Here is a 72089-nt window from a genome sequence, read left to right as displayed (position 1 = left end):
GTTATCCAGTGTGACTTAAGTCAGAGAACACCAAATATAGTATATTAAAGGATATATATTAAATCCAGACAAATGGCACTGATGAACCTATTTGCAGGGAAGGAATGGAGAAACAGAACAGAGAGCAGACTTGAGGACATAGCAGGGGACTGAGAGGGTGAGACGAACTGAAAAAGTAGCACTATACACACACACACACACACACACACACACACTACCATGTGTGGAAGAGACAGCTAGTGAGAAGTTGCTGTGTAACACAGGGAACCCAGATTGGAGCTTTGTATGAACTAAAGGGGCAGGATGGGGTGAGGGGAGTGGAGAGGGAGAGGATACATATACATAGTTACAACTGATTTGTAATGTTGTATGGCAGAAACCAGCACAACACTGGAATGCAATTATCCTCCATTTAAAAAATTAAACTGTCAAACGGAGGTCCAATATTTTCCTCCAATTTAATAACAAGAAATTTAAAGCACTGATTTTCTTGTTATATGGAGGAAGGGGCTTCCTCAACCTCTCATCTCTCTTCCTGTCCCTGAAAAAACATTACCGTTCTAAAGGCTTTTCTGGGGATGTAGTAAGAATGTACTTGCTTCCCTGCCATTTTATGTTTTTAACACTTGCAAGAACAATAGACATCTCTTTTAGGTAAAAAAATAAATAAATAATATAATAAAGAGCGGAGAAGCAACCTTTCCCCAAAACATACAACCCCCAAACACCTGCTGAAGGTTTTTATCTGCATTTCATTGTTCAAGAATATATTATATTCTTTCTTATGCAGGCATTCATATATTTATGCATGTAGGCATGTGTTTCTATCCCGATCTACAAAAGGTAAGATCTCATTTTAGTTTTCCAACCCTCCGATCACTAGAGTGGGAAAAAGACATGTCCAAACCGCAATCCCTGAACCTGTGATGAGACCATTTTGGGGAATAAGGTCTGTGGCATGAAACTACAGGAAATCATGAAACTGACATGAAATCATCCTGTATTTAGGATCGACTCTACATCTAATGATTGGTGTCCTATAAGAAAAAGGCGACAGGGAGAGAGCTGTGACCTCACTAGCCCTTTTGAGATTGCTACAGCACCGCCCCCAAGATTGCTGCTGCTAAGTCACTTCAGTCGTGTCCGACTGTGTGTGACCGCATAGACGGCAGCCCACCAGGCTCCTCCATCCCTGGGATTCTCCAGGCAAGAACACTGGAGCGGGTTGCCATTTCCTTCTCCAGTGTGTGAAAGTGAAAAGTGAAAGTGAAGTCGCTCAGTCATGTCTGACTCGTAGCGACCCCATGGACTGCAGCCTACCAGGCTCCTCCGTCCATGGGATTTTCTAGGCAAGAGTACTGGAGTGGCTTGCCATTGCCTTCTCCAGGATTAGGCTTCCCTGATAGCTCTGTTCCTAAAGAATCCGCCTGCAATGCGGGAGACCTGGGTTCAGTCCCTGGGTTGGGAAGATCCCCTGGAGAAGGGAAAGGCTACCCTCTCCCGTATTCTGACCTGGAGAATTCCATGGACTGTATAGTCCACGGGGTTGCAGAGAGTCAGACACCCCTGAGGGACTTGCACTGCGCGAGAGGAGGGTCGGCTCGGAGCCCTGAGAAGTGCGCAGGCGCGACCCCATAGCAACGGTCAAACAAACGGAAGTTCCTCTGCTGAGGCGGCATTCCGTTAGAAGCTTCGGTCTTCGCGGAGTGGTGGCCTGGGGCATGCGTACCTGAGCGGTCTCGGGCTTAGCTGAAACTACGGGAGAAGAACTAAGGGAGAAGCCTCACCTGGGAATGGGGAGGAATGGAACTTGGCGCCTGCCTTCTGCCTCACTAGAGAGCCCTGTGCCCACCACTGCCGTACTTCAACGGTTGTCAGTGCCTGGGGACAGTCAAGGTTCGTTTCCCTCCGTTTGGGATCCTTGTCTTTAACACGGACAGGTACACCGCCTTCTGGGGTCGTACTGTTTACCTGGCCCACAGAACCTTTTTACTTAAAGACATTCAGTGCTCCCAATCCTGGAATTCTGGTATTGATGTTGAATACACCTTATTAGCATATTCCGATGGCTGTACCCAAAGACACCATCCCTTCCTTGTCGGAATGCCAGTGCCACATCTGTCTGGAAATCCTCATTGAGCCTGTGACGCTGCCTTGCAACCACACGCTCTGTAAAGCCTGCTTCCAGTCGACTATGGAGAAGGCAAATTTGTGCTGTCCTTTCTGTCGCCGCCGGGTCTCTTCGTGGACTCGGTACCACACCCCAAGAAATTCTCTTGTCAATATGGGACTGTGGACGATAATTCAAAAACACTATCCAGAGGAATGCCGCCTTAGAGTCTCTGGGCAACAATCGGAGGAAATCGTTGATGACCATCAGCCAGTTCGTCTGCTAAGTCAGCCTGGGGAATTAAGAAGAGAATATGAAGAGGAGAGAAACAAGATGGAGGCAGAGCGACAAGCCATTCAGGAGGAAGAAAACAGAGCCAGTGAAGAATACATACGGAGATTACTGGCAGAGGAGGAAGAAGAGGAAAAGAGACAGGCAGAAAAAAGGTGCAGAGAGATGGAAGAACAACTGAAAAGTGATGAAGCGCTGGCAAGAAGGCTAAGCCTTGATATTAGCAATGTCTGTGAGGAAAGTGTCCCGGCTTTCCGCTCGGATTCCAAAACATCGAATCCCGTCACAACCAAGTCACAAAGGAAAAGGAAGCGCAAACAAAAAAACACTGGCGATATTCAGAAGTATTTGCCACCGAATTCTCAACTTGAGTCAGCGTCACAGTCTGAAGTTGTAGAAGAAGACAGGAAAACCTCCAGGTCCAAGGGAACTAACAGCAGAGATAGGAAGAAGCCTACAAGGCAAGACACAGAAATTGAGGAAGATATGCCAGCACTTTCTCCTCAGATATGCCTTGAAGTTCAAAAGCAAGATGCAGAAGCTTCAGTGGAGTCACCTAGACCTCACTTATGTGCCAGTGGTGGAGAATGGTACCTTGAAGGAAAAGTGAGAACAAAACAAGGCAGTCCTGAAAGAGAGTTATGTGTCATCAGTCATGAAGAACCTAAAGCTGGAGTTTCCTCTTCTGGAGAAGCTGCAGTTAAGCCTTATGGCAAAACAGAGAGTGGATGTACAGTGTCAGTTATGACGCAGACACTGAAAAATAACACAGCTGTGACAGAAAATGAGGAGCCTCGCCTACTGAACAATAAAGATATCTCCAGAGCAAAAAATCAGGAATCTGTGTCTGAAGCCGTCAGCGATCCATGCTGTTCTACAAAAAGGAAAATGTTCCTCAAAGCTTCCTCAGACCAAGAGTAAACATGTCCACTTTACCAAAAACGGATAGATTTGGAACGTCTATTTTTTGAGAGACATAAGCAAGAAGAACAGGATAGGTTATTAGCATTGCAGCTTCAGAAAGAGGTGAATCAAGAACAAATGAGGCCAGCCTGGCTAAAAGGATCCCCAGATGAATATCAGTTACGTGCTCCGTCTTCACCTGCGGGCAAATTATTAAATGGACAGAGGAAGAATGCCAAAGAGAGAAGCTTCCAAAGACAAAGTGATCTAGAGCATCCAGTACCTCACAGAGCCTCAAAAAAAAATTGGCAACCTTCTTTTAAGTTCCAGTTGTAACATTGTTCAGTTAATTCAAGAAAGTACCCAGTTCTACTACAGATACTTATAAATAAAACGATTCATTCCCTACAGCCTGGGAAGTCAAAGTATTTTTCAGATGTTTCACAGAAACACAAAGTAATGCTTGGGTAAGAAGAGTGTTTACAACCTAGTAAAGCTGGATTGTGAAGCTCTATCTTAGATGATAAGTTTTTCATTAGTGCTGCTCTGTGGGCACACTCATTGTCCCTAGTTAAAGGCCTGTGTGATTTCAGGGGCAGAGTATACAGATGTGTTTCTGCCAATCCCAGTGGTAAGCAAGAGTTCTGCGCCTTTCATTTTTTAATAACTGTGATGGACTAAGTTTAAGTTGACAGTCTTTGTGGATGTAAACATGCCTTGGCCAACTCCCAAGAAATCTTCATGTCCATGCATTTCCCCCAAGATGCATATTTTAGTGCCTTTGAGCACATTTTTGTCCTGACTAGTAATGAGAGCAACATTATGATATACCAAGTAACTAAGGAAGCCAGGCAGAGTTTAAAATCTGTTTTCTTGCAACTTTCTCATTACATTTTTGACATTTCAAACAACATAGTCTGTGGAGTTTTGTTAAGCAGTCTTCAGTAGCTAATATGCTCACTAACAGCATCCCCAAATGTTCTTGTAAATAATCAACACACTGCATTCTATATTTCTCATGCCTACTGTGAGAGAAATTGCAATAAAGATTTATAAGGTGAAATAAATATATGTATAACATTTCTTATTAGCAAGGTTTTTAAAATGGATCGTCACTTTCAGTGCTCACAGCATCCCTGTGAGGTAGTCATCGTGACTAATTCCCATTTTATAATAGGAAAACTTACCAAAAAAAAAATAGGATAACTGAGGGACAGGGAGAAGAACTTGGGGGAGAGGGAAGAGGTTACCCGAGAAAAATACAAAAAGTTCGAAAGAGAGGCAGAAGTGTGTGTTGTTGTTTAGTTGCTCAGTCGTGTCCAACTCTTTCGTGACCTTGTGGAATGTAACCCGTCAGGCTCCTCTGTCCCGGGGATTCTCCAGGCAAGGACACCGGAGTGGGTAGCCATTTCCTTCTCCAATGCGTGAAAGTGAAGTCGCTCAGTCGTGCCCGACTCTTAGCGACCCCATGGACTGCAGCCCACCAGGCTCCTCCATCCATGGGATTTTCCAGGCAAGAGTACTGGAGTGGGTCGCCATTGCCTTCTCCAGTGTCATCTCTATAGAACCCCCTTAATTTACAGCGAGGAGGAAGGGCTGACTGGAGTCATCAGAAACCCCTGAAAGAGGAGCTGGGCCTGGGATAGTGGGCAGGACCTAAGGGGGCTAGATGGAAAGGAGGGGATGGGGAGTCCATCCTGACTGGAGTGAAGAGTGGGGCTGCCAGGTGAGCAGACAGGGCTCAGAGGTAACTGATGGGACATCCAGGGATCTGAGGCCATCCCGGTGTAGGACTGATTGGGGAAGGACCAGAGTTGCCATGGGACACTACACAGCCCCTTTATACACTGATATGGTGTACAACGTTGGTTAGGAGTAAAGTGCCCCGTGCTTCCGACACTGGTCTACAGGGCAGAGAAGGACCAGGTCCACTGACAGTAGGAAAGTTGAGCTGATGCTAAGTTCCCAGAGCCTCCTTTAAAGTAGGAAGCAGGCATAAAGCAGAAGGATTCATGACTAAGGGTCCCCTACACCTTCTGGAGATAATACACCCCCTTTAGTTTCTTTCTGACCCCAGGTCCCATGGACTCCATCTGCCAGTGAGGTCCTGTCTGCCTCCTGGAGTCACAGTCCTAACCAGTACACTCTGTCCACCCGTTAGCTCTCCCCACACTCTGGTTTGTTCCATCTCTGCATCGTCCCTGAGATCACTCAGGCTTTTCTCCTCCTCTGTTGCCTCAACCCCTTTCATCAGCTCAGTGAGGTCTATCACAACACTGTGCTTTCCTTCACCCCTAGTATGATTTATTCCTTATAATGTTTCTTTGAAGAGTTCAATGATTTACACTCAGAAGTTATATAGCTAAGAGACAACCAAGTGTAATACAAAGATTGAGCTGAAGTCTTCACAGTGAAGACTGTACAAAATCTCTTATTTCAAGGACATAAGAAAAATGAACAAAAAGAACACAAGGCTCCTTTCCTTCAGAATCTCAATAAAAAATAGTCCCTCAACAGTTAGTGAAATTGTAGGGGTTAACATATCACGGAAAACAGATCTTGTGCTAATATTAAAATTAACACCCAGGCTTTTGTATAGATGGCATTTATTATAAACAGGAAAATATATGTAATGTCTCAACTATAAAACTTTCATGCTAAAGTGTCTCTAACATGAGCTGCTTTACTATTTCGAGACGAAAAAGTTTCAGAACACCACAGTAAGCAATCCAACACTGACAAACTCTAGTGATCAAAGACATTCTCTTTTAGTTTATGTAAAACAATTCATAATTACAGAGAGAATGTCCCAGTTGTGTATAGGAGGAGACAAGCCACTTTTCCAGACCAAAAGGCACTCAAGACTTGGGATGAAATGAGGGCTGATCCAATCCAGCCAAGTGGAGCTGCTTCCTTTAAAACAGTGGTTACATATTCTTCAGCTTGAGCCCTCAAAGACAAAGGAAATTAGAAAACATTCCCTTCTCTGTAAACCTACCTTGGGCTCCCCAGGTGGCACAATGGTAAATAATCTACCTTCAATTGCAGGATACACAAGAGACACAGGTTCGCTTCCTGGGTCAGGAAGATAGCCTGGAGTAGGAAATGGCAACCCACTCCAGTACTCGTGCCTGGAAAATTCCATGGACAGAGGAGTCTGGCAGGTTACAGTCTATGGGATCGCAAAGAATGGGACACAACTGAGCATGCACGTGGGCGTGTGTGCGCACACATACACACACACTCACTTCACCCATACTGGTCAGTCTCATTGCTTTGCTCAAGTGAGTGGAAGGCAGATCAGTTCCAGTTCAGAGCCACCATGTTCCCATGCAAAGCTGCCATGTGGATGATCCAGACTTAATATTTTTCCTGAGAGCCACTTGCCACACAACTTCATGAGATGATCAAGACCGTATACTTTGAGACTGCTTCCTGACTAGGCTCCTTTCAGGACAGACACTGACAGTGCCATTCTTCATGGGGCCAAGTAGTTTTTCTTGGTCAACTCCTGAGTCCCCATGGCAAGGCAAGAGGAACTTGAGAACATTTGTTGCTGGACTTTAGTGGGAGCATGAGAGAATATGCGAGAGTAAGTCTTCTTCACTCCAAAACCACTGAGGCTACTTCAGTGTGGTGCTGGACTTAACTGGCCCAACTCTTGTGCACCAGTTTTTCCCCCACACTTCTTATTTTTTTTTTTCTATTTTGTCTTCATTTTGTTAAATGGCAGGTATTGGATCCCACCCTCGATGAAATGAAAACACTATGTAGTGGGGAAGAGAAATAGGGCAACATTTGTATCAGAAAATATAGGCTTGAAGAGCATGGCACTATAAATGCTTGCATGACCAGTCTCACTAAACATGCTCGGGGGTGAGAGTTCAGCATCAATGTTTTTATGCTTTTTTTAACCTTTAGAAATTAAACACAACTTTTAACATAGAACAATTCAACAGTAATGAGTATAACCTTGAGTATCGACACTGTTGTGCAAATTAAAGGTGGGTGGTTTAGGCCAGAGCTGGCCATCCTGATATCAATCCATGGCACTTAACAGTACCTGTCATCACATTTGTTTATAACAACCCCTTCATGTTTTGGTGTTAAGGAGAAAACTAGTATCCTACTGTGACATTTGCTCTCGCTAAAACATCTAGCAATCAGTGTATGTAGCTAAATTTTCTGTTTCAAGGAAGAAAGAAAATATTATCTTTTTCTAGAAGCTATTTCACAATCACCTGATTAGTGCAAATGTATGATAAAGCTTCTTCCAGGCAGATGGTGTCTGAGCATCGCATCAAATGACACAAGTGACAATCCTGGCAATGAGAATCACACAGCTTCTTTAAAACCAAACATCGTGAAGAAGGTTAAAGGAACAAGGGGTCAAAGTCCTATTCATACCCTGGATTCTGTGCTAATTCTGAACAAATCGCACCTTTTGTCCTTGTGGTAATCACATCCATTAGATTTCTGTGAATTTGTGGAGTTACAAGATGTGAAATAAACCAATGCAATAATGTAACTAGCCTCCAATTAAAATAAATAAATTTTAAAAAAGCTTATAGTATACTTATTAAAAAAACTGTAAATGACCACTCTACTCTAAAACCATGAATTCTACATAAAGAGAACAATCCCTTCATGTTCGAAAGCTTTTTATTCATTGACGTTGCAAGGGGAAAGTGGCAGGATGTGAGAATGCAGCACAGCAGTAAGATGGGTGATGCCGCCTGGCCCAGCGCATTCTGACCTCAGCCCCATCCTGATGTTCCATTGCACATTCTGTATTCTCAGGAACAGCAGAGGATGGTGGCAAGCAAATCTGCTCGCTCTCACCCATTTCTTCCAAGAAATGAGACAGCGGTGTCTTGAAGAGCACATGTATGGTTTCTTAGATTGTGTCGCTTCTCCCCGTCTCCCATTCCTGGCAGAAGAAAACTCAGATCTTTTGACTTGAATATTTGCCCGTTGAGTAAAACCACACCATCACCACCCACTTTTTCTGTAAAGATTTATTGATTTCTTTATGGTTGTAATGAGTCTTCTCCAGTTGCAGCGAGCGGGGGCTACTCTCCAGTGGTGGTGCAGGAGCTTCTCATTGCGGTGTCTTCTCTTCTGGCGGAGGACGGGCTCTAGGCACGCAGGCGTCCGTGTTTACAGCCATGTGTGCTCAGCAGTTGCAGTTCACGGGCTCTAGAGTGCTGGCGCAGCAGTGTTGCATGGGCTTACTTGTCCCACAGCATGTGGTATCTTCCTGGACCACAGATCGAACCAGTGCGTCCTGCATTGGCAGGTGAATTCTTCACCACTGAGCCACCAGGGAAGCCCACCACATGATTTTTAAATAAATTAAATGAAGACAATGCAGCAGGATTCATTCACATAATGGGAGCATCGACAGGTCCCAGAGTTAAGCTCGACACATTCTCCCAACCTATGCTGCCATGCATGGGCTGGTGGTTTTGAAGAGGTCCTGAACTACAGCTGAGGACAGGTTTCTGTGACTGTGTGTTCCACTTCCAGATAACTTGGGCTTCTAGACCCCAAACAGCACATGCTGCCAACTTGGGCTCAAGTGGAGCCCATCCTGATTCAAGGCTTGAGTTCTGGAATGCTGCAGAACCTGGAAGCAGAAAGTTTGCATTTTCTGGGAAACAGAGACAAGACACTATTTTGTCTTGGAAATGAATTTTCTTCCTTGTGGTTCTTTTCCTTCTTCCCATACCTTTCCTCCTGGCTCAGACGCAGCCAAGGTGGATGGGACCCCTTGCCTTCTGCCTCCTCCTCCTGCTGCATGGAGCCATGCACTTGTGTGGGGGCCCTGAAGAGAAGTGGGCCTTGGGCAGGCTGGACCTAGCTTTTGTGCACTTATTTCTGCAGAGTTAAATCCAACATCATGACCACCTCCCACACAGAACTGCATTTGTTGACTAAACCACCCCCTTATGTTTGGGTAATTCTGTGCTGTGGGAGGCACATGGGTTATTCCTATCTTACTACTCAAGTGTGCATTTTACTGTTGTCCACACTAACTGACCTTTTCAAACTCTGTTTAGTAGAATCTCTGCACAGGATCTCCCCTGGGATATAATAGTTTGTTTCTGTAAATAGAAATGTGTTATCTGGAGAGGTTCCTTCATACACAGTTGGCCCTATCATTTTGGATTCTTTTTTAAAAAATTTTTATTTAATAAATGGTACAAAGCACAATGCCATAAACATTAACAGTTAAAATTTCACCAAATGAAAAAGATACTATAGAATACACAGTTGCAAAAAGCTATAAGTTATTTTACAACTGCCTCAAGCTGCAAAAAGAAAAAAAAAATGCAATGCCATACCTAAGTTATCCCTCTCTTCTTTTCTTTGTAGCTTTTGTGCTTTACCAGGTGGGCCCACAATGCCCCTGCCATTTATCTTAAATTCATCTCTCTGCCAACCTCTGAAGATGGAGATTAACAAAGATACAAGGGATAATTCCTAGGCTTCCCTGAGTCCTTTGACCTTAGAGGAGAAATATTTAATAACCATGGAATCGATCTGACAAAATCAGATAGGAGGTGCTAGTACAGTTTGGAACATCACATTCAAATAGAGCTATGTTTCAAGGAAAGAGAAAAAGTCATTGAAGTCAAAGTAACCAAATATCCAAGGAGGTGATGTTCACTTCCCAACTGCCTGTTTAGGATATGGAGAAAATGTGTATCCTTATCTGTCATTAACTCATTGACTTGTACATTCATATTAATAAATACTATGTGCCCCAACAGCGGTGAGTGTCTGCACACCTAGCTCTTCCCACTGGTGTGGTCAATGAAGTCCCTTTATCATCTACGATTTGTAGAACAAGACACTTTCAGTTTTCTGCTACATACATTGAAACAACATCCTTTAGTATCATACTGCATTTTGGGGTTTTTTTTTTTTTTACCATGTTGCATGGCATGCAGAATATTAGTTCCCCAACTGGGGATTAAACCCATGCTCCTTGCAGTGGAAGTGTGGAGTTTTAAGCACTGGACCTCTGGGGACCTCCCTGGTATTATATATTTTGCTTCTACTCTTAAACAGAATTTGGAAATCTCAAGAGGAAAAGGAAAGTATTTAATCATATTTTGGGGCTGTTTTTCCTTCCAGATGTTTCTAGATTTATTCTTTTACTACTTCCTTTCTGTTTCGTCTATTCATTCTTCAGGGTGTTCAGTTCAGTTCAGTTCAGTTCAGTCGCTCAGTCGTGTCCGACTCTCCGTGACCCCATGAATCACAGCACGCCAGGCCTCCCTGTCCATCACCAACTCCCGGAGTTCACTCAAACTCATGTCCACAGAGTCGGTGATGCCATCCAGCCATCTCATTCTCGGTCGTCCCCTTCTCCTCCCGCCCTCAACCTTTCCCAGCATCAGAGTCTTTTCCAGTGAGTCAACTCGTCGCATGAGGTGGCCAAAGTATTGCAGTTTCAGCTTTAGCATCAGTCCTTCCAATGAACACCCAGGATTGATCTCCTTTAGAATGGACTGGTTGGATCTCCTTGCAGTCCAAGGGACTCTCAAGAGTCTTCTCCAACACCACAGTTCAAAAGCATCAATCCTTCGGCGATCAGCTTTCTTCACAGTCCAACTCTCACATCCATACATGATCACTGGAAAAACCATAGCCTTGACTAGACGGACCTTGGTTGGCAAAGTAATGTCTCTGCTTTTTAATATACTATCAAGGTTGGTCATAACTTTCCTTCCAAGGAGTAAGCACCTTTTAATTTCATGGCTGCAATCAGCATCTGCAGTGATTTTGGAGCCCAAAAAAATAAAATCTGACACTGTTTCCACTGTTTTTCCATCTATTTGCCGTGAAGTGATGGGACCAGATGCCATGATCTTTGTTTTCTGAATGTTGAGCTTCAAGCCAACCTTTTCACTCTCCTCTTTCACTTTCATCAAGAGGCTTTTTAGTTCGTCTTCACTTTCTGCCATAAGGGTAGTGTCATCTGCATATCTGAGGTTATTGATATTTCTCCTGGCAATCTTGATTCCAGCTTACGCTTCTTCCAGCCCAGGATTCCTCATGATGTACTCTGCATATAAGTTAAATAAGCAAGGTGACAATATACAGACTTGACGTACTCCTTTTCCTATTTGGAACCAATCTGTTGTTCCATCTGCTAGTAAAAACTTTCTCTTAATCTTTCTTCACTTGAGAATGCCTTTTTAATCCCCAATAATTTCTGAAGGATAATTAAGCTAGATACAGGATTTGAGGTTGTCAGTTCCTTTATTTCAGCACTTGGAAAATGTGCACTTCCTTGTGGACCACATCATTTCCGATAAGAAATTGCTGTCCTTTATATACCACTTTTCTCCTTCCCTGGTGGCTCAGATGGTAAAGCGTCTGCCTACAATGGGGGAGACCCAGGTTCAATCTCTGGGTCAGGAAGATCTCCTGGAGAAGGAAATGGCAACCCACTCCAGTATTCTTGCCTGGAAAATCCCATGGACGGAGAAGCCTGGTAGGCTACAGTCCACGGGGTCGCAAAGAGTCAGACACGACTGAGCCACTTTGCTTCCTTTTCTCCTATAGGTAGTATGTTGTTTTCTTTCCCTGATTTCCCTTTTGCCGTTACTTTTCTGAGCTTTGACTATGATGTGTCTTTTCCTAAACTTCTTTAGGTGTACTCTGCTTTGGGTCCACTCAATTTCTTAAAAATATAGATTTAGACACATGTGTAATCAACTAATTTATTTTATAGATTATTATTTTTATTTCTTTATTTTTGGTTGCACTGGGTCTTTGTTGCTGTGTGTGGGCTTTCTCTTGTTGCAGTGAGTGCGGGCTACTCTCTAGTTCTGGTGTGCAGGCTTCCCATTGTGGTGGCTTCTCCTGTTGCAAGCATGGGCTCTGGGCTCACAGGCTTCGGTAGTTGCAGCTCGTGGGCTCTAGAGTGTGGGCTCAGTAGTTGTGGTGCACTGGCTTAGTTGCTCCTCAGTGTGTGGGCTCTTCCTCGACCAGGGATGGAAACTGTGTCCCCTGCTTGGCAGCTGATTCTTAATCACTGGAACACCAGCGAAGTCCCTGGTCAATTAATTTATGACAAAAGGAACCAAGAATATACACTGGGGAAAGGACAGTCTCTTCAAGAAATGGTGTTGGGAAAATTAGAAAACCACATGCAAAATAATGAAACTTGACCAGTATCTTCAACCATACATAAAAATGAACTCAAAATGGGGCTAAAGACTTGAACATAAGACCTGAAATCACTAAACTCCTAGAAGAAAACAAGCAGTACACCTCTTGACATAGATCTTGGCAGTGATTTTTCAATCTGACACCAAAGCAAAAGCAACAAAAATAAATGGGACTACATCAAACTACAGAGCTTCTGCACAGCAAAGGAAACCATCAACAGAATTAAAAGACAACCTACTGAATGGGATAAAATGACTGCAAATATCTGATAAGGGGCCAATGTCCAAAATACACAAAGAACACATACAGCTCAATAGCAAATAATAATAATCCAATTTAAAAATGGGCAGATCCGAAGAGACATTTTTCCAGAGAATACATACAGATGGCCAGGAGGTACATGAAAAGTTGTTAAACATTATTAATTGTTGGGGAAAGGCAAATCAAAACCAAAATGAGATATCACTTTACACTTGTTAGAATGACTGTTATTTTAGAAAAGACAGGAAATAGCAAGTGTTGGCAGGGCCGTGGAGCACTTTGTGCACTGTTCGCGGGAATGTAAATAGGTGCAACCACTCTGGAAAACAGTCTGGAGGTTCCAGAGAAATTGAAAAAAAAAACACAAGAACTATCATAAGACCTGGCAGTTCCACTTCTGGGGATTTATCCAAAGAAAATAAAAACACTAATCTGAAAAGGTAAATTGCATCCTCATGTTCATTGCAGTATTATTTACAGTAGCGAAGATAGGGAAACAACCTAAGTATCCACAATGTGCGAATGGATAAAGACAACGTGGTACAGGTACTTAATGGAATATTATTTGCCCATAAGAAAGAACAGAAATCTTTTTGCTTGGGATAACATGGATGGATCTTGAGGGCATCATGCTAAGTAATTCAAACAGAAAAAGACAAATACTGTTTGATCTCTTTTATGTAGAATCTAAAACAACCCCCCCCAATCAAGCTCATAGATAGAGTGAATAGTTTGGTGGTTACAGTAGGTGAGGGGTGGGGGGTGAGAAACATGGAGAACCTTTTTTAGCTTAAATAAAGAACTTTAATTAAAAATGTAAGTTTAGAATTTTTTTCCAGATTTGACGATTAGAAAATCCCATGGATGGAGGCCTGGTTGGCTGCAGTCCGTGGGGTCGCTAAGGGTCGGACACGACTGAGCGACTTCACTTTCACTTTTCGCTTTCACACATTGGAGAAGGAAATGGCAACCCACTCCAGTGTTCTAGCCTGGAGAATCCCAGGGACGGGGGAGCCTGGTGGGTTTCCGTCTATGGGGTCACACAGAGTCGGGCACGACTGAAGTGACTTAGCAGCAGCAGCAGCAGCAGCAGCCATTATTTTTCAAATCCATTTTCACCCATGCATTTTTTTCTCCTCTCCTTCCAGAACAAAAATGAGAAGCATAGTATATCCTTTGTTAGATCAATGGGTTCCTGAGACTTTGTTCTTTTGTAAAATACCTTTTCTCTTTGTTGTTCTGATTGTATAGTCTCTAACATACTGTCTTCAAGTTCACTGATTCTTTTCTCTATTCTGCTCTTCAGTCTATCCATTGAGCTTTTAACATATGTCCATCTGCAGATGAATGGATAAGAAAGCTTTGGTACATATACACAATGGAGTATTTCTCAGCCATCAAAAAGAATGCATTTGAATCAGTTTTAATGAGGTGGATGAAATTGGAGCCAATTATACAGAGTGAAGTAAGCCAGAAAGAAGAACATCAATACTGTATATTAACGCATATATATGGAATTTAGAAAAATGGTAACCTGAACCCTGTATGTTTCAGTTCTAAACTTTCTAATTGGTTTTCTCTATATCTTGTGTTTATTTGCTGAGACTTGATTTTTTTTCATTTGTTGCAAGAACATTTGTAATTATTGAAACATTTTCATAAGGTCTACTTTAAATTCCTGGTCAGATAATTCCAACATCCGAGTTATTTCTGTGTTGGTGTCTGTTGATCGCTTTTTTTCAATTTGAGATTTATCTGATTCTTGGATATTGTATCCAGATTTTGAATAAGGTGATTTGACACTCTGTATCTTATTTATTTATTTTTATTTATTATTTATTTGGCTGTGCCAGGTCCTCATATTGAAGCCCCTTTACATTATTAGAATAAGCTCCATAATTTTGAACTGTGGTGTTGGAGAAGACTCTTGAGAGTCACTTGGAATGCGAGGAGATCAAACCAGTTAATCCTAAAGGAAACCAGTCCTGAATATTCATTGGAAGGACTGATGCTGAAGCAGAAACTCCAATACTCTGGCCATCTGACGCGAACTGACTCATTGGAAAAGACCCTGATGCTAGGAAAGATTGAAGGCAGGAGGAGAAGGGGACGACACAGGATGAGACGGTTGGATGGCATCACTGACTCGACGGACATGAGTTTAAGCAAGCTCCAGGAGTTGGTGATGGACAGGGAAGCCTGGCATGCTGCAGTCCATGGGGTCAGAGTCAGGACTGAGCCATTGAACTGACTGACACAGAAGTCTGGTAACGGAGGTATGTTGGTTCCACCTTGTGACAAAAGCCTGAACTGCAGCTTAAACATTTGGGAACAGGAAAGTGGCACAGAGGGTTAAACTCACCAGACAGAGCTTTCTAGAAGTCTGGATGGAAAGTGGGGAATTGCTTGGGTATGGTTATACTGATGGCCTCTTTCTGGCCATTTCATATAAAGGGAATCATATAAAACGAGATCTTCTGCATATTCGGGTTTTCACTTGGCGTAAATTTTTCAAGGTTCCTCTAAGCTGTAGCGTGTATCAGTACTTCATTTTTTTTATTGCCAAATAACATACCATGTTTTATTTATTCATTCACAAATTGGTGAATATTTAGGTTGTTTCCACCTTTGGCTATTATTAACAATGATTTCCATTCGTATACTGATTTTAATATTTAAATGTCTCATTGGATTTTAAAAGGTTACTTTCCATTTATAGTTATTATGAAAAATTGGCTATATTCCCCATGATGTACAGTACATCATTGAGTCTATTTTATACCCAATAGTTTGCACCTCCCACTCCTACTCCTCCACCCCTGTTTTGTTCCTTCCCACCCACCACTGCTAGCCATGAGTTTGTTCTCTGTATCTGTGAGCCTATTTCTACCCTATTTGCTAGTTTATTTTTTGGACTACACATGTAAGTGATATCATATAGTATTTGTCTGTCTGTGTCTGACATTTCAGACAGAGCATAATTCCCTCCAAGTCAATCCATGTTCGTTGCTTGCTGCAGGCATTATTTCATTCTTTTTTTATGGCTGAGTAGTATTCCATTCATTGGAAGGACTGATGTTGAAGCTGCGACTCCAATACTTTGGCCACCTCATGCGAAAAGCTGTACTCATTTGAAAAGACCCTGATGCTAGGAAAGACTGAGGGCAGGAGGAGAAAGGGACGACAGAGAATAAGATGGTTGGATGGCATCACCAACTCAATGGACATGGGTTTGGTTGGACTCCGGGAGTTGGTGATGGACAGGGAGGCCTGGCGTGCTGCGGCTCATGGGGTCACAGAGTCGGACACAACTGAGCGACTCAACTGATCTGAAACATTCCATCCTTTCTCTCTCTCTCTCTCTCTCTCTATATATATATATATATATATATATATATACCACATCTTCTTTATCCATTCATCTGCTGATGGACACTTAAGTTGCTTCTATATCTTGGCAAATATAAATAATGCCATGAACATTAATGCACATGTATCTCTTCATGTTAGTGGTTTGGTTTTGGTTATATACACAGAAGTGGAAATGCTGGGTCATGCAGTAGTTCTATGTTTTAGTTTTTAAGAAACCTCCATACTGTTTTCCACAGTGGCTGCACCAGTTTACACTCCCATCAACAGTGTACCAGGGTTCCTAAATCTCCACATCCTAGGCAACATTTGTTATTTGTGGGGCTTTCATTAAGGATAGCCATCTGACAGGTGGGAAGTGATATCTCACTGTAGTTTTGATTTGCATTTCTCTTATCATTAGCAATGGTGAACATCTTTTCATGTACCTATTGGCCATGTGCATTTCTTCTTGGGAAAAATGTCTCTTCAGTTCTTATGCCCACTTTTTAATTGGTGTGGGGTTGTTTTTTTAATGTTGATTTGCATGAGCTGCTTATGTATGCAGAATATTAATCCCTAATCAATCACATCATTTGCAAATATTTTGTCCCATTCAGTAGGTTGTCTTTTCATTTTGTCAGTGGTTCCCTTTGCTGTGCAAAATCTTTCAAGTTTAATTAGGCCATATTTGTTTAGTTTTGCTTTTATTTCCTTTACTTCAGGAGATGGATCAAAAAACAAACAAACAAAAAACATTGCTGCAATTTATATCCAAGTGTGGTCTGCCTATGATTTCCTCTAGGAGTTATACAGTATGCAGCCTTACATTTAGGTCTTTAATCTATTTTGAGTTTATTTTTCTGTATGTTAGGGAATGCTCCAATTGTATTCTTTTATTTGTAGTTGTCCAGTTTTCCCATGCACCATTTATTGAAGAGACTGTCTTTTCTCCATTGCAAGAACTCTCTGTTTAACCGTCTGAGGATCTGTCACACCGTTTTCATGACTCTGACAATCCTGAAGAGTACAGGCATGTTTCGTTATTTTTCTCATGATTAGACTGTGGTTGTGGATTTAGGGGGAAAATATACCACAGAGTTGAAGTGCCCTTCTCATCACATCATATCTGGGAGGACATGGTACCCACATGACATCACTGAATCATTGGAGAGGTTGACCTTCGTCACTGGGTTAAGATGCTGTTTGCTGAGTTCCTCCAGTGTACAATAACAGTTTTCCGTTCACCTACTCTGTTCTTTATAAGTGAATCACTACGTCAGCCCTGCCTTCAGGGATAGAAGGGGAAAGGTTCATCTCATGGAGGGAAGGTATCTATTTGTATTATCTTGAATTGTTTAATCAAGAAAAACTATCTGCTCTTTTTATTAATTCATCCATTTATATTAGTATGGATTTGTATATATTTTTATTATAAAGTTGGTGTTATTTTACTGAATGGATACATCCTAAAATTGTGATTTCTGTAATGCAGTACAATATTTTGACTTAAGAGCCAGGAACCTGCCAAAGACTTATCACCACCCTTACACTGGTATTTCAAAACTAGTATATTGCTTAATTGGGGTATAACAGACAATACTTTAGGTGACACATTTAACTGTGGCAAAGTGTGAGACATAATTTTAGATGATTTCATTGCATACTTGGAAATCTTTAACAAAGAAATGAAAACAGGTACATCAGATTTTATTTAAATGACCATTAAAAAATTGCTAACATGCCTTAAATTTCTTTGCAAAATCCCTTTCAATGAAGCAAGAATATGGGATGTAAAAGGGAAAGTGTATGCTTTATTTATAAGTGCGATGTCTAAGACAGCCTTCACACTGACTGATTCTATGGAAGGTATTTTACAATTTGAGCTTTTTGGTAACTGATAGCATGACATTATAATCTCTGTCTATATACAAGCAAATGAATTCTGTCCTGGGGACAGATACCTCCTGGAGAAATATCTGTTTGTCTACATTTGACTCATGATCTATACATGTGACAAAGAGGTGAATATTGACACTGTCATGGTAAATTTAAAAGTGTGGGAGAACACAGCCCGTTAGATGAGGGATGAAGATTGAGTCAGAGGGCAGGTGCAAGGAGATGTGAGTTGAGTATCAAGAATTCTTTGTAAAATTTTGGTGCAAAGGGAAGAATATAAATCAAGAGGACAGTAACTAGAGATGCGGACAGAGGCTCACAGCATTAAATGAAGTTGTAAAAATCACCATTTATAGAACATTTGAGCAGGTTGAAATGTTAATGAGAAGGATCCATCTCTTCTTAGATGTAACATCTCAAGGTACCACACCAGGCTTCCCACGCCTTACTTCCTTGTTTCCCTTCTGGAGACACCTAAGACTTACCCAAAGAGTGATGTAGAGTTTCTTCCTAAGGCCCATCAAATGGAAGAATAGATGGATGCACAATGTGTCAAGATGTGATAAGAATTTAAGATCTTTATCCATGAGTGTGGAACTCCTCAGGCAGATGACTGAACCTGTGTGGTGGGTGGTTGAGAGGATATAGCTCCTCAGGACTCTGCAACTGAGGCAGCAAGATGGGAGCCCTCAATTTCAGAGCTCAGCAGCAGATTTAGTCAGACTGCCAGACTGCCACACCTTACGTCCATCCCTGACCTGAGCAGGTGAGTGCAGACAGGCTTGCTTTCCATCTGGGGAAAGGGACCACTGTCTGCTCAGAAGCACCTTGTGGTCTAGCTGTGTGCCATTTAGAAAGACTTGGGAATGAGCAGATCCAGTTCCTTTCTAATCCTGAACTCAACATACATCACAGAGATATTCTCAACCTCTTTCCAGAGATACACAACCATTGGGGGCCCCCAGAGTCCACACACACACACACACACACACATGAACACACAGCTGGAACTTGCAGGCAGTAGCATTAGGAGAACCTGCAGGCTTAAGTGACTGTCACTCATTGTTAGGTTTCCTATGTAACTAGACCTATTTGCAGTTAAAAAAAAAAATGACAGTTATGACTGACAGAGTCCTGTATAGGAGGAAAACTTTTATTTTCAATAACCTTGATATGCAGTTAAAAATGATGGCAATAGATTTTTCATTCATCACATCGGAAAGTATAACAACAAACTATGGAGTATTTCGAGTGGGTGAGCATGAGGGGAAACCTACACGTTCTGATACCGCTGGTGGGGCCCTCAATCAGTACATCTTTCCAGGTTGATTTGTCAGTGTCCATTAAAGAGTCTGTGCACTTCCTGTCTGTATGTATTTGGGGACTGCTCCTTCAAGTATTAATCCTCAACAGGAGAATCGTCCCTCTATTAGAGAGTGCATATTCCTTATGACATATAGGTTGTCTGGGGACTCTGCTTTCAAAAATACCTATAATAGTTTAAACATAGTCCCTTTTTCTTTGTTTTAGCTTTCAGTTCAGTTCAGTTCAGTTGCTCAGTCGTGTCCAGCTCTTTGCGACCCCATGAATCACAGCACGCCAGACCTCCCTGTCCATCACCAACTCCCGGAGTTCACTCAAACTCATGTCCACAGAGTCGGTGATGCCATCCAGCCATCTCATTCTCTGTCGTCCCTGTCTCCTCCTGCCCTCAATCCCTCCCAGCATCAGAGTCTTTTCCAGTGAGTCAACTCTTCGCATGAGGGGGCCAAAGTATTGGAGTTTCCGCTTTAGCATCAGTCCTTCCAATGAACACTCAGGACTGATCTCCTTTAGAATGGACTGGTTGGATCTCCTTGCAGTCCAAGGGACTCTCAGAGTCTTCTCCAACACCACAGTTCAAAAGCATCGATTCTTCAGTGATCAGCTTTTACCGAGGTATAATTGATATGCCAAAAATTTACACATGTTGAGAGAGAGAGTCCCTTGGACTGCAAGGAGATCCAACCAGTCCATTCTAAGGCAATAAAGTGACGTGGGGTAATGGTTTTGGTGGTTTCTTTCTCAAACCATACGGAGCTGGTCCAGTGATTGTTTCCTTCTTCCTAAACTAATTGACAAGTTACACCAGCGAAGAGATAGGACACAGAAGTTAATACATAATGGAAACTTCTACATTTCTCTTCTGCTTAATATTTCCAATTGTCATCATAGAGTAATGTTATTTGGATTATGTCAAGGGACGCTCCTATAAAGGAAGGATGGGTATGGGATAGGAGGGGAACTAACATCTATTGAGTGTCCTATGTACAATATGCTGTGTATGACATCCGACATATTTTCTGCTTTTGCTCCTCAGAACAATTGTTTCCATTTTATAAATTAGAAAAGGCACACTCAGAAATATTATATAATTTCTAAGAATATTATATAACTTCTAAGAATTATGTAAAATATCCTACTTAGAGATCACAGAAATGCTAATCCTGAGGCAGTGCTCTCCTCATGTAAAACACTGCATCCTTTTTCCTTTGTGGTGATGCGGGGCTTAGGGATAAGTATTTTGAACTGAGTATTTTTTCCTTGACAATCATGCATGTATGGATGGGTACTAATACTTTTCTTTCTTCAGGTGGACATTTTCAATAAATATAACATCTAGATCTCTGAAGAGAGATCTTCTGGGACATGGATTTTCACTGGAGTGTCTGGCAAATAATATTCACCCAATAAAAATGCATTGAGATCACAAGTCCATGGATCAGTGAGTGCATGGAGAGCTCCTACGACAAAATACCAAAGTGGACAAAATGTGTAAACAGTTTACAGATGAAGAAATTAAAATGGCTGATAATCATAAAAATATGTTCTCACCAATAATTTAAGGAATGCTAGTAAAAGCGTCTAAATATCCTTTCATTATCTATCATCTGACAAATATGAAATATATGAAAAACAAAAATCAAGAAAAAATTCACAAACATTTGAAAACTGACTTGTGTGTATGGGGGGGCGGGTTGGGGAGGCTCAACTTCAGCATAAGTCAAGGAAACAGAACACAGTCAGAAATAAATGTAAACATTATGAACAAAAGTTTAGAGGTGGGTAAGAAATGACAATGCTCTGACACCTTATGAGAGAATTTGAACTATTGAAATCACATCCCAGGGAAGACGGCAGGGAAATTTTTACACAGGTACACAGGTACAAAAGTAAGCTGGTAAGAGGATATTTGCTGCAGCATTGCATGAAATAGGAAAGAAAAATGGAACTATAGGAAGCTGTCCAAATGTCCATAACTATGTAAGTAAAAGGCTAACAACCATTTATACTTCTCTATGGGCTTCAAGGCAAAATGGAAAAAAAAAAAAACCCTGAAATTCCAGAGTTAACTACTGATCAGGAAGAAAACAAAGCTGTGTCCCTGATTAACTGAAATCCCCTAAAGTCAGTCCTGGAGGAAGGCATAGCAGCCCACTCCAGTATTCTTGTTTTTGCTTATCTGGTGGCTCAGCAGTAAAGCATCCACCTGCAATGCAGGAGACGCGGGAGACATGGGTTCCACCCCTGGCTTGGGAAGATTCCCCTGGAGGAGAGAAATGGCAACCCACTCTACCATTCTTTTTTTTTTTTTTTTTGGTTTTTATTTTTTAGTAATTAATTTATTTTTTATTGGAGGCAAATTATTTTACAATATTATATTGGTTGGTTTTGCCATACATTGACATGAATTCGCCCAGGGTTTACATAAGTTCCCCCTCCTGAACCCCCCTCCCACCTCCCTCCTCCCTTTATCCTCCCTCTGGGTCATCCCCGCATGCCAGCCCCGAGCATCCTATAACATGCATTGACCCTGAACTAGTGATTCATTTCACATATGACAACATACGTGTTTCAATGCCATTCTCCCAAATCATCCCACCCTCACCCTCTCCCACAGAGTCCCAAAGACTCTTCTATACATCTGTGTCTCTTTTGCTGTCTCTCATACAGGGTTATCATTTGCATCTTTCTAAATTCCATATATATGCGTTAGTATACTGTATTGGTGTTTTTCTTTCTGGCTTACTTCACTCTGTATAATAGGCTCCAGTTTCATCCACCTCATTAGAACTGATTCAAATGTATTCTTTTTAATGGCTGAATAATACTCCATTGTGTAAAGGTACCAAAGCTTTCTTATCCATTCGTCTGCAGATGGACATCTAGGTTGCTTCCATGTCCTGGCTATTATAAACAGTGGTGCAATGAACATTGGAGTACATGTGTCTCTTTCAATTCTGGTTGCCTCGGTGTGTATGCCCACGAGTGCGATTGCTGGATCATATGGCAGTTCTATTTCCAGTTTTTTGAGGAATCTCCACACTGTTCTCCATAGTGGCTGTATTAGGTTGCATTCCCACCAACAGTGTAAGAGGGTTCCTTTCTCTCCACATCCTCTCCAGCATTTATTGCATGTAGACTTTTGGATAGCAGCCATTCTGACTGGTGTGAAATGGTATCTCATTGTGGTTTTGATTTGCATCTCTCTGATTATGAGGGATGTTGAGCATTTTTTCATGTGTTTGTTAGCCATCTTTGTCTTCTTTGGAGAAATGTCTGTTTAGTTCTTTGGCCCATTTTTTGATTGGGTCCTTTATTTTTCTGGAATTGAGCTGCAGGAGCTGCTTGTATATTTTGGAGATTAATCCTTTATCCGTTGCTTCATTTGCTATTATTCTCTCCCATTCTGAAGGCTGTCTTTTCACCTTACTTATAGTTTCCTTTGCTGTGCAGAAGCGTTTGATTTCAATTAGGTCCCATTTGTTTATTTTTGCTTTTATTTCCAATATTCTGGGTGGTGGGGCATGGAGGATCCTGCTGTGATTTATGTCGGAGAGTGTTTTGCCTACGTTCTCCTCTAGGAGTTTTATAGTTTCTGGTCTTACATTTAGCTCTCTAATCCATTTTGAGTTTATTTTGGTGTATGGTGTTAGGAAGTGTTCTAGTTTCATTCTTTTACAAGTGGCTGACCAGTTTTCCCAGCACCACTTGTTAAAGAGACTGTCTTTTCTCCATTTTATATTCTTGCCTCCTTTGTCAAAGATAAGGTGTCCATAGGTGTGTGGATTTATCTCTGGGCTTTCTATTTTGTTCCATTGATCTATATTTCTGTCTTTATGCCAGTACCATACTGTCTTGATGACTGTGGCTTTGTAGTAGAGCCTGAAGTCCGGCAGGTTAATTCCCCCAGTTCCATTCTTCTTCCTCAAGATTGCTTTGGCTATTCGAGGTTTTTTGTATTTCCATACAAATTGTGAGATTGTTTGTTCTAGTTCTGTGAAAAATATCGTTGGTAGCTTGATAGGGATTGCATTGAATGTATAAATTACTTTGGGTAGTATACTCATTTTTATAATATTTATTCTTCCAATCCATGAACATGGTATATTTCTCCATCTATTAGTGTCCTCTTTGATTACTTTCAGTAGTGTTTTATAGTTTTCTACGTACAAGTCTTTTGTTTCCTTAGGTAGATATATTCCTAAGTATTTAATTCTTTTCGTTGCAACAGTGAATGGAATAGTTTCCTTAAATTCTCTTTCTATTTTCTCATTATTAGTGTATAGGAATGCAAGGGATTTCTGTGTGTTGATTTTATATCCTGCAACTTTACTGTATTCATTGATTAGCTCTAGTAGTTTTCTGGTAGAGTCTCTAGGGTTTTCTGTGTAGAGGATCATGTCATCAGCGAACAGTGAAAGTTTTACTTCTTCTTTTCCAATTTGTATTCCTTTTATGTCTTTTTCTGCTCTGATTGCTGTAGCCAAAACTTCCAGAACTATGTTGAATAGTAGCGGTGAGAGTGGGCACCCTTGTCTTGTTCCTGACTTTAGGGGAAATGCTTTCAGTTTTTCACCATTGAGGATAATGTTTGCTGTGGGTTTGTCATATATAGCTTTTATTATGCTGAGGTATGTCCCTTCTATTCCCACTTTCTGGAGGGTTTTTATCATCAATGGATGTTGAATTTTGTCGAAGGCTTTCTCTGCATCTATTGAGATAATCATATGATTTTTATTTTTCAGTTTGTTAATGTGGTGTATTACGTTGATTGATTTGTGGATATTGAAGAATCCTTGCATTCCTGGGATAAAGCCCACTTGGTCATGATGTATGATCTTCTTAATATGTTGTTGGATTCTGATTGCTAGAATTTTGTTAAGGATTTTTGCATCTATGTTCATCAGTGATATTGGCCTGTAGTTTTCTTTTTTTGTGGGGTCTTTACCAGGTTTTGGGATTAGGGTGATGGTGGCCTCATAGAATGAGTTTGGAAGTTTCCCTTCCTCAGCAATTTTCTGGAAGAGTTTGAGTAGAATAGGTGTTAGCTCTTCTCTAAATTTTTGGTAGAATTCGACTGTGAAGCCGTCTGGACCTGGGCTTTTGTTTGCTGGAAGATTCCTAATTACAGCCTCTAGTTCCGTGCTTGTGATGGGTCTGTTCAGATTTTCTATTTCTTCCTGGTTCAGTTTTGGAAAGTTGTACTTTTCTAGGAATTGGTCCATTTCTTCCAGGTTATTCATTTTATTGCCATATAATTGCTGATCAGTTCAGTTCAGTTCAGTTCAGTCGCTCAGTCGTGTCCGACTCTCCGCGACCCCATGAATCACAGCACGCCAGGCCTCCGATAGTATTCTCTAATAATCCTTTGTATTTCTGTGTTGTCAGTTGTGATCTCTCCATTTTCATTTCTAATTTTATTGATTTGGTTCTTCTCCCTTTCTTTCTTGATGAGTCTGGCTAGTGGTTTGTCAATTTTATTTACCTTCTCAAAGAACCAGCTTTTGGCTTTGTTGATTTTTGCTATGGTCTCTTTTGTTTCTTTTGCATTTATCTCTGCCCTAATTTTTACAATTTCTTTCCTTCTACTGACCCTGGGGTTCTTCATTTCTTCCTTTTCTAGTTGCTTTAGATGTAGAGTTAGGTTATTTAGTTGACTTTTTTCTTGTTTCTTGAGGTGTGCCTGTATTGCTATGAACTTCCCCCTTAGCACTGCTTTTACAGTGTCCCAGAGGTTTTGGGTTGTTGTGTTTTCATTTTCATTCATTTCTATGCATATTTTGATTTCTCTTTTGATTTCTTCTATGATTTGTTCATTATTCAGCAGCGTGTTGTTCAGCCTCCATATGTTGGCATTTTTAATAGTTGTTCTCCCGTAATTAAGATCTAATCTTACTGCATTGTGGTCAGCAAAGATGCTTGGAATGATTTCAACTTTTTTGAATTTACCAAGGCTAGATTTATGGCCCAGGATGTGATCTATCCTGGAAAAGGTTCCGTGTGTGCTTGAGAAAAAGGTGAAATTCATTGTTTTGGGGTGAAATGTCCTATAGATATCTATTAGGTCTAATTGGTCTATTGTATCATTTAAAGTTTGTGTTTCCTTGTTAATTTTCTGTTTAGTTGATCTATCCATAGATGTAAGTGGGGTATTAAAATCTCCCACTATTATTGCATTATTGTTAATTTCCCCTTTCATACTTGTTAGTAATTGTCTTACATATTGCGGTGCTCCTATGTTGGGTGCATAAATATTTATAATTGTTATATCTTCATCTTGGATTGATCCTTTGATCATTATGTAGTTTCCTTCTTTGTCTCTTTTCACAGCCTTTGTTTTAAAGTCTATTTTATCTGATATGAGTATTGCTACTCCTGCTTTCTTTTGGTCTCTATTTGCATGCAATATCTTTTTCCAGCCGTTCACTTTCAGTCTGTATGTGTCCCTCGTTTTGAGGTGAGTCTCTTGCAGACAACATATATGGGGGTCTTGTTTTTGTATCCATTCAGCCAGCCTTTGTCTTTTGGTTGGGGCATTCAACCCATTTATGTTTAAGGTAATTATTGATACGTACGATCCCGTAGCCATTTTCTTTATTGCTTTGGGTTCGAGTTTATACACCCTTTCTGTGTTTCCTGTCTAGAAAAGATCCTTTAGCATTTGTTGGAGAGCTGGTTTGGTAATGCTGAATTCTCTCAGCTTGTGCTTGTCTGTAAAGCTTTTGATTTCTCCTTCATATTTGAATGAGATCCTTGATGGGTACAGTAGTCTGGGCTGTAGGTTATTTTCTTTCATCACTTTAAGTATGTCTTGCCATTCCCTCCTGGCCTGAAGAGTTTCTGTTGAAAGATCGGCTGTTATCCTTATGGGAATCCCCTTGTGTGTTATTTGCTGTTTTTCCCTTGCTGCTTTTAATATTTGTTCTTTGTGTTTGATCTTTGTTAATTTGATTAATATGTGTCTTGGAGGATTTCGCCTTGGGTTTATCCTGTTGCGACTCTCTTGGTTTCTTGGACTTGGGTGATTATTTCTTTCCCTATTTTAGGGAAGTTTTCAACTATTATCTCCTCAAGTATTCTTTCATGGTCTTTCTTTTTGTCTTCTTCTGGGATTCCTATGCTTCGAATGTTGGAGCGTTTAACATTGTCCCAGAGGTCTCTAATATTGTTCTCATTTCTTTTAATTTGTTTTTCTTTTTTCCTCTCTGTTTCATTTATTTCTACAATTCTATCTTCTAGCTCGCTTATCCTGTCTTCTGCCTCTGTTATTCTACTGTTCCCTCCAGAGTGTTTCTGATCTCATCTATTGCACTATTCATTGTATATTGACTCTTTTTTATTTCCTCTAAGTCCTTATTAAACCTTTCTTCCATCTTCTCAATCCTTTTCTCCAGGTTATTTATCTGTAACTCCATTTTGCTTTCAAGATTTTGAATCATTGTCACCACCAAAATTCGAAATTCTTTATCAGGTAGATTCCCTATATCTTCCTCTTTTGTTTGTGTTGGTGGGCATTTATCTTGTTCCTTTACTTGCTGGGTATTTCTCTGCCTCTTCATCTTGCTTATATTGCTTTGTTTGGGGTGGCCTTTCCCTCTTCTGGCCGTTTGTGGAGTTCTCTTTATTATGTAGTTTTCTCACAGTGTGTGGTGTTGGACGGGTGACTTATCAAGGTTCCCTGGTTATGGAAGCTTGTGTCGGTGTTCTGGTGGGTGGAGCTGGATTTCTTCTCTCTGGAGTGCAATGAAGTGCCCAGTAATGAGTTATGAGATGTCAGTGGGTTTGGAGTGACTTTGGGCAGCCTGTATATTGAAGCTCAGGGCTAGTTTCCTGTGTTACTGGAGAATGTGCGTCGTATGTCTTGCTCTGGAACTTGTTGACCCTTGGGTGGTGCTTGGTTTTAGTGTAGGTATGGAGACGTTTGATGAGCTCCTATCGATAAATGTTCCCTGGAGTCAGGAGTTCTCTGGTGTCCTCAGGATTTGGGCTTAAGCCTCTTGCCTCTGGTTTTTGGTCTTATTCTTGGAGTAGCCTCTAGACGTCTCTATCTGTCATTTCCAAGGTGGTTCCCTCTGTTTTAGCTTCTGTTTGCTGGTCTCTTCAGTGTCTAATTTCCACCCTGATACTAGGGGATGGGTGGACACTTTTTAAGGCTCAGTTGTTCAGTCCTGTTCTGGGAAGGGAGGAATGCTGCAGACGAATATTTCTGGCGTCTGTGGGGAGTACTCGCAGCGTCTCGGCCACACTGGGTTTGCCCCTGCTCACAGCACGTATGCTGTCCCAGTCTACACCGCACGGGCTCTAGGTTGCTCTGCCGGGAACTGTCCGAGGCCGGCGCTGGGTTGTATGCACTTCCCAGGTCTGAGCGGCTCAAGTTCAGGTTCTCAGGTACTCCACAAAGGCGCAGACTTGGTTGGGCCTGCGTTTTGTGCCTTCCCTGGTCCGAGCAGCTCAGGGGACCAGGTGTTTGGCGAGCGCGGTCTCTGCGACTTATCGCCTCCCCAGTCCCCGCCACTCAGTTTGCTGGGTGTACAACCAGCGCACCTTCTCAGGGGGATATCGACCGGCCCGAGCCCAAGAAGTCCTGATTAGCAACAAGCCTGCCTGCAGTCTGTATCAGATGCCTTTCTGGGGCTGCGGTTGCCCCCTCCGGCTCTGGCTGCCCTCCCTGCCTGTCTCGGCGGGGGATGAGGGATGGGCCGACTGCAGCCGGCTTGCTCTGCTCAGTCCTTTATTCTGTGAGCGGGGCTGGCCGAGTCTTAGGTTAGAGCTTTCCACCTTTTCGTGGGGAAGCTATCCCACAGTCTGCTTTGCTCTCCCCAGTTCTCTCAGATTGTTCTCGCGGCATTCAAGCCCAGTCCTCTCTCTAAGCAGTTCAGCCGGCTCCTCCCTGCCCAGCCCCCACTTGCTAATGGCGTATGCAGGCGTCTGCGCTGCTTCTCCGCTGGGAGTTACCGTTTGGCGGGTAATCTGTGGGTTTTAAAAAAATCTTAAAGAAAAAGAGGGTTATGTGGCCCTCTGAGCTTCCAAGGCTCGCCACAGATTCGCCAGTGAGAGTGTTTCCTGGTGTTTGGAAACTTCTCTCTTTTTAAAGCCTCCCTTCCCGGGACGGAGCTCCATCCTTACTTCTTTTGTCTCTCTTTTTATCTTTTATGTTTTTTCCTACCTCCTTTCGAAGACAATGGGCTGCTTTTCTGGGTGCCTGATGTCCTCTGCCAGCATTCATAAGTTGTTTTGTGGACTTTACTCCGCGTTCAAATGTTCTTTTGATGAATTTGTTGGGAAGAGATTGGTCTCACCGACCTATTCCTCCGCCATCTTGTTCCTTCTCTCTACTACTCGTGCACGGAGAATCCCACGAGGGGCCTAGCAGGCTACAGTTTACAGGGTCGCAAAAAATCAGACAAGACTGAAGCAACTTAGCACACACTCACGCAAAGTCAGTACTCTGTTCTGAATAATGGTCATAATAATGGGTAACTTGAATAGCTGCTAGGATTAAAGGACATGAAATATAAAGTACAATTCCTTAAAATACATCTGCACATATCACTTGCCCTCCCTGCAGATCACCTGTCTCAAGGGCAATACCTGAGCTTCTGCCCGAGCCCCACCCCTCTCTTCAGGGGTGAGCCAGTGCATGGGGCCCGGACACCAAGGTCAGCTGGCAGAAGGGGCAGGATTTCATCTCCTCTGTCCTCTTCCTCTCCCAGTGGGATAGGTGAGTGAGTACTGTGGGACAACAGCAGGGGTGAGTGACCATTTCTCCAGCCCTGAAAGCCCATCTTCTGAAAGGGTGGCTGCTCTGTGTCCTCAGGGAGGGTGAGGGATGGGACCTCATCCCATCCTGACACTTACCTGCAGAGGTGACCCAGGCTCTGTCAGCCTGAGCTTGGGCATCTGTGACTGGGACTCGCAATACCTTTGTCACAGAGCTGCCCTGAGGGGTAAATGACGAAACCTGTCCAGAGTGTATAGCATGTGGTAGGACTTCAGTTCAGTTCAGTTCAGTTCAGTCACTCAGTCGTGTCCGACTCTCCGCGACCCCATGAATCACAGCACGCCAGGCCTCCCTGTCCATCACCAACTCCCGGAGTACACTCAAACTCATGTCCACAGAGTCGGTGATGCCATCCAGCCATCTCATCATCTGTTGTCCCCTTCTCCTCCCGCCCCCAACCTTTCCCAGCATCAGAGTCTTTTCCAGTGAGTCAACTCGTCGCATGAGGTGGCCAAAGTATTGCAGCTTCAGCTTTAGCATCAGTCCCTCCAATGAACATCCAGGATTGATCTCCTCCTCTGGAATGGACTGGTTGGATCTCCTTGCAGTATAAGGGACTTCTTCAGTGCCCTTTAAATGTTAGGGTACAGCAGTGGGGTCTATCTGAGCCCTGGTCCTAAGGAAGGCACGGTGGAAAGTCATCTCTCACTGATTCTCCTACAGAGATTACATGCATCTAGGGGAAGGGAGCAAACAACTCTCTGACAAATGCTGACTTGAAGGGTTTGAGGTAGCAGGTTCTCTTGAATTTCTGGTGTTACAGAATCTCCTAAGAGCTGCTCCACATAATACCTGTGTGCTGATCCTAATCCAGTCTCCACGCTGGGAAGACAGGCTTGCCTTTGACTCACCTGGTGAGCTCAGTGAGAGATGGCACCAGGGCAGTGGGCTGTGATGTTTGTCTAACTTCTGCTCCTGAACTGCTCCCTATGCTCCTTACATTGGTAAGAAATTCGAGACCTGTATTCCATTCAAAATGGCAGGGGTCCTCAGATCATTTCAGCCACGTGCTGCCTCCTTTCGAGGCAAAAATCCACAAATTACTACCATCGCTTTGATAGACAAGTATCCATTCTTCCAGTCACTCACAGCTAAATATATATTGAGCTCAAACCCATACTCTTCATTAGAAGTATCCCGTTAACTCTGTAGTGGAAATATCCTGTCAGAGGTTAAATGTGAGATGACATGGCTCCTGCATGTTAACTTTTATACGTTCAAGGCATTGAAGATGTTAAAAACAATTCTCCTTTGGATCCATTTAACCACAGACCTCTCTCCCATTTAACCACAGACCTCTCTCCCCCACTCTCCTGTCCTTCAAAACCAAAGTTCCAGAAAGCATTTTCTGCATGCCTTGTTAACATTCTTCACTTCCCGCTAACCTCTTATCTCACTGTACTACTGAATCTGTCCCCATGATTGCAGTGGACGTGCTCTTACCAAGGTCACTAGGTAAATATGTTAGTACATGAATATTGCTTTAACGATTCCCTAAAGTATACATGGACGTCCCTGGTGGTTCAGTCAGTAAAGAATCCGCCTTCAAAGCAGGAGACTAGGGTTCAATTCCTGGGTCGGGATGATCCCCTGGAGGAGGAAAGGGCAACCCACTCCAGTACTCTTGCCGGGAGACTCCCATGGACAGAGGAGCCTGGCGGGCTACAGTCCATGGGGTCACAAAGAGTCGGACACGACTTAGCAACTAAACCACCACCAGCAAAGTACACACGCTTATGCAGACTGCTTCTGTTACTGAAACAAGTCTTTGACTGTTTCCCAGGCTCTGGAGCGTGAGGTACAAACCCTGGCTGTCCTGTTCTCTAAATGCGCAGCCCTAGGCCAAGTTCTCTCTGTTCCTCAGCTTTTCGTCTACAAAATGGAGATGAGCAAGTGTCTACCTCATAGGGGTGCCTGGACCATTAAATGAATTGATATGGGGAATACTGTTAGGACTTTAAAATGTAGCCATGTTTAGTTTTCATGTATATCTTTATTCGCATTACTATCCCCACAGGCACAAAAACAGGATACAGAGTGGTGTTTATTCACAATGACATTTGAAGTATGTGGTTAGCGAGTGTGTTCGTTTCCTAGGGCTGCCGATACTAATGAACAGGAACTTCATGACTCAGAACAAGAGAAATTCATTATCTTATCGTTTTAGAGACCAGAAACCTGAAATCAAGGTTGTCGGCAGGGCCAAACTTCCTCTGAAGCTTCCACAGGAGTCTCCTTCGTTCGTCTTCCAGCTTCTGGTGGCTCTTGGCTTTCTTGGTTCATGGGAGCATAACTCCAGTCTCTGCCTCTGTCTTCGCATGGCCTTCTTCCCTGTGTGGGTGCAGTCTCCCTCCTTTCTCTTATAAGGATGCCCGTCTTGGGGTTTAGGAACTGTCCTAAATCCAGTCATCTCTCGAGGTCTTTAACTTAAATGTACCTGCAAAGACCCTATTTCCAACTAAGGCATGGGGGTGTTATGATTTGGAATTATTGGAGGGCACACAATTCAACCACTAGAGTGACATAAGCAAGCTACAAAATTAAATGTAAGATGAGACCTTGTGTTTTGTATGTAAATATATAAATGTATGCGTACATCTGTAAATATATAAAACCTGCATAAGAATAAATCTGGAGCAATTCTGGTGGCACAGCTAAGATCCCACATGCCTTGAGGCCAAAAAACCAAAACATAAAACAGAAGCAATATAGTAACAAATTCAATAAAGACTTTTAAAATGGCCCAAATCAGAACAAAACTTTAAAAAAATATATGTTGCTATCTATAAGAGTTGGGATTAATCTTAGGTAAGGTAGTTGACTGGCAAAAGACAAAATAGCATAGTTGTTATTGTTAAAGGTTTAAAATTCAGAAGGAAGATATGAAATATTAATAGTTATATAACCAATCACACAGCAAAACTATTCACAGAGCCAAAACTACAGTACATGCAAGGGATATAGGAAGAAATGCACTAATAATAGATGATTCTAACATACTTCCCTTAATCCAAAATAGTCAAGTAGAGAAATATTTACTCATTGCAGAAAAGACTTAAACAACACAGTCTCAAGAGTAGATCTGATAGATGAACATACTGACTGTGAAGGGTCTTAGATAACACACTTTTTAGATGAATATGGAACATTCAGGAAAACTGACTCTATCTGAGGCTGGTAAACAAATCTTCAGCCCAGATGGAAATACACATTAAAAATGGCAGAATTTGATGACGATAATGTTAACGAAAACACAACATATCAGAATCTAATTAAAGCAGCAATGAGCAACACTAGTGCATGCTCAGTCGCCTAGTTGTGTCTGACTCTTTGCAACCTCATGGTCTATAGCCAGTCGGGCTCCTCTGACAATGGGATTTCCCAGGCAAGAATACTGGAGTGGGTTGTCATTTCCTCCTCCAGGGGATCTTCCTGACTCAGGGATCAAACCTGCATCTCCTGCTTGGCAGGTGGATTCTTTACCCCTGAGCCACAAGGGAAGCCCTACAAAGAACCAGGCTTCCTTGGAAAAAATGTCTGATTGCAGGTTTGCGTAGGGATTGTACCAGATGAATCTGGACCAAACTCTCATACGAGAAAACACAATTAAGGCACAAAAGTCAACCAGAAGGAGCTCACACAGGCTAAAGGCGGAACAATTAGAATGTCAAGTAAAATAATGACTGCTGCTGCTGCTAAGTCACTTCAGTCGTGTCCGACTCTGTGCGACCCCATAGACGGAAGCCCACCAGGCTCCCCCTTCCCTGGGATTCTCCAGGCAAGAACACTGGAGTGGGTTGCTATTTCCTTCTCCAGTGTGTGAAAGTGAAAAGTGAAAGTGAAGTCGCTCAGTCGTGTCCAACCCTTAGCGACCCCACGGACTGCAGCCTACCAGGCTCCTCCATCCATGGGATTTTCTAGGCAAGAGTACTGGAGTGGCTTGCCATTGCCTTCTCCATAAAAATAATGACTACACTATATTAAAACACATCAGATATAGAAAAATCTACAGCTCGTAACGCCATTCTAATGGGAAAAAAAGTCCACAGAAACCAACTTATTGCTCACCTTTGGAGGATCCTAAGGAAACTACCTGCTGTTCTGAAAAGTGAAAAGACTGTAAAAGAATTAAACATTCATCCTATCCTCCCATGCAACCTAATAGTTGATTAGGAAATTCCTTTTATAAAGGAATTCCAACTAACAAATGCATACAAAATTTTGCAACCTTAAATGAAATGCAGATTTGGCAATGGTATTTGGAGGCCACAAACTTCAGGTGAAAAACACATGGGAAATGTTACAATGGTGGTAGCGGGCTGACAATACATGAAACCAGTGATTAACCTTAGTGTCACAACTGGAGAGACAACTAGACACAACGAGTCTCCTGGAAGAAGGCTATGGAGTAAACTCCACCACACCTGAGGTATGCTTGCCAAAAATATGAATTGATATAGCCTCTGCATCTAATCACCGATCAAAGGGGGAGGGGACAGAACCACATAAACAAAACAATAGGGACAGAGTCAGCAGACTGATAGTTTAGCGGGTAAAGAACCCAACTGCAATGCAGGAGGCACAGGAGACACGGGTTTGATCCCTGGGTTGGGAAGATCCCCTGGAGGAGGAAATGGCAACCCACTCCAGTATTTTACCTGGAAAATTCCACGGACAGAGGAGGCTGGTGGGCTACAGTCCATGGAGTCGCAAAGAGTCAGACGTGACTGAGCACAGCAGACTCTAGAATGCAAACCCACACAACAAAAGACATAGCTTCTTATGCAAATAAATTGGAGGATGTGATGGTTAATTTCATGTGTCAACCTGATGGGGCCACAGAGTGCATACACATTTGGTTAAACATTATTCTGTGCGTCTATGGGGGTTTTCCTGGATGAGATTAACATTTGAACGGGTGCATGAAGTAAAGCATATTGGCAGCTTGTTCCTGCACTCAGACTAAATGAAAAATGGGCTCTTCTTGGGTCTTGAGCCTGTTGGCTTTTGGATTGGAACTCACACCATTGGCTCCTTTAGGCCCAGGGCTTGCTGAACATAGATCGTGGGACTTCTCAGCTTCTATAATGACCTGAAACAATTCCTGAAGTCAGTCTGCTCCCCCCTCTATAACAGGCTATTGGTTCTGTTTCTGACTAATACAGATTTTGGTACCAACAGTGGTTTTAAAAGGAGAGAAATTTAAGGTTGAGTTTTCTGAACTGGCCTGGGGGCAGGGGGAGGTTTCTGGAATTGGCTCTCGAATCTGATCATATTTAAAGGTGCTATATTTCCAGTAGTAAAGAGAGCCCTGATAGTCCATGCTGTGATCTGGGAATGGATATAACCTAAATGTCACCACTGCAGATACCTAAAAGAAGAAAGGATGTGGGTGACTGTGTATATGATACTTTCAAACATTTTTGCAAGATAACAAATATAAGAAGATTGGCTGATTGCCCCTAATGTCACTAGACAAAATGGAGAAAGAAAAGGATCAGCTCAGAAATTGGAATTCCCAGCTCAAGTGCCACAAAAATGGTCTGTAAGCTTTCATTAGTGCCTTGAAGGAGACCCTTATTTCCTGTAACCAGAAGGTGAGACTTTTCAAAACAAATGCAAAACCTCATCCACCACAAAGACAAGCCACTGACTGGAAGAAAATATTCATAAATCATATATCTGATAAAGGACTGCTGCTGCTGCTGCTGCTAAGTCACTTCAGTCGTGTCCGGCTCTGTGTGACCCCATAGACGGCCTCCCCTGTCCCTGGGATTCTCCAGGCAAGAACACTGGAGTGGGCTGCCATTTCCTTCTCCAGATAAAGGGCTACTATACAGAAAAAAGAATCAAAAGTCAATAGGAAGAAAACAGACACACTCATAGATAAACTGAGAAAAGATTTCAAGAGCGACTTCATCAAAGAAGACATAGAATTGGCAAAGAAGCACATGAAACTATTCTCATCATTATCATTGTGCAAATATAATTGAAAACTACAATTAGCTACCACTACACCTGACAGGGAATGCTCATGAAGAAAAAGAATGACCAAATCAAGTTTTGGCACGACTATGGGACATGGACCTCTCACACACTAATGGTGGTGATGAAAATGGTGTCACCACCTTGGAAAACCGTTTGTTCGTATCTTACAAGGTTAATCTTACATCTACCATATGATCCAGCTGTTGCTCTGGTAAGGATGTATTCTAGAGGAAGAAAGCATATGTACATGCCCAGACTTACACACCAATGTTCATAGCAGCTTTATTTAGAAGAAACCCACTTGGAAACACCTCAAATGTCCCTCAAGAGGTGAATGAATAAAGCAAATTGTGGCATACGCATATACTGGATGGGTGGCTCAGACGGTAGAGAATCTGCCTGCAAAGACCCGGGTTTAATCTCTGGGTCAGGAAGATCGCCTGAAGAAGGAAATGGCAACCCACTCCAGTATTCTTGCATTGAAAATCTCATGGAAGAAGGAGCCTGGTGGGCCGCAGTTCAGGGTGTCGCAAAGAATCAGACACGACTAAGCGAATAACTCTTTCAGATACTGGATTGCTGCTCAGCAATCAAAAAAAAAAAAAAGAGCTATTGACACATACAACAAAATAGATAAATCAAAAAATAAATAGGTGTCCAAATCTAGTCTGATATGTAAGGAGTTTTGAAGCCAGCACTCCATCCTAATAAGTACAAAGGCAAACTAAAAAAAAAACAACAACAGCTCTTCTCAGATCAGAGAGGTGAGGCCACAAGTCAAATTTCTGTCTCCAAAATTAAAGAGACAGGTGAATACTGAGAATACAACTTACCAAAGCAAAACCATCAGCAGAAACTTCCATGGGAACCAGTATCAGTGTAGGAAAACCAAAAAATATAAATGTTGGGGTCTCCCGAGGACTGCTGCCCTTGAACCTGGAATAGAAGAAGCTCCATAAGTCATCAGGACACTGATTCTCAGAAGCTGTCTCCTTCAGACACCTGAAATGAGCAAGGCCACTGGCATGAGGGTGGCACAGGGAGACACACCCAGCACACGATATAATGGGCTTCTCCCAAGGCCCTTTTCTTCTCCTTTTCTCGTTTGTCCCCAGAGAACAAAGTGGAAAAGGAATAAGAAATGGCCTGAATTCATGCAGACATTCATGATCTCACAATAACCACAGGACCATGGGTTTATTCATGTGTTATCATTGAATGGTCACAGAGACATTGTAGGTAACACATTCTTACCCCCATTTTACAGAGGGGAAGGCTGAGGTGTAGAGAGAGTTGCTACCTGTCTCACCTCCTGTGACCCTGCCTTTAGGAGGAAAGTGGCTCCAGGACACTGCACTCACTGGGGCCAGGCGGGACCCTTTTTACCACCAAGACAGCGGGGCACCGAACCCCAAAGCAGGAAAGAGGTGACTTGGGTGTCAATCCATTTGTCTCCCCACACCCCAGGGTGAGCTCGTGCCCACCGCAGGAACTTACTCTCCCAACTCAGTTCCAAACACCTGAAGGTGAAACCTGCTTTCCTCGCCAGGCAGCCTCTGTCTATATTAAAATATCACGGTCGCCGCAATGACGTCAGGTTTCTACGGCTCCGCGGTGTGCAGCCCTGTTTACACCTGGAATGTCTCCTATGTTGTAACCATCATTTGCAGTCTTGACAAGCTGCATCCTCGCAGTCATCCAACACCATGGGTTCTGTCATCTGCACTGGGGCATAAAAATTCGTGAATACCCAACACGTGTTTGACACATCCTGCATCCATCCATCTATTCACCCAGTTAACAGGTATTAAGACCAAAGTTTATATGATCTCTTTGGTTAAGTTTTAGGCTTCTCTAGAATAGCAACAGGAAATTAAAGTGTAGGAAAGCAGGTGTGGAAAATTCAGTTGTTAACTCTAAGAAGACATGGCTCCCTCCCTTTAAGATTCCAGGCTTCCCAGATGGCACTAGTGATAAAGAACCCGCCTGCCAAAGCAGGAGACATAAGAGACACGAGTTCGATACCCGGGTCGGGATGATTCCCTGGCGGAGGGCAGGGCAATTCAGTATTCTTGCCTGAAGAAACCCTTGGACAGAGGAGCCTGGTGGGCTACAGTCCGTAGGGTCGCAAAGAGCTACCTGAAGCGAATAACTGAGGACAAATAAATGCATATTAAGATTTCAACCAGCTCAAGTTTCTATTTGATGATTCTAAAACATGCTTTCAGCCCTAGCTCCCTCTCCACATTTCTAGTTACTGTCCTCTTTCCATGGATTCTCTCTCGCACCGAAGTTCTACCAAGAATTCTGCACACTTAATTCACATCTTCCCGCACCTCCCTTCCCTCATCTAAAGGGGCTGTGTTCCTCTGCGCTTTCACTGAAATTACACTTGCCAACTCAACAACCACTTGTTTGTCACACTTATACAACAGATCCAGAATGTTGAGAGGATTTTTCAAACACAGGCAAATACGGTTATTTTCTCAAGAGAAGAGGCTTGCAGGACTTCCCTGGTGGTCCAGTGGCTAAGACTCTGCTCCTAATGCAGGGGGCCAGGGTTCAATCCCTGATCAGGGAAATAGATCCCACATGCCGCAACTAAATGAGATCCCACATACAGCAACTAAGACCCCATGTAGCCAAATAAATATGTTTTATAAAAAGAGAAAGAGACGAGAACTTCCCTTCTGTAGTTCAGAATTCAATTACTTGACTACAGATGGGGAATCACATTACAGGACAGCCAGCTATCCAGAAGCTCAAGCTGTAAAATACATTCCATAGAGTAAGAGTGAGATAACATGAAGGCTGTGCTTTCAACAACAGGCTTTCAAATGAAGCACAGTTTTTCTCAGACATATCTCATAATTTTACTTCAATGAAAGTGATTTTGCAAATATGTTAAGTGCAAGTTAGCAATAATTTTTATAGTCACTTCAAGAACCTGTGTTTTTTCCATTTATTTCTTTCTCAAGAACTTAGCATGTAGGGAATAAACTTCTCTGAAATTATATTGTTATTCAAACTCTGCCATGAAAATATATTGTTTGAAAGAACTGTGCGATATACCATATTTGGACACTATATTGGTAGGGATAGGGACCTCTTTTGCAGTTTTCTGTTAAGTCAAAATTCTTTTACTGGGTTGTAGAAATTATGATGCTTGACATTCTCTGGGGATGTATCCATTAAATAAGAAAAATAAAACCCAACCTACAAAAAGTATACATGAATCCATATTGATATCAACAAATATCTGAATTAATAAAGAAATGGTGTTGAGAATAAACGTCTTTATCAAAAAATTCCAAATAATATATGTAAATACCATTGCCTCCATGAAGTGTGCCTGCGTGTGTGCTCAGTCGTGTCTGATTCTTTGTGACCCCATGGACTATAGCGTGCCAGGCTCCTTGGTCCTTGGGATTCTCCAAGCAAGGATACTGGAGTGGGTTGCCTTTTCCTCCTCCAGGGGATCTTCCCGACGCAGGGACTGAACCACCGTCTCCTGTATTACAGTTGGATTCTTTACTGCTGAGCCACTGGGGAAGCCTGATTGCCTCCATGAAGTAACCCATAATTCTGGCTTCTACCTCTGAGGGCAGAGAGGACTTAGTGACTGACTTCTGAAGGATAGAGAAGGCAAATGGAAAAAGTTACTGTACAATGGAGAAACTGAACAAACAGCACGTTAACCCAGTGAAGCAGGTCATCATATCCAGTGACTCAGTGATGTCATGTGGGTACCATGGTGATAAGAGGGGCACTTCAACTCTGTGGTATTTTTCCTCAAAACTGATAACCACAAATAGTCTAGCAAACTGCATAATCACAAGTAAACTAAAAAACAGCCTGTACTCAAGACTGTCAGGGGCATGAAAACAGTGTGACAGTTCCTCAAATGGCTAAACAGAGAGTTACCATATGACGCAGCAATTGCACTCCTAGGTACAAAACCAAGAGAAGTGATGACATATATTTACATAAAAACTTGCACACAAATGTATATAGCATTGTTATTCAGAAGAGCCAAAAGTGGAAACAACCCAAATGTCCACCAACTAAAGAGTGTGTAAGTAAAATATTGCATACTATTTGACAATAAAAAGGAATGAAGTACCGATATATGCCATAAGACCGGTGAACGTTGAAAACAGTATGCCAAGGGAAAGAAGCCAAATATGCAAAAAGTCACATAGCATATGATTCTATCTACATGCAATGTCCAGAAAGATGTCATCAATATAGCTGTACCCAAGGGAATCCCCCCTTTATACCAGACTTCCAGAAAGCTCTTTGTTGTGGCTCTTTGCCACAGGCCCTCCCTCCCACCTTTCTGTCTTGAAATGTTCAGGCTACAGTTCAGGCATCTGCCACTAGGTGGCACTAACAAATCGCCACTTTCAATTTTCTTACAAACGAGTTTATTCAAACAACTACCAAAAATTAAAGTTCAGCCTCTGAATATATGTACAGGATGAAACTAATTCTGTTAGAAAACACTGATAAGTGTAAAAGAAGGCGGTAGAAAATATACGCTGGGGCCTGCACAAGATGAAACACCAAGTGGCAGCAGCAGTTGGTGGTCGGGCAAAGGGCAGGAAAGAGGTGACTGATGGCGTATGGGACCTTGGATCCTGGTGTGGGCAGCCTGAGCGGTAGTGTTCAGTGTCCCAGCAGGGGATGACAGAGTGTGTGAGAGAAAGAATGGGCAGCATGTGCAGCCTGGAGGGTAATGGGGGTTAGCACGTGTTCTCTGGTAGGGACTCTCTGTAGAGTCCACACTGTTCATTAGCAAACATTAATAAGAGAAGAAATAAATCAGTGCACGCGATGTAAATTTGGAGTAGTCAAGAGCAGATGGAATTGCTTCAACACAAATAAAAATTTTCCAAATAGAATGGCTACCATCATCATCAGTTTCCTAGTTTACTCTCTCCAAATATACTCCTTTACATTAAAAAAAAGAACAAAAATAGAGATGGATATGATGCCACCTGGCACGTTATCTTCCTCATCCAGAGGGGTAGGTGAGTGAGTACTGAGGGACGACAACGGGAGGGGTGCATGACCATTTCTCCAGCCCTGGAAGCACATCTTCGGAAAGGGAGGCTGCTCTGCATCCTCAGGGAGGGTGAGGGATGGGACCCCATCCCATCCTGACACTTACCTGCAGAGGTGACCCAGGCTCTTGTCACCATGATCTTGGGCATCTGTGGCTGGGACTCATGGTGCCTCTGTCACAGAGCTGTCCTGAGAGGTGAACGAGAAAACCTGCCCAGAGTATATGGCATGAGGTGGGACTTCAGTGCCATTTAAATAAATGTTGGGGTACAGCAGCCCCAGAAAGATGGTAGGAGGGGCGAATTCATGCTTAGAATCAAACCCCATTCCCGCCAGAAATGCTCAGAGGGCTCAAACAAACCTTGTACGCACCAGGACTCAGGGACCCCATAGAGACTGAGACAGAACTGTGTTTGAGCATCCCCTGTGGAGGTATGGTACGGGTCAGCAGTGGACAGGGGCTCTGGGTGCAGCAGACTTGGGTATGGCATAAGCCCTCTTGGAGGAGGTCGCCATTAACCCCACCACAGATCTGCCAGAACTTACACAGGACTGGGAAACAGACTCTTGGAGGGCACAAACAGAACCTTCTGTGCACCAGGACCCAGGAGAAAGGAGCAGTGACCCCACACGAGACTGACCCAGAGGTGCCCCGGAGTGTCCAGGAATCTCCAGTGGAGGCATGGGTCAGTGGTGCTCTGCTGCAGGATTGGGGGCAGTGAGTGTAGCAGTACATGCATGGGATCTTTCGAAGGAGGTCACCATTATCTTCATTACCTCCACCATAGTTTCCGTTCCGTTCCGTTCCGTCGCTCAGTCGTGTCCGACTCTCTGCGACCCCGTGGACTGTAGCCTACGAGGCTTCTCCGTCCATGGGATTCTCCAGGCAAGAATACTGGAGTGGGTTACCATTTCCTTCTCCAGGGGATCTTCCCAACCCAGGGAACGAACCCGGGTCTCCCACATTGGAGGCAGACGCTTTAACCTCTGAGCCACCAGGGAAGCCCATAGTTTGGCCCCAGGTAAATAGCATGGAGGGAACACAGCTCCGCCCATCAACAGAAAATCGGATTAAAGATTTACTGAGCATGGCCCCACCCATCATAACAAGACCCAGATACCCCTCAGTCAGTCTCTCCCATCAGGAAGTTTCCATAAGTCTCTTATCCTTCTCCATCAGAGGACAGACAGACTGAAAACCACAATCACAGAAAACTAACCAATCTGATCACATGGACCACAGCCTTGTACAACTCAATGAAACTATGAGCCATGCCATGTAGGGGCACCCAAGATGGACGGGTCATGGTGGAGAGTTCTGACAAAATGTGGTCCACTGGAGAATGGGAATGGCAAACCACTTCAGTGTTCCTGCCTTGAGAACCCCATGAACAGTATGAAAAGGCAAAGATAGGACACTGAAAGATGAACTCCCCAGGTCGTTAGGTGCCCAATATGCTACGGGAGATCAGTGGAGAAATAACTCCAGAAAGAATGAAGGGATGGAGCCAAAGCAAAAACAACACCCAGCTGTGGATGTGACTGGTGATAGAAGTATGATGCTGTAAAGAGCAACATTGCATAGGAACCTGGAATATCAGGTCCATGAATCAAGGCAAATTGTAGTGGCCAAACAGGAGAGGATGGAAAGAGTGAACATCAACATTTTAGGAATCAGCGAACTAAAATGGACTGGAATGGGTGACTTTAACTCAGATGACCATTATATCTACTACTGTGGCCAAGAATCCCTTAGAAGAATTGGAGTAGCCATCATAGTCAACAAAAGAGTTCGAAATGCAGTACTTGGATGCAGTCTCAAAAACCACAGAATGATCTCTGTTCGTTTCCAAGGCAAACCATTCAATAGCACAGTAATCCAAGCCTATGCCCCGACCAGTAATGCTGAAGAAGCTGAAGTTGAACGGTTCTATGAAGACCTACAAGACATTCTAGAACTAACACCCAAAAAAGATGTCCTTTTCATTATAGGGGACTGGAATGCAAAAGTAAGAAGTCAAGAAACACCTGGAGTAACAGGCAAATTTGGCCTTGGAGCACGGAATGAAGCAGGACAAAGGCTAATAGTTTTGCTAAGAGAATTCACTGGTCGTAGCAAATACCCTCCTTCTGTTACAGAAACCAGTACTTGAGAAACCAAGCACCCCACTCAGAGAATTGGAGAACTCAGGTTTATTACGCCAGTGGGCCCAGAGGAGTTAACACTCCAAGCTCTGAGCCCTGAACAAAGGGTTCCAGAGTTCTTATAGACAGACTGTAGTGGGCAACACTAGCTGCTAATAGGATGGTTTAAACTAAGGGGCTTTGCATGCATGGGAACAGCAGTCAAGATGGGGAGAGGGATGCCTTGCCTGGACAGGATTGATTAAGCAGGGCTGCGGGTGCTGGGCAATTGCAAAGAGCAGGACAAGGGTGAGTGAGATAAACTCCAGTTCCTAGTATTGCAAGTCCCCACTTTCTGAGACTGCGTGACCTATGTGATCTAGATTTGCAAGGGGCAAGCCGAGTTACAGAGGCAGAAGGAGAAGGAGATTATGTCAAATTTTAACTTTTCCTCTTCATTCCAACAACACAAGAGAAGACTCTACACATGGACATCACCAGATGGTCAATACCGAAATCAGATTCATTATATTCTTTGCAGCCAAAAATGCAGAAGCTCTATACAGGCAGCGAAAACAAGACCAGGAGCTGACTGTGGCTCAGATCATGAACTCCTTATTGCCAAATTCAGACTTAAATTGAACAAAGTAGGGAAAGCCACTAGACCATTCAGGTATGACCTAAATCAAATCCCTTACGATTATACAGTGGAAGTGAGAAATAGATTCAAGGGAGTAGAGCTGATAGACAGAGTGCCTGATGAACTATGGACGGAGGTTCGTGACATTGTCCAGGAGGCAGTGATCAAGATCATCCCCAAGAAAAAGAAATGCCAAAAAGCAAAATGGCTGTCTGAGGAGGCCTTCCAAATAGCGGTGAAAAGAAGAGAAGCAAAAAAGCAAAGGAGCAGAGGAGAGATATACTCATTTAAATGCAGAGTTCCAAAGAATAGCAAGGAGAGATAAGAAAGCCTTCCTCAGTGATCAGTGCAAAGAACTAGAGGAAAACAATAGAATGGGAAAGACTAGAGATCTCTTCAAGAAAATGAGAGATACCAAGGGAACATTTCATGCAAAGATGGGCTCAAGAAAGGACAGAAATGGTAAGGACCTAACAGAAGCAGAAGATATTAAGAGGTGGCAAGAATACACAGAAGAACTGTACAAAAAAGATCTTCCCGACCCAGATAATCACGATGGTGTGATCACTCACCTAGAGCCAGACATCCTGGAATGCAAAGTCAAGCGGGCCTTAGGAAGCATCACTACAAACAAAGCTAGTGGAGATGATGGAATTCCAGTTGAGCTATTTCAAATCCTAAAAGTTGATGCTGTGAAAGTGCTGCACTCCATATGCCAGCAAATTTGGAAAACTCAGCAGTGGCCACAGGGATGGAAAAGGTCAGTTTTCATTGCAATCGCAAAGAAAGGCAATGCCAAAAATGTTCAAACTACCGCACAATAGCACTCATGTTACATGCTAGTAAAGTAATGCTCAAAATTCTCCAAGCCAGGCTTCAGCAGTATGTGAACCATGAACTTCCAGATGTTCAAGCTGGTTTTAGAAAAGGCAGAGGAAAGAAAGTGAAAATCCCTCAGTCTTGTCTGACTCTTTGTGACCCCGTGGACTAGACAGTCAGTGGAATTCTCTAGGCCAGAATACTGGAGTGGGTAGCCTTTCCCATCTCCAGGGGATCTTCTCAACCCAGGGATGGAACCCAGGTCTCCCGCATTGCAGGCGGATTCTCTACCAGCTGAGAAACAAGGGAAGCCCAAGAATACTGGAGTGCGTAGCCCATCCATTCTCCAGCTGATCTTCCCGACCCAGGAACAAAACCAGGGTCTCCTGCATTGCAGGCGGGTTCTTTACCAACTGAGCTATGAGAGAACCCCAGAGGAACCAGAGACAATATTGCCAACATCCGTTGGATTATCAATAAATCAAGAAAGTTCTAGAAAAACACTTATCTCTGCTTTATTGACTATGCCAAAGCCTCTGACTGTGTGGATCACCACAAACTGTGGAAAATTCTTAAAGAGATGAGAATATCAGACCACCTGACCTGCCCATTGAGAAATCTGTATGCAGGTCAGGAAGCAACAGTTAGAACTGGACATGGAAAAACAGACTGATTCCACATCGGGAAAGGAGTACGTCAAGGCTGTATATTGTCACCCTGCTTATTTAACTCAAATGCAGAGTACATCATGAGAAACGCTGGGCTGAATGAAGCACAAGCTGGAATCAAGATTGCTGGGAGAAATATCAATAACCTCAGATACACAGATGATACCACCCTCATGGAAGAAAGTGAAAAGGAACTAAAGAGCCGCTTGTTGAAAGTGAAAGAGGAGAGTGAAAGAGCTGGCTTAAAGCTCAACACTCAGAAAATGAAGATCATGGCACTCGGTCCCATCACTTCATGGCAAATAGATGGGGAAACAAGGAAACAGTGACAGACTTAATTTTGGGGGGGCTCCAAAATCACTGCAGACGGTGACTGCAGCCATGAAATTAAAAGATGCTTACTCCTTGGAAGAAAAGTTATGAGCAACCTAGACATCATATTAAAAAGCAGAGACACTACTTTGCCAACAAAGGTTCATCTAGTCAAGGCTATGGTTTTTCCAGTAGTCATGTATGCATGTGAGAGTTAGACTGTAAAGAAAGCTGAGTGCCGAAGAATTGATGCTTTTGAACTGTGGTGTTGGAGAAGACCCTCGAGAGTCCCGTGGATAGCAAGGAGATCCAACCAGTCCATCCTAAAGGAAATCAGTCCTGAATATTCATTGGAAGGACTGATGTTGAAGCTGAAATTCAAATACTTTGGCCACCTGATGGGAAAAACTGACTCATTTGAAAAGACCCTGATGCTGGGAAAGACTGAAGGCGTGAGGAGAAGGGGCTGACAGAGGATGAGATGGTTGGATGGCATCACTAACTCTATGGACCTGAGTTTGAGCAAACTCCAGGAGTTGGTGATGGACAGGGAGGCCTGGCGTGCTGCAGTCCGTGCGGTCACAAAGAGTCGGACACGACTGAGCGACTGAACTGAACCGAATTGAACTGAATAGCAATGCGGGCTATCTGAGCCCTGGTCCTAAGGAAGGCACGGTGAAAAGTCATTCCTCACTCTTTCTCCTACAGAGATTACATGCATCTAGGGGAAGGAAGCAAACAACTCTCTGACATGTGCTGTCTTGAAGGTTTGAGATAGCAGGTTCTCTTCATTCTTTGGTGTACCAGAATTTCCTAAGAGCTGCTCACAACATACCTGTGTGTTGATCCTAATCCAGTCCCCACCCTGGGAAGACAGACTTGCCTTTGACTCACCTGGTGAGCTCAGTGAGAGATGGCACTGCGGTAGTGGGCTGTGGTGTTTGTCTAACTTCTGCTCCTGGACTGCTCCTTGTGTTAATACATTGATAAGAAAATCTGGGACTCACCCCGTAGTCAGCAGTGCAGGGGCTCTCAGATCATACATTTTCCAGCCACATCACATCAAGATTTCAGCCATGTGCTGCCTCCTGAGAGGCAAAATTCCACAAATTACTACCATTTCTTGACAGACAATTATCCATTCTTCCATTCACTGATACCGTAATATATATTGAACTTTAGGGCTCATACTATTCCATTGTAAGGTTCTTATTAATTCCACAGTGCAAGTAAGAGTGTAGAAAGGACAAATTCAAGGGTTATTTCTGAGATGAGCTTCACATTAACTTTTAAAATTGCTGAAGTTTCAAGGATTTGAAGATTTAAAAAAAAAAAATCTCTCTGTTCTCTCATCAAAAGTTTCAGGAAGCGTTTTCTGCATTCCCTGTTAACATTCTTCACTTCCCACTGTCTCCTCATCTTACTGCACTGTAGCTTCTGTCCCTGTGATTGCAATGAACGTGCACTCACCGAGGTCACAAGCTACCTTTTGGTCACTAAGTCCAATACTTTCTATAAATATATTAATATACAAATACTATAACTTTTTAATGACCATCTAAAATGTGTACACTTGCATAGACTGCTCCTAACAAATCTTTGACATCTTCCCAGGTTCTGGAGCATGAGAAACTGGGTACAAACCCAAAATGCTCTGTTCCCAAACTGTGCAGTCCTGAGCTAAGTCCTTATGTCTCTGTCCCTTATCATTTCATCTATGAAATGTGGGTTAACACCATATCTAATTCACAGTACTGTTGTGAGCACAATGAGTCAATACATAAAAAGCATTTGGTTAAATGCATTTTAGTCGTTTTTATTTCTTTGCTTATATCTTCACTGGCTATGAGCATTTCTACCATCCCTGTGGTATAAACTGATTTTTAATCACTGACTCTGGAGGTATGCTGACAGAAGGTGAGTGGGTCACAAAACTCAATGTATGATGAGAACTTATCTTTTATACGTAAATATGTAAATACAGACACACATGCACAAATGTATAAATAACAGCAAGAGAAAATTTCTAGAGTATGATAAATGTATACAAATAACTGATTCACTTTGCTGTACACCTGAAACTAACACAAAACTGTAAATCAACTAGACTCCAATGACAAGTTTTTTTCTTTTAAAAAAAAGGATAGGATACAAATGAAAATCTTAGCGAGGCTTTTCTTTTCGTAATATGTTTCAGGATATTTTCTTTCCCTTTTTAGTAATTAATTTTTTACTCTACTAAACACCCCACAGCACACACTGTTTCAATCATTTAAAATAAGAAAGTTCTGAGAAATTTAAGCATTCTTAGCCTTACAGGAAACCTACAAGAAAGCAACTCAACTTTAGAAAAGGAACACCCAGAAGCATAGAATGGGAGGCGAGATATTGGGGGAGTCCCTACTGGTAGGACAGGTCACAGGCCCCCAAATTCTACACTACATTAATTATTATCAATATTTAAATCTCTGCTTAGTTAATTAGGAGAAAAACATGGTACTTTACTGTGTTTGACTTTGTGTTACCTTGATTGAAAAAGTAGGCTCTTCTCATCTGAAAGGCAGTAGCGTACACTGCTTAGATGAAGGGCTCAGGGACTACAAACCTGTATTCAAATCAAAGCCCCACCACCTGCTAGCCCTGCCCTCACTGTGCCTCAGTTCCCTCATGCTTAAAGTCTCCTCACAGGTTATAGTGAGGAAGAAACAAGTAAGTATACTTTGAGCACTTATACCACTGTTGGGCACTGAGGAAGTCAGCAATAAATATTTATCATTCTTATCATCCCTAAATGGAACATTATGATTTCTACAGTCATTGTTATTATTGGGTGGGCTTTCTGTTCCCTCCAAATAAAGCTCCTTAAATTGAAAGCACGCCCACCAGTTTTGGCAACCAGTTAGCCAAGTGCAGCTTTTCTCTTAGGAGGAAAAGTGGTTCATACATCAAACATGGAGTCTCTTCAGGTGCTGCCCAAGGGACTAGTTCCTGACAGGGAATCAGCCTACTCTGGATGCCTGGGGGCCACTGAGAAAAATGAGAGCTCTGCAGCTTATTGTGCAACCAGAGATCCTGCAGGACCACAGACATCAGAGAGCGAAAGAGATTACAAACTCCAATGAAGAAAAGAAGTCCAGCAAATCTCTCAAATTGGGAAATTACCTGAACAAAGCTGGAGAATATGCATCCTCCAAAAAGTGTTGTTAAGGCCCCCAGAATTTCCAGCCAGGCTGGGCTGGAGATGATCTTACCCTGTATAAAACTAGTCCATGAAGACTTGGAGCAGGGGACTTCCCTGGTGGTCCAGTGGTTAAGAATCCACCTTGCAATGCAAAGAACATGGGTTCGATCCCTGGTCAGGGAACTAAGATCCTACATGCCATGGAGCAACTAAGCTCGAGTGCCACAACAAAGATCCAGTATGCTCAATTAAGAACTGACAGAGCCAAATAAAAAAAAAAATAGGTTTTATAAAAGACTAAGGGAGAAGACTGCTTTTTCAAATCCCAGAAAATAAGTAATAAAGGCATGCAGAGAAACCTGGCCCAATCAAAGGAACAAAATAAATCTAGAGAAATGAATGATAGATAAATGATCGAAAATTATGTGACAGAGAATTCAAAATTATCATCAAAGACAACGAACAAAATCAGGAGAGTGATCATGAACGAAATGAATATATCAACAGGGATAGAAATTAAAAAAAAAAAAAGAACCAAACAAATTATGTAGCTGAAGAATACAATAATTGAATTGAAAATTTCATTATAGGAGGTGATGGAATTCCAGCTGAGCTTTTTCAAATCCAAAAAGATGATGCCATGAAAGTGCTGCACTCAATAAGACAGCAAATTAGGACAACTCAGCAGTGGCCATAGACTGGAAAAGGTCAGTTTTCATTCCATTCATCTCTCAGAGAAAGGCAATGCCAAAGAATGTACAAACTACCGCACAATTGCACTCATTTTACATGCTGGCAAGGTAATGCTCAAAATCCTCCCAGCTAGGCTCAACAGTACGTGAACTGAGAACTTCCAAATGTACAAGCTGGATTTAGAAAAGGCAGAGGAATCAGAGGTCAAATGGCCAACATCTGTTGAATCATAGAAAAAGCAAGAGAATTACAGGAAAACATCTGCTTCCTTGACTAAGCCTTCTACTATGTGGATCACAACAAACTGTGGAAAATTCTTCAAGAAATGAGAATACCAGACCACCTGACCTGCCTCCTGAGAAACCTGTATGCAGGCAAAGAAGCAACAGTTAGAACTGGACCTGGAACAATGGACTGGTTCAAAATTGGAGAAGGAGTACATCAAGGCTGTATACTGTCACCCTGCTTATTGAACTTGTATGCAGAGTACATCACGTGAAATGCCAGGCTGGATGAAGCACAAACTGGAATCAAGATTGCCGGGAGAAATATCAATAACCTCAGATATGCAGATGACACCAGCCTTACGGCAGAAAGCGAAGAGGAACTCAAGAATCTCTTGATGAAGGTGAAAGAGGAGAGTGAAAAAGCAGGCTTCAAACTCAACATTCAAAAAACGAAGATCATGGCTTCTGGTCCCATCAATTCATGGCAAATAGACCGGGAAACAACGGAAACAGCGACAGATTTCATTTTCTTCGGGTCCAAAATCACTGCAGATAGAGACTGAAGCCATGAAATTAAAATAATACACTTGCTCCTTGGAAGAAAAGCTATGACAAACCTACACAGCGTAATATTAAAAAGCAGAGACATTGCCGACAAAGGTCCATATTGTCAAAGCTATGGTTTTTCCAGTAGTCATGTACAGATGTGAGAGTTGGACCATAAAGAAAGTTGAGCACTGAAGAATTGATACTTTTGAACTGTGGTGTTGGAGAAGACTCTTGAGAGTTCCTTGGACTGCGAGAAGATCAAACCAGTTAATCCTAAAGAAAATCAACCCTGAATATTCACTTAAGGACTGATGCTGAAGCTGAAGCTCCAATACTTTGGTCACGTGATGCAAAGAGCCAACTGACTGGAAAAAACTCTGATGCTGGGAAAGACTGAAAGCTGGAGGAAAAGGAGATAACAGAGGATGAGATGGCTGGATGGTATCACTCACTCAATGGACATGAGTTTGTGTAAGCTCCGGGAGTTGGTGAAGGACAGGGAATCCTGGAGTGCTGTAGTCCGTGGGGTCGCAAAGCGTCTACACGACTTAGTGACTCAACAACAACAACAACAGAATATTTGATCAAGCAGAAGAATCAGCAAACTTGCAGATAGGTCATTTGAAAGCATGGAGTCAGAGGAACAAAAAGAAAAAAACAATTAAGAAAAGTGAAGAAAGCTTAAGAGATTCAAAGTACACCAGGAAGAAGATCAGTATATACATTATAGGACTCCAAGAAGGAGGAGAGGGAGAGAAGAGGGCAGAGAGTTGATTTGAGGAAATAATGGCCACGAATTTCACAAAATGGACATCCAAATTCAAGAAGCTCAAATGACTTCAACTATTTCAGTTCAGTTCAGTTCAGTCTCTCAGTCTCGTCCAACTCTTTGCGACCCCATGGACTGCAGCTCGCCAGGCCTCGCTGTCCATCACCAACTCCCGGAGTTTACTCAAACTCGTGTCCATTGAGTCGGTGATGCCATCCAACCATCTCATCCTCTGTCGTCCCCTTCTCCTCCTGCCCTCAATCTTTCCCAGCATCGGGGTCTTTTCAAATGAGTCAGCTCTTCACATCAGGTGGCCAAAGTATTGGAGTTTCAGCTTCAACATCAGTCATTCCAATGAATATTCAGGACTGATTTCCCTTAGGATGGACTGGTTGGATCTCCTTGCAGTCCAAGGGACTCTCAAGAATCTTCTCCAACACCACAGTTCAAAAGCATCAATTCTTCGGCACTCAGCTTTCTTTAGAGTCAAACTCTCACATCCATACATGACTACTGGAAAAACCATAGCTGTGACTTCAACTAGGATGAACACAAACAAGCATTATGACAAACTGTCAAAAGTAGAGACAATGAGAAAATCTGGATACCAGCAAGAGAAAGTGGATCACCACGTATCAAGAGAGATCTCATAAAATTATAAGTGGATTTCTCAGAAGACTAGAAGGGAGTCGGATGAGACATTCAGTGTTGAGAGAAAAAAATCCCCAACAAGAATACTTTATCTGACAAAGCTTTCCTTCTCAAATGAAGGAGAAATAGAGACCATCCCAGATAAACAAAACCTGAGGGAGTCCATCACAATTAGACCTACCTTGTAAAAATTGCTAAAGAGAATCCTTCAAGTTGAAACCAAAGGATGTGAGACGGTATCATATATACTTAGTAGAAACTGCATTACAAATTTTGAATTTTGATCTTTCCCTGAGCTCAAGATATGTGATACGATACTCTCTTGTAATGCTGGTCAGTGGCATTGAGCCACAGCTCCCAGTCAGTCACAAGATCATGAGGGTAAACAACCAGGACTCTTCCAACCAATCTGTACCCACACAGCCATTTTGCTTTTCACCTCAGACCAGCATTCAATAAAGTACATGAGATATTCAACACTCTATGATAAAATAGGCTTTGTGGTTGATGATTTTGCACAACTGTAGGCTAATATAAGTGCTCTGAGCATGTTTAAGGTAGGTTAGATTTGGTATGTCTGCTGTATTAAATGCATTTTCAACTTACAGTGGTTTTCTCAGGACGAAACAACTATGATCAATCAAGTAGCAATGAATGATTCTAGCCCCCAGACTGAACCCTCTAAGCACCTATCCCACTAAAGGAGACCAGGCGCCTTTGGAGAAATGGATGATTCTAGCTCCAAAGAAGGAACTGTGTACCACATGTGTCTAGACCACACTCTCATACCAGAAAGCACATCAGAAGGACTCAGAAGCCAGCTTGAAAGGGCCTCCCACCGGTCAAAGATAGAACAACTTGACACCAAGGAAAATAATGACTACAATGGACAAATATATACATGCCTGGGAGTCATGATGACAATCTAAAAGAAAAGCAGAACACAAAACCAACTCACTGCTCACCTTTGGAGGATCCCAGGGAAAAGGCTCATTCTTTCAAAAACGGGAAATACTGCAAAAGAATTAAAAACATTAATTCTGCCCTTCCTGTGCAAACTATACCTCAGAGTAACCTAACTGTTGATGAGGGGAAGTTCGTTTTATAGAAGAATTCTGGCTAATAAATGCCTAAGAAATCACAGAACTTGCACATCACCTTTTTACAGATGTTAATGACAAGCAGATCTAGCCAACTATGTTGGGAGGCTACAAAAAAACACGAGGTAAGAAGCAGATGGGATACTTTCTAATGGATAGGTCAGGTTGATAACACCTGAATCCAGTGATCAATTTAGTGTCAGAAGAGACAGCCAGACAGAATGAGCCTCCTGGTGTAAGATTAAAAGATGTACAACATTAAAAGTGAAGCATTCTTACCAAAAAATGTGAACTGGTCAAGCCTCTAAATCTAATCACCACTTTTACAGTAATAGAGGAGGAAGGCAGAGGAATACAAACAACACAATAATAAGGATATAATCAACTGAATGAGGGATATAAACTCCACAGGACAAAAGATGCAATTTCTTAAGCAAATGGGTGGAAGGTTAAAAAAAAAGGAGGCCTTTTTTATATACACGACACTTATGACTTCAGAGAAATCACAGTTAAAACCACAGTAAGATACTATAGCATGCTTACCTGAACATCAAATATGAGAAACATGGAAACTACCAAGTGTTGCAGATGATAGGGAATATAGACTGAAAAGAACCCTTTGACAACTACTTGGCAAATCCTACCGAGCTCAGTCCTACGATGTAGAAATGCCTCTCTTAGGTCCACGCCCAAGAGAAAGAAAATAAACATCTACCCAAAAGCTATGCACAAGATCATTCATAGCAACATTATTGACAGTAAGTCAAAAACTGGGAAATACCCAAACCTCCATTATAAATACATATATTGTGAAATATCCACACAATATAACACTGTACACCAATGAGAATGAATGATCTACCACTACAGACAACAGTAATATAAATCACACACACACTATGTTCAGTGAAAGGAGCCAGACACAAAAGAGTATATGCCGTAAGATTTCAGGAATTTTTCTTCTAATCTCCCAGCTGAGTTTGGGGAAGAAGAAGTACCTTTTAATTGAAGGCACTTAGTATTGTTCTATGTTACCTGCAGGTTAACCTCAAAGAAGCATGTATCCTCTGAGTCAAGAAGTGATTTACTACATATACACAGGCTAGAGCCATGTCTGATGGACAAAAAACTGGGTGGTAGACAGGAGTCACCCAAGGGGAAGACCTAACCCACTAACCCTATGTCCCCTATGTGACCCTGGGTAGGTCACCACACTTCCTCTGGTCTCACCTGTCAAGTGATTCAGACTATCCCTGATGCCCAACCAGGAAAACCTCATACATAGAGCAATCAGATCACCATTCGACAAGCACTCTGAAATCATAAAAGGAAAAGAATTCACCATGGGAGTCCAAATAACTATTTTAACAGCCAAATTGTCTAATGCATAGTAACTGTAATAATTATTACTTTTTTGTTTTTATAATTATTATCTTTTCATTTTTCTTAAATAAATACCCTCGATAAATGGACAACAGCTATTGAAACATAGTCTTCATCCAAACAGATACGGTCTCGGCCTAACATCAGTCACTATCAGCACGTCTTTTTCTTCTTCATAACTGTACCAGTTAGCAGTGTGATGGCTCAGACGATAAAGAATCTGCCTGCAGTGCAGGAGACCCGGTTTTGATCCCTGGGTCGGGAAGATTCCCTGGAGAAGGGAATACCGACACACTCTAGTATTCATGCCTGGAGAATTCCATGGACAGAAGAGCCTGGCGGGCTACAGCCCATGGAGTCAAAAAGAGTCGGACACGACAGAAGCGACTAACACTTTCACTTTTAGGAGTGTGGGCTCTGGAGACAGATCAGGGCCAAATGTAAGATCTGTCACTTATAAAACGTGTGAGTGTAAATACTTTCACCTCACCTTACAGTCACTGGATCGGCTCCTATCTGGCTTTTTGACCTCATCTCCTACCACTCCACACTTGGTCTGCAGGGCTCCAATCAGTCAAGCTGGTCATCTCCTCCCGGAATAACTGGGGCACACACAGTGAAAGGCTGCTGACAAAAAGGCCTGCTCAGGCCTGGCATCTGCTTGTCTTTCAGGGCTCAGCTCAAATGTCACTTCCTAAGGAAGAGCTTCACTGACAACCCCATGGACAGGAACCTCTGACCCAAAGTTTTCTACTCTATTTATGAGTAGACACTGAACTGATGCCAGAACCAACTGTTTGACGCTTTCCATCCCATGTCCCCTCAGATCTAGACCGAGCCAAGAAATTGGCAATTTCAATAAGCACCTCTGACAATTTTGTTAAAGTGGTCCACGGACCACATCTGAAAAGATCCTGACCTAAACATGTGACATTTGTGTAGCACTACTTTAATGTCTGCCATGTAGAGTTCTAATATGTCTGGGGTTTGTCTGTCAATGCAGTACACTGACCCTTCCCTCCCACCTACAACTACTGATTGCTTTCTCACATGATCACAATTAAACTCCACAATAATTCTGTATGGTTGGGAGCATTATCCTGTTGTATAGACAAGGCATGGGAAAGGGTAGGGACTTACCTAAAGTGTCCCAATGACGGGGCCCAATCGTTTCACTCTTGCTCCAGGAACGTGTCTAGGAGACTCAATATCACAACTGGTTCTTCTCTCATTTCAGTTCAGTTCACTCGCTCAGTTGTGTCCAGCTCTTTGCGACCCCAAAGACTACAGTACACCAGGCCTCGCTGTCCATCACCAACTCCTGGAGTTTACTCAAACTCATGTCCTTTGAGTCGGTGATGCCATCCAACCATCTCCTCCTCTGTCATCCCCTTCTCCTCGCGCCTTCAATCTTTCCCAGTATCAGGGTCTTTTCAAATGAGTCAGCACTTTGCATCAGGTGGCCAAAGTACTGGAGCTTCAGCTTCAACATCAGTCCTTCCAATGAATATTCAGGACTGATTTCCTTTAGGATGGACTGGTTGGATCTCCCTGCAGTTCAAGGGACTCTCAAGAGGCTTCTCCAATACCACAGTTTAAAAGCATCAATTCTTCGGCACTCAGCTTTCTTTATAGTCCAACTCTCACATCCATACATGACTACAGGAAAAACCATAACTTTGACTCGACAGACCTTTCTTGGTAAAGTAATGTCTCTGCTTTTTAATATGCTGTCTAGGTTGGTCATAGCTTTTCTTCCAAGAAGCAAGCGTCTTTTAATTTCATGGCTGCAGTCACCGTCTGCAGTGATTCTGGAGCCCCCACAAATCAAGTTTGTCATTGTTTCCACTGTTTCTCCATCTATCTGCCATGAAGTGACAGACTGATTCTAAAATTCACATTTAAATGCAAAGGACCTAAACTATGAAAAACAACTTTGAAAAAGAACAAAGCTGGAGGATCAAAGACTTAAAGAATCATTATACATCTTCAGTAATCAAGACAGTGTGGTACTTACTGCCATCAAGGAAGACAAGGATATCAATAGAATAGAACAAGGAGTCCATTTCTGGACTCAGACAGCTGATTTTCGACAAAGCTGTAATGGCAATTCAATGAAGAAAAGATAGCTTTTTCAACAAATGGGGCTGGGACAGATGAATATCCACGTGCACAAATATAAATTTTGATCTGAGTAATGCACCTCATACCAAAGTCAACTCAAAATTGAGCACAGACCCAAATATAAAACATAAAACTTCTAGAAGAAAACACAGGAGAAAATCCTTGTGACCTTAGGTCAGGTAAGATTCCATAGATGCAAAACCAAAACTACAATCCATAAGTGAACGGACAAATAAATTGGGATCCCCCAAACTTCAACATCTTCCCATTCCAAAGACTCTGTTGAGAGAATTAAAAGGCAAGCCACTCACTGGGAGGAAATATTTGCAAATCGCATATCTGATAAAAGTCTTGTACCCAGAATATAGAAAATTTCACACAGGTAAATAGGAAAACAGACACTCTAACAAATAAATGGACAAAATATCTGAATAGACACTCCACCAGAGTAGATATACAAATGTCAAATAAGTACATGAAAAGACGCTAATCATCTTTTGTCAAATATTCAAAGTCATTAGGGAAATATAAATGAAAACTATGTGCGACCACTATACCTCTCTGAGAAAGGACACAATTTAAAAGACTGACCAAAGTCTTGGCAAGGTTGTGGAGGATGGAACTGTTGTACACTGCTGTTGGCTGTGAAAAATGGTGCAGCCACTTTGGAAAAGTTTCGTGGTTTCCTATAACATTAACTTCACATCCATCACATTATCCAGCCATTTACCCTAGAGGAAGAAAGTCTATGTCTATACAAAGACTAATATACAAATGTTAGTAGCAGCTTTATTTAGCAGAGTCCCAAATTGGAAACCACTCAAATACCCATTAACAGATCAATGGATAAAACAAATTGTGGTATAGTCGTATAATGGAATATTAGTCAACATTAAAAAGAAAGAAGTATTTGTATGTGTAACAGAAGGATAAATTCAGAAATAATTAGGTCGAAGGAAAGAAGACAAAAAATATACATTGTATGATTCCATTCATACAAAATTATAGGAAAAGAAAACTAATCTATAGTGACAGAAGGTCACTAGTTATCTGGGAAAGGAGTGGGGTGATGCAGAGAGAGAGGTGGGTAGATCACAAAGGAGCACTAGGATGCTTTTTAAGGTGACGGATATGTTCATTATCTGGACTGTAGTTTTGGATTCACAGGTGCATACCTATATCTAAACATCAAAGCATATACTTTAAATATGTACATTATATTGTATGTTAACCATACCTCAATAAAATATTTGGAATATATCTATATATTTAAAATTCTCTGATACAATTAATCAGTTGAAAGATTCCCACAATTAGGCTCTTATAGTATTTACAGGTTCACTCCATATTTTATCAAATTGGTCCACACAACATATAACCAAAAGAGAAACAATCATTTGCAATGAAATGTATCCAAGTATTTAGTGAAAGCTGATATCCATTTCTATCTGAAATACAGAAATAAAAATATTATATTCTAGGAAAATAATCATAATGGTATTTAAGAGTAACTGGTTCTTTTGGAGAATGAGGCTGAGTATCATTATGAGAGAGTAAACTCTACGATGATAATTTTTACATATGAAGTTGCAAAATTGACATTTTAGACTAACACTTGGACTTCACTGGTGGTCCAGTGGTTAAGACTGCACTTCCACTGTGGAGGGCATGGTTTTGATTCTTGGTTGGGGAACTAAGATTCCCACCTGCCATGAGGTGTAGCCAAACAATAAATAAATACACTAACACTTGAAAATTTTCTGCCTTTTTGAAAAATTTCAATATATGATGCAACAAAAAAACATGGTCAGCAGAGAACAATCTAGATTACAATCTTAAATTGCTAGTAGAGCTAACAACTGTATATTTCCACATTCATCTGAGAGATTCATGGGAAATGATTATTATTTGTACAGTGAAAACTATTTGGTATATTTATTACAAATGCTTGTTTAAGACTAAGTAAGTTCCTTCATCAACTGGACAATTCACTGCTTTTCTCAACCAAAAAGAAAAAAAAGTCTTCTCTCAGATGGGCCTCAGGACTACTACTATGCATGAAGCTAGCACCTGATGGAATGATATTCCACTTGCTAAATCTCTTTCCCATGATGAGATCAAAGTGGCGTCTCTATTTCTAGGCTAGAAGCTTACAGGAGCTATTTCACAACATGCTTTTATCAGATCTAGGAACTCACTTGAGTCAGGCCTCATATCCAACTGAAGATGTGAAGTGTTGGGGTCTCCTGAGGACCGCTGCCCTTGAACGGAGTAGAAGTAGAAGCTCCATCAGCCAGCAGGACACTGCTCCTCAGAAGCGGTCTCCTTCAGACACCTGATATGAGCAAGGCCACAGGCATGAGGGCTGCACAGGGAGAGACACATCCAGCACTCCCCATGGTTTACTGGCCTAACGGTGCGCCACGCGCCGTGCTAGGTACTGTCTTAGTGACAATGACATTGAAACCATTGGGTAGTGATCCTAACAACCAGATGTTACAACGAGTTTCCCACCACGGACTTTTTCTTCTCCTTTCCTCATCTGGCCCTTAACAACAAAGTGGAAACGGTATAAAAAGTGGCCTGAAGTCATAAAGACGTTCATGATCCCACAATAACCAGAGGGCCATCGGCTTACTCATGTGTTATCACTGAACGTTCTCAGCGATCCTGTGGGGAAAGCATTCTTAGCCCCATTTTACAGAGGGGTAAAGCTGAGGCCAGAGAGAGTCGCTACCTGTCTCACCTCCCGCGCTCCTGCCTTTAGGAGGATAGTGGCTCCACGACACCCCTGGAGCAGGACACCGCACTCACTGGGGCCGGGCGGGACCCCACGCTTTACCTACGAGACAGCGGGGCACCGAGCCCCAAGGCGGGAAAGCGGCGGCTTGAATGCGGATCCCTTGTCTCCCACACCCCAGGGGGGTCCAGCGCCCACCGTAGGTCCTCACCCTCCCAACTCAGTTCCCAACAACTGAAGGCGAAACGTGCTCTCCTCGCCGCCAGCGGGCGCGTTTGTCTCCATTAAAAAGTCGTCAAGGTCGCCTTGCTGACGTCACGTTTCTATGGTAACCGCCAGGCTGTAAGTGTGTGCCCGGGCGGGCACTATGTGTGCTTAGTCGCTTAGTCATGTCCGACTCTTTGCGACCCCATGGATTGTAAGCCCACCAAGGCACCTCTGTTCACGGGCTTGTCCAGGCAAGAAAATTGGAGTGGGTAGCCATGCCCGTCTCAGGGGATCTTCCTGACCCAGGGATCGAACCCAGGTCTCTCGCACTGAACGCAGATTTCTTTACTGTCTGAGCCACCACTATGTCCCTTCTCAGCAGAATGAAAGACCTTCCCTCTTCAGATCAGCCATCTTAGATGACCCTTCCTATAGGCCAGGTCTGGGGAAATGAGCAATCAGATTCACCACAAAGACATAGGATGGTAATAGATGGTGTTGGAGCAATGAAGGGGCAATGGACACGGGAATACACTGTTGATGCCAAATCAGCATATCCATTTTCTGATGCCCATGTTATTACAGCGGAATAACTTCAATGGCCTTGGATACAGAAGTCCTATTTCCACCAACAAGAAAATGTGAGGTGAGGGAGGGTTTAGGAAAGGATTCCCAAGGTGATTCTTTTTTTATTTATTTTAATCGGAGGCTAATTACTTTACAATATCGTAGTGGTTTTTGCCATACATTGACCTCCCTTCCCATCCTATCCCTCAGGGTTGTCCCAGTGAGCTGGCTTTGAGTGCCCTGTTTCATGCATCAAACTTGGACTGGTGATCTATTTCACATATGGTAATGTACGTGTTTCAGTGCTGGTGATTCTGACCTGCATCCAGGTTAAAGGCCCTAGTTGAGGAGGCGCAGATAAAGAAGCTACATGAGTTCTGCGATCTGTGGGGGACAGACAGCTAATATTCATGAAGCTTAAAAAAAAAAACTTGGCCAAGGGATAGGTTTCTCACCTTGTTGGCTGAATTTACTCCTCACCACAACCTTGCTGGTGAGGTATCAGGATCCTCTCCATGGATGTTAATGCCTCCAAGCATGCATTCCTAACCACAGAGACAGATGGCAAAGAAGATAAAAGTCCAGGCTTCCCACTCAATCTTTATTAACATGGGGAGGGACAGGGATGGGAGTGGAAGGGAAGTGGTGCCTCGTTACTACTGCTTGGGTAAAGTAGAATTTCACTCCCACCAGCCTTCCACTGATACCACCCTGGAAGGTAGGGAAAGACACTTCCTTACTGCTGTCTATGTGGCCTCCCTCGACACTGTGCAGGGCAGTAAGGTGGGTGCTCATTTCCACCAGGTGGGGATGACAGTCCCTCTTTCCCATGGGGTCTTCTCTGATACCATCCCAAAGAGTGGGGGAGGGGTACCTGGTTACAATCCAGTGAGCGTGGAATCCACATTTCCCACTCAGTCTTTGCTGCCATGGTGAGGGCACAGATGTGTTTAACTCTGTGATGTTAGGGCAGTTATTGTCTAAAAGCTTTCTTTCTTTTCTGGTCCTGTGTCTGGAGCAATTCTTGCTTTTTCCTGTTGACATCTGTGAGTCACTTGCTCTTCCAGCACCCCACCTAGGACAGACGAGACAGAAATAAAACCAAAGGAATTCAATGCATGTCATACCTTGGGTCCCCAAGTCCCAAGATACTCTCTTTTTTCTTTCTACCTTTCAGAGTTCTATATTTGTTTTACCTGTAATATCCAGAGATGTTAGCTGCACCTTGGAGAAGAAACAGAAGTGTAGGGATTTCCCTGGTGGTCCAGTGGTTAAGAATCAGCCTTCCAATTCAGGGGACACAGGTTCCATCCATCTACATTTTTTTAGTTAAAAAATTATTTATTTTAATTGGAGGTTAATTACTTTACAATATTGTGGTGGGTTTTGCCATACTTTGACAAGAATCAGCCACAGGTGGACATGTGTCCCCCATCCCGAATCCCCATCCCCCTCCCTCTGGGTTGTCCCAGAATACCAGCTTTGAGTGCCCTGTTTCAGGCATCGAACTTGGACTGGTGGTCTATTTCACATATGGTAATATGCATGTTTCAATGCTATGCTCTCAAATCATCCCACCTTCGCCTTTTGTTTCTTTGTAGGTCTTTTGTTTCTTTAGGTAGATTTATGCCTAAGTATTTTATTCTTTTCATCACAATGGTGAATGGCATTGTTTCCTTAATTTCTCTTTCTGTTTTCTCATTGTTAGTGTATAGGAATGCAAGGGATTTCTGGGTATTAATTTTATATCCTGCAACTTTTTCAAAATGTAAGTAAACAATACACCCATATAGACCTTGATTCTGGAGATCCTTCCATAGCCTATGTGGAAATTTTCATCATTCTTTATACCTTACTTAGTGTACACCTTTGTGTGGTTATTTGGTACTTTATTCATCCATCACATAACTGATGAAATTTAAGTTGCTGCCATTCTTTTGCTGTTCAAACAGTGCCAGAGTGAATATCCATATCTGTATTTTTATTATATCTAAAATCTTTTTCTGTCACTGCCAATATATCATCAGGATATTCCTATACAAGACCTGTGAGTCAAAGGGTAAAGGTATGTAAAATTCCCCACCATTTGAGTGCGTTTGTTTCCTATGACTACTAAAATAAATTACTACAAACTTAGTGTCCTTAAACAACAGAAATATTATTTCAGAGTTCCGGAGGCTAGAAGTCCAAAAATAGTTTCAGTGGGCCAAAATCAAGGTGTTGGCAGACTTAACTTCTTTCTGGGACTATAAGGGAGCCTCCTTGCCTCTTTCAGCTTTGGTTGGCTACCAGCATTCCTTAGTGTGTGGCTCCATCACTCCAGCATCTGCATCCTTGGCCACACTGCCTTCTCTTCTCTCTGTGTCAACTGTCCCTCTACTCCTCTCTTATAAAGACACTTGGGTTTGCCTTTAGAGCCCTTGTGGAAAATCTAAAGTAATCTCCCAATTTTAAGATCCTTAATTCAATTATCTCTACAAACACCCTTTTCCATATAAGGCAATGTTTAGAGGTTCCAGGAGTTAGAACCTGCTATCTTTGCAGACCATTAAGCCTACAACAGTGAGCGCACCATTTTGCATCCCTGTGAGCAGGGTGCAAAAGGACATGGTTTTCCACATCCTCACCCACTGTGTTGACAAACATCTGGATCATTGCTAATCTAAGAGTAAAAAAACAGTATTTTACTGTACTGTTAATTGCATCTCTCTTAATTAAAACAGAGCTTCCCTAGTGGCTCAGATGGTAAAGCCTCTGCCTGCAATGCGGGAGACCCGGCTTCGATCCCTGGGTTGGGAAGATCTCCTGGAGAAGGAAACGGCAACCCGCTCCAGTACTCTTGCCTGGAGAATCCCACGGACGGAGGAGCCTGGTAGGCCACAGTCCATGGGGTTGCAAAGAGTCGGACACGACTGAGCCACTTCACTTTAACTTAATTAAAACAAGCCAGAGACTTTTCATAGGTTTAAAGACAATCTATTTTTTTCTGTTAACTTTGATAGGGTTTTCCCATGCTTTTATATTGATAAGTGTTTATATTGGAGGGATAGTAATGCTTTGGTAAAGATGTTAGCTGCAAATGTTTTCCCCAGTGTCTTTAATTGGCTAGTGTATTTTTGCCATGCAGAGTTGTCATTCTTATGTCCACCTTCTTCCTTAACGCTCCTGGATATTGATGTATACTTAGGAAAATTTCCTCTGCTTCCAGATCATAGAATTCCCCTCTGTTTTCTTCCAATACTTGTATGAACATTTCTTTTATTTTTCTTCTAATACTTGTATGGACATTCCTTTCATATTTCATTCAGAACCTTTTTGGAATGTATCCTGCTATAAGATATAGAAATGGATCCCTTTTTATCTTTTTAACCTGATGGTTATCTAGTTATCTCAAAACCACTTCTTAATGCTCCATCATATCTCCACTGATTTGTAATGCTGCTTTTGTTATGGTCTAAATTTCTAATTATAATTGGGGTTATATCACTATTTTCTATTGTTCCATTAATTTTTCAATTTATGGACCAGTAAAATAGAAATGAAAATAATACCTTACCTTACTTCTACTCACATCGACCTTTCTCTTTAAGGTAGACGGAGTCTTCACTTTCTGTCTGCTGCTGCTGCTGCTGCTCCTAAGTCGCTTCAGTCGTGTCCGTGTCCGACTCTGTGCGACCGCTTAGACGGCAGCCCACCAGGCTCCCCCGTCCCTGGGATTCTCCAGGCAAGAACACTGGAGTGGGTTGCCATTTCCTTCTCCCACTTTCTGTCTATAGGCCATCAATATCCTCGTACCATGGCAATCTGTCCGCACTCCCCACTCAGGCTTCCAGAAAGCTCTTCCAGGTCTCTGTGAGCCGCAGCCCCTCCCTCCCTTCTGCCTCTGCTCCGCTGAGGTTTTTCGAGCTGCAGTTCAGGTTTCTGTCACGAGGTGGCACCAACGTATCACCATCGTCAAACTCGACAAACAAGGTCAACTAGAAGCAAAAAAAGCAATACCCTTTCTTAAAAGGCAGCCTGTGAATGTCTGTGTAGAATGGTTCTTAATTCTATCTGAAAAAAACTGATAGTTGTAAAAGACTATAGACACATGTACTCCGGGACCTGCATAAGGTGAAACACTGTCGGCCGTACCTTGGCAGTGGGTGGTGGGCGGGCAAAAAGGAGCACAAGGCAAGGGGGAAGGTGACTTGAGAGACCAATGGGGCATAGGAGCGGGGTCTCAAAGGCTGTGTCCAGTGTTGTGGACAAAGGGTGACAGGTGGTGGGAGAAAGTCTGAGAAGCCTGGGCAGGGGTGGGGTAATGGAGGGTGAATACCCTGCTCTCTGGGAGGGACCCCTCCACAGTGTGGACCAGTCAACCTACACTGTTGAGGGAAGTGATGGCTGAATAAAAATAATGCAGACTTGTGGTCAACAGCATTTGGAACTGCTTTGAATACATAAGTGAAAGTGAAAGTGAGGTCGCTCAATCGTGTCCGACTCTTTGCGACCCCGCGGACTGTAGCCCAGCAGGCTCCTCTGTCCATGGGATTCTCCAGGCAGGAATACTGGAGTGGCTTGCCATTTCCTTCTGCAGGGGATCTTCCAGACCCAGGGATCGAACCCAGGTCCTTTAATCTCTGAGCCACCAGGGAAGCCCCTTGAAAACGTATGCATTTCCCAAAAAGAGTTGATATCAATGAAAACAAACCATTTAAAGACATTTTTTACTCTTTACAAAATAGTTTCACAGTGTGTGGAGGGGGCTGCGTGTGGAGGGGGCTGTGTGATGGAGCTGGGGAAACATCATTGCACAGCTTCCAGGGAACTGAGAGGGGACAGGCAGAGAGTCCCCAACCCTTTTCCCTGCGTTTCATGTACTTTCCGCTCCTCTCACTTTCCTCTCTGTTCCAAGGGCTGTCTTATCTCCGTATTCTTCCTTAAAGTGGGACATCACAGAAGGATGTGGACACTGAGCCCCAGAAACAGGATTCAGTAGACAAGAACCAGCTGTGATGTTGAGTCTGCTAGACAGGTTCCCGGAGCAAGAGTGAAGAGATAGGGCCCCATCATCGGGACACTCCAGGTAAGTCACCACCCTTCCCTCCATTGTCTTCTATACAACAGGATAACAGTACCCAATGCTTCTGACCACCCAGGAGTATTGTGGAGTTTAGGTATGTGTCCATGTGGGAAAACAGTCTGTGACTGTATGTGGGAGGGAAGGACCAATGCATTTTGGAGTAATTACATTAACGGAGATCCCAGAAATCATAGAACTCTGCATGCTGCTGCTGCTGCTGCTAAGTCATTTCAGTCGTGTCCGACTCTGTGTGACCCCATAGACGGCAGCCCACCAGGCTGCCCCGTCCCTGGGATTCTCCAGGCAAGAACACTGGAGTGGGTTGCCATTTCCTTCTCCAATGTGTGAAAGTGAAAATTGAAAGTGAAGTCGCTCAGTCGTGTCCGACCCTTAGCGACCCCATGGACTGCAGCCCACCAGGCTCCTCCATCCATGGGATTTTCTAGGCAAGAGTACTGGAGTGGCTTGCCATTGCCTTCTCCGAGAACTCTGCATGGTAGGCATTAAATTAATGCTACACAAATGTCAGCAGTTTGGTCAACATTTTCCCAAGTGTGGTCCATGGCAAGATCCCTGGAGTTTCATTTTAGTTTGGGAAAACTGGCAATGAGTAGATAAATGAATAAGCAGAGCAATTTCATATGGGGATGAGTGTTTTGAAGAAAATAATCACATAAATAGAGCAGAACACTGGGTCAGGGATTACTGTAGATGGAGTTGTCAGTGAAGCGTTCTCTTTCTGTACCATTAGCTTGATGCCTACCGTGTAGTGAAATTCCCATACTAGATTGAACAGGAGTGGCGAAAACAGGCATCCTTGTCTTGTTCCCGATGGGTTGTTACTTTGAGATTTAATTAATAGATGAAATCCCTTTGAACAGTGCTAGGCACAGTAACAGCTCAATAAATGTTAGACTTTGTATAAATATGAGCAACTTGATATTTTCATAGTTTTGATAGTTTTACAGATTTCATATGTCTTTAATAAAGTCTCATTATCTTGTAGCTGCATCCTATTCATCACCTGAGGCATACTTTCTTGTTTTGGGGGTTTTATACGGATAAAATGTGGACATATAATATTAGTTTCAGGTAGACAACATAGTGATTCAATATAAGAACTCAACAGAAGAGCTTCACTGACAACCCTATTCAATGGGAAAAGAAAAGTCTTCTCAACAAATGGTGCAGGGGAAGGTGGACATCCATATGCATAAAAAGGAAGTTACACCCTTACTTTATACCATATTTTAAAGTGAATTCAAAATGGATCTAAGACCTAAACATAAGAGCTAAAACTATAAAACTCTAAGAAAACACTGGAGGAACGTTCATGACACTAGACTTGGCAGTTATTTCTTGGATACAACAGCAAAAGTATGAGGAAACAAAAGAAAACATAAATTGAGCTTCATCAAAATCACAAACTTTTCTGAATCAAAGCACGCTATCAGGAGAGTGAAATGACAATGTACAGAATGGGAGAAGATATTTTTAAATCAAATATCTGACAACAGATTTATATCTAGGATATATAGAAGTTTTGTAACCCAGGAACAGAAAACACTAACAACACAATGCAAAAATGGAGAAAGGACTTGAATACACATTTCTCCAAAAAAGATAAACAAATGGACAATAAACACATGAAAAGATGCTCAACACTAGTCACTAGGGAAATGCAAATCAAAACCACAATGAGAAACCACTTCACATCTAATGGTATGGATTTTTTTCTTAATGGAAACTAACAAGTGTTGGCAAGGTTATACAGAAACTAGGACACTTGTACACTGTTGGTGGGAATGTAAAATGGTGCAGCCTGTGCAGAAAGCAGGATGCTGGGTTCTCAAGTAAGTAAACACAGAATTACTATATTATCTAACAGTTCCACTTCTAGGCATATTCCCAAAAGAACTGAAAGCAGGGACTCAAACAGATACTTACACACCAAAGTTCACAGCAGCATTATTCACAATAGCCAGAAGGTGGGGGCAACCCAAGTGTCCATCAGTAAGATCAATGGATTTTTAAAAATCTGATATACACATACAGTGGAATATTACTCAGCCTTAAATTGGAATAAAATTCTGATATATGCTGCAACATGGATGAACCTTGAAAACATTATGCTATGTGAAATAATCCTGACCCAAAAGGACAAGTACTGTATGATTCGACTTACAGGAGGTATCTAGAATAGGTAAACTCAGAGACAGAAAGAATAAGAGAGGTTACCAAGGACTGGGGGAAGAAGAAAATGGGGAGTTATTGTTTAATCAGTACAGAGTTTCTATTCGAGATGCTAAGAAAGTTCTAGAAATACATAGTGGTAACGCTTATACAACATTGTGAATGTAAGTAAGGCTACTGAACTGTATACTTGAAACTGGTTAAAACTGAATTCTATCATGTATATTTTACCACAATTTTTTGTAAAAAAGTGTCATTTCAAGGGAAAGAAGGAGGCAAAAGGATGAGAGAAAGAGATGTTACGACAGATGCAAGGATAGAAGTGAGAAAAAGTTTGGAAGTTGCTACCGTGCTGGCTTTGAAGATGGAGGCCACAAGCCTCAATCCATGAGCCAGAAGGGGCCACAAGCCTAGGAATGCAGTCAGCCTCTTGAAGCTGGAATAGGCAAGGAAACTTGTCCTCCCCTAAACCCTCCAGAAGGGATGCAGCCCAGGTGATATCTTAATTTTAGCCCAGTAATACTAATTTTGGACTTCTGTCCTCCAAAACTATGAGGATAGATTTGTTGCCATTGTTTTGGCAGTACAGCTTGTGGGATCTGAGTTCCCCGACCAGGGATTGAACCAATGCCCTAGGCAGTGAAAGCACAGAGTACCAACTACTGGACTGCCAGGAAATTGCCCAGATTTTTCTTGTTTTAAATCTCTAAACAAAAAGTGAGTTGTGGCCAAATAATGGGGTTTTATTCATTTTGAAATCCCCTTGCCTGTTCTTTTTTGAGCTTTCCTTTGATGTAAATAACTAACTTAATCTCTGGCTTTTCATTTTTAACAGAAACCATTTTCATTCCTGTCTGAGGCATCATTTCCTGTCTTATTCCATTCGTGCTGCTGTAAGAAAAATACCAAAAACCACATGGCTTATAAACAACAGAAATATGTTTCTTGTAGTTCTGGAAGCTGGAAGTCCGAGATCATGTTGCAAACATGGTCAGGAAAAGGCCCTCCTCCAGGTCACCCGTTTTGCACTGTATCTCCACATGGTGGAAGAAGCTCTCTGAAGTCTCTTATAACAGCATTAAGCCCATTCATTAGAGTTCTGCCCTCAGGACCTAATCAACCCAGGACCCCCATCACCTTAGGAGTTAGGATTTCAACATATAAATTCTGAGGGGACACAAACATTCAAACCTATAGCACTTCCTGTATCAACAAGTTTTAACTCTGTTAACTAATGTTTCTATATCATTAAAATCTGCATCAGTTCAGTACAGTTCAGTCGCTCAGTCGTGTCCGACTCTCCGCGACCCCATGAATCACAGCACGCCAGGCCTCCCTGTCCATCACCAACATCCGGAGTTCACTCAAACTCATGTCCACAGAGTCGGTGATGCCATCCAGCCATCTCATTCTCCGTCGTCCCCTTCTCCTCCTGCCCCCAACCTTTCCCAGCATCAGAGTCTTTTCCAGTGAGTCAACTCATCGCATGAGGTGGCCAAAGTACTGCAGTTTCAGCTTTAGCATCAGTCCTTCCAATGAACACCCAGGATTGATCTCCTCTAGAATGGACTGGTTGGATCTCCTTGCAGTCCAAGGGACTCTCAAGAGTCGTCTCCAGCACCACAGTTCAAAAGCATCAATTCTTCGGCGATCAGCTTTCTTCACAGTCCAACTCTCACATCCATACATGACCACGGGAAAAACCATAGCCTTGACTAGACGGACCTTTGTTGGCAAAGTAATGTCTCTGCTTTTTAATATACTATCAAGGTTGTAGGCTCCTGTTATATGTACATTTTGCCACAAAGACTTTTTCTAAAATATGAACTGACAAGGTTTAGCCTCATTACTAGAACTGAGCTTAATTTTCTATGTCTGCTGCCTATCTTATGTTTTTCTGGTTATAAAGACCATTTTCATTAAGCTCTGAACACACTTAGCATTGTTCTGATGGAACACAATGATTTCTTCTCCATGTGTCTAGAATTTTCTTTACCTTTGCTTTTTGTTGGGTGCACAAACACATACACACACACACACACACACACACACACACATACTTAATGCTCCTTAGAGTATGGATAATCAATGCACATGATTAAAGAGAAAGTTTGATGAAATATCAAGAAGGGAATAAGGACCAATTCCATTTTACTGGGCATTGAACTGGGATGTACTTTTCATCATGCCAAGCTAACATGGTGGGATTTATCTGTCCAACATGTGTGCTTGAAAGTGAAAAAAAAAAAAACAGTGCTCAAATTTTTTGAGGAAAAAGAAAGAACACCACCCTGTGACCTTAATTGGTCACCATCCTTTTTGTAATTTGCTCCAAGGAAGGCTGGGTATGCTCACTGGCAGCTCTAGATTCATGTCCATGCCCATCCACGATTAAAAGCAAGCAAGCAAACAAACAAGAGACAAATGCTACACAAATCTGAACATCCCAGAAAGTCTTCTACTGACTCAGTCTGGATGACTTTCCCACACTTGGAGTCAAAGGGTGGAGCTCAGGGCTACAATTCCTGACTGTCCGGGCCAGTGGACAGGCAGGTGGGAGGGGGCTTACATCACTGCAGGTTGCTGTTAGTCAAATGACATATAAAGACAAGCAATAAAGATTTCTGGTTAAAAATGAAAGATTCTAGAGTGGAAAACAAAAGAATAGGATGATGCTAAATGAAATAAAAATACAGACTTTAAAAAAATGAAGCCATATTGATAGAAACAATTATATAAATATTTGAATTAATAAATGAATGTGAGGAGACATATTCTAAATATTGCATACTATAATATAGTATTCTAAGTAGTACCTGTAGATACCCTGTCTCTATAAAATGAACGTGAAATCTGCCTCCCACCTCTGAGGGCAGGGTGGACTTGGTGACTGACTCACTTCTAAGGAATCGAATAGGCGAATGGAAAACAGTTACTGTATGCTGCAGAAACTCAACAACCACCACCTGAACCCAGTGATGAAGGTTAACAATTCTAGTGATTCAGCGATGTCATGCAGGTACCGTGTCCTCCCAGATATGCTGTGATGAGAAGGGCGCTTCAACTCGGTGGTATTCTTTCTCAAAACCCACAACCACGGTCTAATCATAAGAAAAAAACAGACTGCCTGTACTCTTCAAGACAGTCAAAGTCATGGAAACAGTCTGTCAATTCCTCAAACAGTTAATCAGTTACCATATGACCCAGTGATTGCATTGGTACACAGCCAAGAGAAATGGCAACATTTGTCTACATAAAAACTTGTAGGTGAATGTATGTAGCATCATTATTCATAACAGCCAAAAGCGGAAACAACTCAAATGCCTACCAATTAATGAATAGATAAATCAAATGTAGGGTATTATTTGGCAAGAAAACAGAAATGAAGTACTCGTACATGCTACAAAAGGGATGAACCTTGAAAACAGTATGTCAAGTGAAAGAAACCACATATCAGAAAAATATGTGGAGCTTGTTATAAAGAATAACTCTATTCTTTAGAAGTGAGAATAGTGTGACATTTCGTCATATGAAATGTCCAAAATAGATGAGTCTTTGGAGAGAAAGTGGGCTTGGGATGGGTATGGGCTTTAACTGAATTCAAGCACAATGGGGCTTTTTTCCCCTTTTTAATTGGAGGGTAATTGCTTTACAATGTTCAATTGGTTTCTGTCATACAACAATGTGCATCAGCCATAAATATACATAGGTCTCCTCTCTCTTGAATCTCCCTCCCACTCCCCACCCCATCCCACCCTCTAGGTTGTCGCAGAGGACCGGGTTGGGCTTCCTGTGTTATACAACAAATTCCCACTAGCTATCTATTTTACATAAGGAAATGTATATATTTCAGTGCTACTATCTCATTTCATCCTACCCTCTCCTGCCCTGTGAACACAAATCTGTTCTCTATTCTCCATCTCTATTCCTGCCCTGCAAAGAGGTTCATCAGTACCATTTTTCTAGATTCCATATAGATGCATTAATGTATTTGCTTTTCATTCTGAATAATAAGTTCTAGGTTCATCCACTTCACTAGAACTCACTCGAATTCATTCCTTTTCGGGCCTTAGTAATATTCCATTGTATATATGTACCACAATTCTTTATCCATTCATCAGTTGATAGACATCTAGGTTGCTTCCCTGTCCTGGCTCTTGTAAATAGTGCTGCAGTGAACACTGGGGTATGGTGTTTTTTTGAATTATGGTTTTCTCAGGGTATATGCACAGTAGATCATGGCATCTGGTCCCATCACTTCATGGGAAATAGATGGGAAAACAGTGGAAACAGTGTCAGACTTTATTTTTGGGGGGCTCCAAAATCACTGCGGATGCTGACTGCAGCCAGGAAATTAAAAGACGCTTACTCCTTGGAAGGAAAGTTATGACCAACCTAGATAGCATATTAAAAAGTAGAGACATTACTTTGCCAACAAAGGTCCGTCTAGTCAAGGCTATGGTTTTTCCCGTGGTCATGTATGGATGTGAGAGTTGGACTGTGAAGAAAGCTGATCGCCGAAGAATTGATGCTTTTGAACTGTGGTGCTGGAGAAGACTCTTGAGAGTCCCTTGGACTGCAAGGAGATCCAACCAGGCCATTCTAAAGGAGATCAATCCTGGGTGTTCATTGGAAGGACTGATGCTAAAGCGGAAACTCCAATACTTTGGCCACCTCATGCGACGAGTTGACTCACTGGAAAAGAGTCTGATGCTGGGAAGGATTGGGAGCGGGAAGAGAAGGGGACGACAGAGATAGAGATGGCTGGATGGCATCACCGACTCGATGGACATGAGTTTGAGTGAACTCCAGGAGTTGGTGATGGACAGGGAGGCCTGGCATGCTGTGATTCATGGGGTCGCAAAGATTTGGACACGACTGAGCGACTGAACTGAACTGAATGCACAGTAGTGGGTTTGCTGGGTCATATGGTAGTTTAATTCTTAGTTTTTTTTAAGGAATCTCCATACTGGTCCAGAAAAACATCTATGTCTGCTTTATTCACTATGCCAAAGGCTTTGACTGTGTGGATCACCACAAACTGTGGAAAATTCTTAAAGATATGTGAATACCAGACCACCTTACCTGCCTCCTGAGAAATCTGTATGCAGGTCAGGAAGCAACAGTTAGAACTGGACATGGAACAACAGACTGGTTCCAAATCGGGAAAGGAGTACATTTAGGCTGTATATTGTCACCTTGCTTATTGAACTTATATGCAGAGTACATCATGAAAAACACTGGGCTGGATGAAGCAGAAGCTGGAGTCAAGACTGCCAGGAGAAATATCAATAAACTCAGATATGCAGATGACACCACCCTTAGGCAAAAAGCAAAGAACTAAAGAGCCTCTTGATGAAAGTGAAAGAGGAAAAAAAAAAAAAGTGAAAGAGGAGAGTGAAAAAGCTGGCTTAACGCTCAACATTCAGAAAACTAAGATCGTGGCATCTGGTCCCATCACTTCATGGCAAATAGATGGGGAAACAGTAGAAACAATGACAGAGTTTAGTTTGGGGGGCTCCAAAATCACTGCAGATAGTGACTGCAGCCATGAAAGTAAAAGAGGCTTACTCCTTGGGAGAAAGTTTATGAGCAACCTAGACAGCATATTACAAAGCAGAGACGTTACTTTGCCAACAAAGGTCCATCTAGTCAAGGCTATGGTTTTTCCAGTAGTCATGTATGCATGTGAGAGTTGGGTATAAAGAAAGCTGAGCACCAAAGAATTGATGCTTTTGAACTGTGGTGCTGGAGAAGACTCTTGAGAGTCCCTTGGACTGCAAGGAGATCCAACCAGGCCATTCTAAAGGAGATCAATCCTGGGTGTTCATTGGAAGGACTGATGCTAAAGCGGAAACTCCAATACTTTGGCCACCTCATGCGACGAGTTGACTCACTGGAAAAGAGTCTGATGCTG

At 42.4% G+C, this 72089-nt stretch overlaps 1 long non-coding RNA gene and 1 pseudogene across 25 annotated transcripts; one reads left to right on the top strand and one right to left on the bottom strand.

The window, feature by feature from the left end:
* Positions 1–2065: 2065 nt before the first annotated feature.
* On the top strand, positions 2066–3764 carry LOC148773393 (E3 ubiquitin-protein ligase RNF168 pseudogene; annotated as a pseudogene).
* A 27314-nt stretch (positions 3765–31078) lies between these two features.
* LOC129564583 (uncharacterized) lies at positions 31079–62763 on the bottom strand. Of its 25 annotated transcripts, none has more exons than XR_016036795.1 (12): positions 62471–62609; positions 60111–60229; positions 59789–59989; positions 59370–59459; positions 57599–57735; positions 51759–51807; positions 45731–45811; positions 40267–40370; positions 38425–38722; positions 36591–36818; positions 35927–36029; positions 31079–35672 (listed from the first exon to the last, which is right to left on the bottom strand). It is a non-coding gene; the product is annotated as an uncharacterized LOC129564583 (long non-coding RNA). The 25 variants fall into 25 exon arrangements; XR_016036800.1 differs by having other exon boundaries at positions 40267–40349; XR_016036796.1 differs by adding an exon at positions 58138–58242 and having other exon boundaries at positions 38425–45811.
* Positions 62764–72089: the final 9326 nt, after the last annotated feature.

Source organism: Moschus berezovskii, chromosome X, assembly GCF_049115385.1.
Source record: "Moschus berezovskii isolate FMDL1 chromosome X, NW_MosBer_1.0, whole genome shotgun sequence".
NCBI lineage: Eukaryota > Metazoa > Chordata > Mammalia > Artiodactyla > Moschidae > Moschus > Moschus berezovskii.
This window is presented reverse-complemented; position numbering and strand designations above follow the sequence as displayed.